The sequence below is a fragment of the Arachis hypogaea genome, chromosome 15 (genome assembly GCF_003086295.3).
Source record: "Arachis hypogaea cultivar Tifrunner chromosome 15, arahy.Tifrunner.gnm2.J5K5, whole genome shotgun sequence".
Taxonomy (NCBI): domain Eukaryota; kingdom Viridiplantae; phylum Streptophyta; class Magnoliopsida; order Fabales; family Fabaceae; genus Arachis; species Arachis hypogaea.
Window position 1 is genome coordinate 120,442,609 of NC_092050.1, and position 72,089 is coordinate 120,514,697.

A 72,089-nucleotide genomic window follows, 5' to 3' on the forward strand; every position below is an offset into this window, starting at 1 on the left:
ACCATGTGCTTGTGGCGTGAAGGTGTCAAGTGAAAACCTGAGACTGAGCGGTTAAAGTCAAGGTCCAAAGCAAAAAAAAAAAGAGTGTGCTTAAGAACCCTGGACACCTCTAATTGGGGACTTTAGCAAAGCTGAGTCACAATCTGAAAAGGTTCACCCAGTTATGTGTTTGTGGCATTTATGTATCCGGTGGTAATACTGGAAAACAAAGTTCTTAGGGCCACGGCCAAGACTCATAAAATAGCTGTGTTCAAGAATCATCATACTGAACTAGGAGAATCAATAACACTATCTGAACTCTGAGTTCCTATAGATGCCAATCATTCTGAACCTCAATGGATAAAGTGAGATGCCAGAACTATTCAAGAGGCAAAAAGCTATAAGTCCCGCTCATTTGATTGGAGCTATGTTTCATTGATAGTTTGGAATTTATAGTATATTCTCTTCTTTTTATCCTATTTGATTTTCAGTTGCTTGGGGACAAGCAACAATTTAAGTTTGGTGTTGTGATGAGCGGATAATTTATACGCTTTTTGGCATTGGATTTAGTATGTTTTTAGTAGGATCTAGTTACTTTTAGGGATGTTTTCATTAGTTTTTATGTTAAATTCATATTTCTGGACTTTACTATGAGTTTGTGTGTTTTTCTGTGATTTTAGGTACTTTCTGGCTGAAATTGAGGGACTTGAGCAAAAATCAGATTCAGAGGTTGAAGAAGGACTGCTGATGCTGTTGGATTCTGACCTCCCTGCACTCAAAATGAATTTTTTGGAGCTACAAAACTCAAAATGGCGCGCTTCCAATTGCCTTGGAAAGTAGACATCCAGGGCTTTCCAGCAATATATAATAGTCCATACTTTGCCCGAGTTTAGACGATGCAAACTGGCGTTCAACGCCAGCTCTCTGCCCAATTCTGGCGTCCAGCGCCAGAAACAAGTTGCAAAGTAGAGTTCGACGCCCAAACTGGCACAAAAGCTTGTGTTCAACTCCAAGAATGACCTCTCCACGTGTAGACTTCAAGCTCAGCCCAAGCACACACCAAGTGGGCCCTGGAAGTGGATTTATGCATCAATTACTTACTTCTGTAAACCCTAGTAGCTAGTTTATTATAAATAGGACCTTTTACTATTGTATTAGACATCTCTGGACGCATAGTTCTTAGATCTTGGGGGCTGGCCATCTCGGCCATGCCTGGACCTTTCACTTATATATTTTCAACGGTAGAGTTTCTGCACTCCATAGATTAAGGTGTGGAGCTCTGCTGTTCCTCAAAGATTAATGCAAAGTACTACTGTTTTCTATTCAATTCATCTTATTTCGCTTCTAAGATATTCATTCGCACTTCAACCTGAATGTGATGAACGTGACAATCATCATCATTCCCTATGAACGCGTGCCTGACAACCACTTCCGTTCTACATTAGATTGAATGAGTATCTCTTAGATCTCTTAATCGGAATCTTCGTGGTGTAAGCTAGAATGATGGCGGCATTCAAGAGAATCCGAAAAGTCTAAACCTTGTCTGTGGTATTCCGAGTAGGATTCAATGATTGAATGACTGTGACGAGCTTCAAACTCGCGAGTGTTGGGCGTAGTGACAGACGCAAAAGGAGGGTGAATCCTATTCCAGCAAGATCGGGAACCTCAGATGATTAGCCGTGCCGTGACAGGGCATCTTGGACCATTTTCACAAGAGGAGGGGATGTAGCCACTGACAACGGTGATGCCCTTGCATAAAGCCACCCATAGAAAGGAGTAAGACTGATTGGATGAAGATAGCAGGAAAGCAGAGGTTCAGAGGAACGATTGCATCTCCATACGCTTATCTGAAATTCTCACCAATGATTTACATAAGTATTTCTATCCTTCTTTTATTACTTATTTTCGAAAACCCCATTACTATTTTATATCTGCCTGACTGAGATTTACAAGGTGACCATAGCTTGCTTCATACCAACAATCTCCGTGGGATTCGACCCTTACTTACGTAAGGTATTACTTGGACAACCCAGTGCACTTGCTGGTCAGTTATGCGAAGTTGTGAAGAGACGTTTAGACCATGGTTTTGTGCATCCGTTTTTGGTGCCATCGCCAGGGAATCAATTTCGAACAATAATTCAAAACCTGAGTAAAAATTTCGCGTACCAGCGGCGCAGTTGACTTCTCCTCCGGGAGTGGCTGTAACGAAAACAGCGTCTCCTCCTTCCGTTCACAATTCCAGCGGCAGCCACAGTGGTAGTTCTGGGCAGCCCTGGCAGCAATGGGCTCCGGCAACTTGCAGAACCCCGAGGCAGAGGCAGACAGCAACTCCGGTGGTCTTCTTCGATGACGACACCAGCCACCACGGGGACGGCGGCAGTGAGACCCCAACAGCGCCGGCGCGGCTCACCCACTCCGTCCTGTCGATCTCCCTGTCTCTCAAGCTTCTCTCTGATCGGACCTTGCCAGCGGCGGCCAGATACGCGGTGAACACCGTGACAGCCACGGTAGCAACGGCGTCGCAGCAACGGACTCCTCTTTCCGGCGATGAGGACGCAGCTGGCTTCGCGACTTCCACTCCCTCTTTGCGCCTCCCTCTGCTCGATCTCTCTCCTCCTCGAGTGTGGGTGGCGACGGCAGGACGCGTTGGTGGTGGTTCCAGGCCGGCATGGACTGCAGAGGCGGCACAACGCGGTGAGCTGCCCTCTGTCACTCGCACGGTTCTGGCGGCGATGCGGCGGCAATGGTGGAGCCCAGCGCGCGGCGCAACGAGCTTCCCTCCTCCTCTCCTCATCCGCAACTCAGCCCCTCTCTCCCTGTTTTGTTTCCATTGGAGGGGTTTGTGTGTTTGCTGCTGTTTTAGGGAAGGAGGGACGAAAGGGGTAAGGGTCTGCTGCTGCGGCTGTGTGTGTGAAGGGAACCGGGTCGGGTACGGGTCACTGGGTTAGGGTTTCATTTTCTTGAAAATAAGGGTTAGGGATATTTTTGTAATTTCAAATAAAAGTAGGGGTAATATAGTAAATAGGAACAAAATTTAATCCAATAAAATTAATGTATGAAAATACTATCTGCTCATCAATTTTACAAAATCGTTTTCAATAAAATGTCCCAACCAAATAATTAGAAGTAATATACTTAATTTCTTCATATTTCAAAATAGCAGTACTAATATTTAAAATATTTCTTATCTAGTCCAAATCATATAAAATTCTTATTATTTCACAACAGTCAACTTTATAATTTGAATACAGGAAAATAATCCAATAATTGTAAAATTGGATAATAATCATAACTTATCTCAAATTCAATAAATCAAAACTTGCCTTAATTATCCTTAATAAAATGATTTCCGAAATTAAGGCTATAAATAACTATATGATTTGAGACTTGATCATAATAAGACTTTTCAAAGGTTCTGGGTCTTACACATACTCTATCATTCCTTGTTGATGCTCCCATCCACCATTATCATAATGACATGAATCTTTTTGTGGTGTTGGGCAGTATCTCATGGAATTGTCTTGATTAGCATATCCCCACTGGTTGGATTGCTCATAATTTCTCATTCCTTGGTGATATTCCCAGCCACCATTAGAATAGTCATTTGGTGATGGTGGGCAATATCCCATGAAATTTGTTTGATCAAAAGATGAGGTAAACTCCATTTGAATTTTGCAAAACACAATCACCAAAAAAAATTAAAATTCATCATGTCACAGATGAGAATTTCTTAGTAAGGCAATAACACAAACACCTTAGTATCAGCAGAAAATAGAAAATTAAAACGAACCTAAATGACAAAAATAAAGAAAATGCTTAATCTAGACTTATCACCCACTTAATCATTGTTGATCTAAATCAATACCCGGCAACGGTGTCAAAAACTTGATGGTAAAAAACGATTCCACACAAACTAACCGACAAGTGTACCAGGTCGCATCAAGTAGTAAAACTCACAAAAGTGAGGTCGATCCCACAGGGATTGATGAATTAAGCAACTTTAGTATGGTAATGAATTTAGTTAAGCTAATATTGATGATTTGATTGGAAATTGATTGACAGAATGATTGCTATGAATCTAAATTGCAGAAAGTAAATTGACAGAAACTTAAATGCCAAGAAAAGTAAATTGCATCAAATATAAAGGGCTTTGGGTGCAGGAAAATTAAAGAGAGAAGTACCTCAAGCAACTGAAATGAACTCAAGAACAATTAACAGAAAGAAAGACTCATAAGGGATTGGAGATATCACAATCTACATTGAATCAAATAGGTCTCAACTTCCTTCTCAATCATATGAATCGATCTCTGGCAGATTGAAATTGATTGGATCCCAATTCCTTGGCAATCCAATCTCTCTAATCACAATCAATCTCGCCAATTCCTTGATCCAATTGTCATGAGAAGAGGTGAAGCATTTTCTCTCATCGATAAGCCACATAGACTCTCAAGATCTCAATTCCTTCCGAATGGTGTTGATCAAGAAAGTTATGAGAAACAGAGCTTCAATTCTAATTTCCATGATCCCCCTTCTGAGGCTTACATGGAAATTCACAGATTCAAACCCCCTTCCGAAGTGAATGGATCTCAATCAAAACAGAAGTTATTTCTTAGCTATTCAGATGAATTAAGAGGACGAAGAATTTAATTCAATTCATACGAATCATAATAGAGCTCCTTCCCTTAATGAATTGGGGTTCAGTAGATCATAGCTCAAGACCAAGTGTAGAGAAATTAAATTTGCAGAAAGTAAATTGGCAGAGGCAAAGATGCAGGGAATTTAAATTTGTATAGAAATATAAATCAAGATCACTGTAAACTGAATTGTAAAATTTTGCAAAAAGGAAAATTTCAGAAGAGAATTATCAGAAACTGAAATTGCATAAGAAAAATAAATTCAATAAAAGCTACAATGTAAAATGGCAGAAAAGAAAAGTGTATACAAAAGCCTTCTATTCTACTCCTACTCCTACTCCTACTACTACTACTCCTAATGTCCGTAAAGATCTTTTTTTCATCTTCAAGCATTCTTCTATTTATAGGCTTCTTCTCATCTTCAATTGAGTCTTCAGTGTACTTGGATTTGGGCCTTGCCCTTGATTGAAGCATGGAGGAATGACTCAAGCTGACATTGACCTTGGCTAAACGTTCATAACTTGCAGGGTGCCATTTTGTAACTGAAATTGGCCTTAACGTTGGTGGTAACGTTTGTATGAAAACGTTGAGCCCAAACGTTGCATAAATATTGGGGTGCCAACGTTTGCCTATCCACGCATGCGCGTATACCATGCGTACGTGTGAAGGATGTGTTTTTGTCCTTCCACGTGTGCGCGTACACCACGCTTACGCGTGCATTGCCATTTTTTCACTCCACGCGTACGCATCATAGACGCGTGCGCATTGATTCAAGTTTCTCAATTCCAAATTCTGGGCTTCTCATCGTGGACGTTGGAGGCAGCGTTTGATCAACAATGTTCCCTCTAACGTTAGCTATGTCACGCGTACGCGTGAATGGTAAATTTTGGCATTTCATGTGTGCGCGTGACTCACGCTTGCGCGTGGATTTAAAAATTTTCTTCTTTCACACGTACGCGTCATAGACGCATCGCCCAATAATCCTTTAGCTCCAGAATTGAACATTTTCAATGACGTTGGAGGTAACGTTGGTTCACCAACATTTACCTCCAACGTTGGCACCCATGCTTTCTTCTTCCAGGACGTTTCCTTCAACGTTGATGGGCCATCGTTGGCTCCAACGTTGGCCTGCCCTTCTTTTCTTCCTTGCTTTTCCTATGCTTCTTTTTACCTATCATCAACTACACAAACTCATCAAAGGCTTGATATAATCACAAGATTTTGCATCTTTCAAAACATCAAGTAAATCTTGCAAAAAATCTCATGAAAATGCATAAAATAAGCAATGTTTGATTGAATCAAGATAAGCATGAATTTCTCATCTAAACACTTACTTATTACCTAAGAAATGTATGAAAATTATGTAAAAACTACTAAAAAAGGCTTGTGAAACTAGCCTAAGATGACTTGTCATCAAATCACCATGTGGAGTATTTAGATACTTTATGGTCCTAATAAACACATCCTCGAGATGATCACATGTGTGCTTATTGTCTTCTCGCAACCTGGCATTTGCGATATTACTTGCTTAAATTATTTGATTAAAAGCACATTTTTTAGAAAATCCCATCAAAGCAATTCACCTTGATAATGCTGGCGAATTCAATTTCCAAACCTTTGATGCTTATTGTATAGCTAACAGAATAAGTATTGAACATCCAATAGCTCATGATCACACACAAAATGGGTTAGTAGAATCACTTATTAAACACCTCCAATTAATTGTCAGACCCCTACTTATGAGAACAAATCTCCCTATTTCTATTTAGGGCATGCATTTTTATATGTCACAACACTTATTCGTTTGAAGCCAACAAGTTACCATTAATTCTCTCTCCTGTAATTAGCTTTTAGTCAGCAGCCAAATATTTTTTGTTTGAGAATATTTAGGTGTGCGATATATGTTCCAAGTATCCCACATTCTCGCACCAAAATGGGACCCCAAAGAAAATTGAGAATTTATGTAGTATATGATTGTCCCTCTATAATGAAGTATCTTGAGATACAAACAAGAGATGTGTTTAAATCTCGATTTGCAGATTGACATTTTGATGAACCAATATTTCTAGCATTTGGAAGAGAGAATAAGCCACTTAAGGAAGAACTTAATTGGAATGCATAATCATTAATGCATCTAGACCCATGATCAAGACAATGTGAACTAGAAGTTCAAAAGATTACACATTTACAAAGAATAGCAAACGAATTGCCTGATGCATTTTCTAATACAAAGAGGATAACTAAATCCTACATACTAGTTGAAAATGTCCCTATTCAAATTGATGTTCCAATTGAACAAATAGCTCATGAAACAAGTACATGCCAGAAGTGTGATAGACCAATTGGTTCCAAAATTCTGATATAGTGTTGATGCCAGAAGATTTTCAGGTACCTAAAAATTCTAAAAATTGTGAAAATAATGAGATCTCGAAAAATTATGCCTTTATAGGAGAAAAATAGAACTGAAATAAAATAATTGTCAATGAAATATTTTCATATAATGTGCTATTACACATCCTTCATCAAAGTAAAGATCTTATGCCAAGAACAGTCGAAGAATGTCGACAAAAAAACTGGCCAAAAGGGAAAGAAGATATGAAGGCTGAGTTAGACTCACTTGCAAAACATGAAGTCTTTGGACCTGTAGTTCGTACACCAGAAGATGTAAAACATGTTGGATACAGATGAGTATTTGTGAGAAAACGAAATGAGAAAAATAAAGTTATACGCTACAAAACTCGACTTGTCGCACAAGATTTTTCACAAAGGTCCGATATAGATTATGAAGAAACATATTTTCCTATAGTAGATGCAATAACATTGCATTATTTGATCAGTTTATCCATATACCATAAACTACATATGCATCTTATAGGAATCACTGCTTATCCATCGGGTGTGACTGAACTACCTTCCCAGAACCCAGAGCATAGCCTTAGACTGGTTCTTCTAGCTTTCATTGTGGGATGCTTACCGGGTCTTATCTCCTTATCCGCTCTTTAACGTTCGGATCTTTTCCCCTTCCCATGAATTTATGTTGAGGAAAGAAGTGAGATAAAAAAAAGGAAGATCATGCCTTGATGAGCGGGCAAAAGCCCCAGATCCCCAAGTTTGTGAGCCAGGTTTCCCCCTCTTTTTCTTGGCACGAGACCATACACAGTTGGAAAAAGCTTCTCAGTCATAGGGGAATTTAGAAATAATCTCGATGATGAAACATTTTTGTATTTCTACTACTAATGACATCTTATTTATACGGATTATTAAATTGTGATATCTATATAAAAATTTTTGAAGAACTAAGGATATCTAAACCATCCAATGTATATTCACAGGGTTATACTCAGTCAAATTGCAAAGATCTTTATATGGTTTGAAGCAATCTGGACGAACGTGGTATAATTGTCTTACTAAGTATCTGGCCAAAAACGGATTCAAGAATAATGATATCTGCCCATGTGTTTTCATAAAGAAATCTTCATCTGGATTTATTATAATTGCTATGTACGTTGATGATTTAAATATTATTAGAACCTCTGAAGAGATTTCAACAATTATAAAAGCTCTAAAAGAAGAGTTTGAGATGAAAGATCTTGGAAAGATCGAGTATACAAACAATGGGATTTTCATTCATCAAACAACATACATAGAAAAGATCTTGAAAAGATTTTATGTGGATAACTCACATCCGTTAAGTACCCCAATGATCGTAAGATCTTTGAATGTGGAAAGGGATTAATTTTATCCTAAAGAAGAAAATAAAGATATACTTGGTCCTGAAGTACCATATGTCAGTGCCATTGAAGCACTAATTATCTTGCTAATAATACACGGCCTGACATATTATTTGCTGTGAATTTACTAGCAATGTATAGTTCCTCTCCAACCAGAAGATATTGGAATGGAATCAAACAAATTTTTTGATATCTTCATAGAACAGTTGATATAGGACTGTTTTATCCATATGAATCCAAGTCACAATTAGTTGGCTATGCAAATGCAGGATACTTGTCTGATCCACACAAAGGAAGATCTCAAACAAGAAACCTATTCATATATGGTGATACAGCTATATCATGGAGATCTACAAAATAGAGGATAGCAGCAACATCCATTATAAGAATAAGCCTGATTAGCTACTACAAAAGTAGTAAAACAAATATCGCTAATCTGATGCAAAATATAATTTGTGATGGATCAGCTAATGCCTAGCAACCAATGCTTTCCTCGCTAATTACAAGTCACAAATTAGTGACACAAACATAATAGTCGCTAATTCATCGGAAAAATTTTTTAGAGATCGAATAGATAGTCACAAATCCATCACTAAATTAAAAGCTAATTCCATAGAAGAAATAGACTAAAAGGTAGTTGCTGATTAGTGACAAACTCTACTACAGTAGACTCATCGCTAAATCCAAGCTAACTTTATAGAAAAAATGGAATGCTTAGTTGACGCTAATTAGCGAGAAATTTTTCCGAACCTAACTCGTCGCAAGTTGTCCGCTAATATGATCGCAAAATATCACATTTTGTAGCAAATCTATAGCTAATCTTTGAAAATCCTTAATCAAATTGTAGGATTTTTGTCACTAAACCAAAGTTATTCTAAATGAAAAAGCAAAGCAATGAAGTTGCTGCTAAGTTTCTAGAAAATAATATGTAGTCAATTAGTTTCAGTACTATCGCAAATGTCATCACAAATTCCTTTTAAACTAGTAACAAATCGATGTGTATCTTACAAATATTTCAGTCGCAATGAAGTCTTTAATTTGTCTCCATCATCACCAACAAATATGTCATTAATCTTTCCCAGAATATTAGTTAGAATACCAATTTTGTTGCTATACTAAAATAAACCTCATTATTTTTTTATTTTGCTCATTAAACTAAAAAATTATAATGCATACAAATAAAATTAGTTCATCAAAATTATATATATTTAAAAAAGTTCAAACCTTGTTTAAAGAAATTAGGTATTAAAGCTTAACCCAATAATAACCAAGCCTTTAGGTTTGATCAAATCCTATTCTATCTATTCAATAGCTCTAGAAAACATGACTTAATTAGTAAACTAACAAAGAAAAAGTCTCAGTTATAATATCATGTAAAAATAAGTATTCACTCACTTCTTTAGAGATGTTTCAATCTGGCTGCACAAATATGTTCCTGCTTCTTTAAAATTCTTTATACATTATACATCTCAGTTCCTCATTTCACATTGAAAATTTTTAAAAAATAAAAAATACAAACAATACCTTAGTCTTGGCATATCAATTGCACAATGAACATGTCCACCAGTTCTACCCTTAGTTTCACCAATGTTGTCACTTATAGTGTGATCAAAATGCAAAAATATCAAAGAAAAATAATATCAGTAAATAACGTCTTAGAGAAAGGCTAATTAAAGAAAGGCTCCAACATGAAAGAAGGAGATTTGAAACGGGAACCCTCATTCTTAGCACTGTCAAATTTTAACATAGATAACTTCACAGAATAAAAGATGTAATAATCAAAGAGAAATATAAACAGTAAGATGTATTATCATGAAACAGAACACCACCAACTTACATAGTCATTGAATTATTGTTTAGCAACTTCATCTTCCTCAATCGAAGACATGGTCACAAAACCAAATCCCCTGCTTCTTCCACTCATCTTATCATAAATCACCTGCGAAAAGCAAATAACTTCATCTCGTGCACCCAACCTAAGGGAAAAAAAGTCTGTATGAAATTCAATTCACTAACCCTAGAGTAACTAAATTGAAAATGGAGCATATAAGCTAAATTGACATGCAAGCCTTGTGTCTTGTAAGAAATTACCTTCTGGTTCTCAAAAATGGATAGTAGGACAAAGCATAAGATAAATGATTCCATATGCATTTTATCATTCAGAGACATCAAATTCATATTTATCGAAGAAGTCTATTTATTCAAAATACATGGGAATTCTTGACAACCAAAAAGATTGAAGGATGAAACAGATGAAGTGTATAGTACATAACAATGCTTCTACACAAGTGTATCATGAAATCACTAACTTTATCTTAACTAATTTTATTAACTAATTTAATAAAATTTTCAATCCGCGGGTAGGGTTAGTATAGAGTCCAAATCCTACCCTACCCTACCTATTACCAGCCCTAGCAGTGGGCCAATTGCAGTACACTTCACCTTATCAATCCTTAGTATGAATAACTAAAATACCTAAAGAAGATGACATAGCAAAGAGTGCAATATTGTTTGTGCTTAAGGAGAGGGCTCAAAACATGAAAATTCTGAACTAGCTGCAAATGACATCCTCTAAGAAACACCAATTACTACACTAGCATTTGGAAGAAGTTATAGAGGGTATACTTCACGATCAAACTCTAGCTCCGGATCCAACTAAAATAGTGAGTCCCAAATCAGCAAATTAAACTGATTCCAGAATAAAGGAATGGTTGAATTTTTTTAATGGCTAGAAGTATTGTTTATCTTGATAGTAAATATATCTAGCAAATAAACTTAAGCTAATGAGAGTATCTTTGAATAAACATAAGCAGAAAGAAACAGAACAAAACAACACAACTTCCTAACCAAGTGAATAGTAGCCATCAGAACAGCAGTGAAAATAAAAAAAATAAAAATCAAGAACAAAAATAATAGAACAAATAAATTAAAATAAACAACAATTAACAAATTTAAAATAAAAATAACAATAGCAGCAGCCAACAGTAATGAACAACAAATTAAAAATCATCAAAAAAAATTCTAATTATAACAATAAACACCTAATCAGAATAATAATCAAATACTGAAACAGGAATAACAATAAACACCTAATTAGAAGTTTCAATAATAAAAATTCTTATTAGAACAACAAACACCTAATCAGAACAATAATCAAATACTAAAACAGGAAGAACAATAAACACCTAATTAGAACAATAATCAAACCCCCTAATCAGAAGTTCCAATATTCAAAACTCATAATCAAAATTTCTAATAATTATTTACCTGAGTTTGAGTAGAGGTCAGAGATGAAGGGGATGACTATGGTCAGCACCGTCGTGACCGAGAGGGGAGAAACAGTTGTCGTCGTTAAGGGTTAGAGAAGTGTCATCGCACTTCGCAGTCCTCATCACTGAGGATCGTCATCACCGAAAGGCAAGAAGCAGTGCAACACTGTCATGACTCTAAGGCTGATGAATGGTGACGAGAGCTGTGACGGTGGCTAGTGAGAGACAAAGAGAATGCTAAGAGGGAAAGGGTGACAGCGGTTGCTGAGAGACAGAGAGAGGGCTGGAAGGGGAAGAGTGGTAGCACCATTCGTGAGCCGTGAGGGGAAGGGTGCGTGGCTACGTCGCCATCGAATGCGTGCTGAGAGAAAAAGGTTATGTGGTCACTGTGGTGTGCCTTCACTACCTTGTGCACTAGGGGTGTGTGTGGTTGCGTGCCCTAGAGGAGTCTTTGTAATGGAATTATTATAGAGATCATGGAATTTTTAATTTTTTATTTAAAGTACTGAAGTGGCACTTATACGAAATTTTTTATTTGAAATAATGGAAAGGGCACTTAATTGCTTATACGTGCGTTTTCATTTTTTGGAATTAAATACTTTTTCAAATTAATATAACTTGTTTTGTTTTTTTGAGTTATTATTTTTTTTCCTTTCGATTTTAAATTTTCATTTTGATTTTTTTAAAAAAGAATTTAAATTTTAAAAAATCTTTTATAAGATAGATATTTTTTTTAATAAATACAAAAATATTTATGTAAATGTCAATCATCTTATATTAAAGAAAATAAACTAGAATAATTTGTTACTCTTTTAATTTAAGAATATTTTTATATTTTATAATTTATGTTTTTATAACTAAAATCTCACAAATCAGTTCAATTAAATATACATTATTTGATACTTTATATATAATAAACTTTATTTAAAGTATAATTTATAGAATAATACATATCATATAAACAAATAGTAAGCAAGTATTCGGCATTCGAATCTCATCTCGTGTATGCAACAATTCATTGACTAATGACAAACTGTTAAACCGAACTCTGATCTGTAACAGATTAATTTTTGACTTGTCGAGTTAAGAAATTTCATAAAAAAAACCCAAAAATGGTAAGGGAATATATATATACCAGTAATGCCCGAAGTGGATCTAGGAGGGAAAAGAAAGAAAGAAGATTATAATATAAACGTTGTTTAGTTATATGAATGTAGATGCAGAGACAAGGAAGTAAATATGTAGTTAGATGCGGCAGTAGTCCGCACGCATATGCAAGTTAGTATGAAGTTAGATGTGGCGGTAGTCCGCACATATATGCAGATGTAAAAAGCTTAAATGAAGAACACGAAATTGAAGAACTGAAAAATCTTTATTGAATTGGATTAAAGAAAACTTGAAGAAAGAAAACTTGAAGAAAGAAGGAGTAAAAGGCTTACTAAGGATTCTCAGAGCCTCTCTCTCTAACTTCTCTCTCTAATATTGTGTTTCTAAAAACTCTACCTCAGAATGTTGCTGAGGTTTCCTTTTATAGACCTAGATTTTACTGTTTCTACAGTACAGGTTATGTTAACTGGTACTATTTCTATAGTACAAGTTGATACAATTTTTTGGATTCTTAATATTACATAATTTTGAAATGCTTCTCTAATCTTCTCCCAGATTGATTTCAAAGCAATCATCTTCGTTTTGATTATAATCACTTGAGGATTCTGCTGAAGAAGTAGGGTCTTCTTTGTGTGCTTTGTCTTCTTCTATCATCTGCATGATCTGATGGAGATGTTTTGCTAATGTTTCTTTTGATTGGGCCCCTGCTAGGGCTGCAGCAATTTGGGCTTTCTGATTGAGAAATATTTTCTGTTCATGATCAAACGGCTTGGCGAACTTGGGGTGTTCATTGAACCATTTTCGAACTTGGTCCGGGTGAGCCATGGTTGCATCAAACTGAGACCACCATTTAACATAGGCATTTCTTTGAAGCATTGGTGGTGCCTTTGGGTGCTCCTGTTTGCCATACCTGTATTGCCATGAGAATACCCAGGCCAGTGAGAATGTAGAGAAAAATTGAAGATCCGCAGGGATGCCTGTCTTCTATTGGTCAAATTTTTTTTGTGAAAATTTTGAACCCCTCATCAGCAGGTGGGGGCAAGATCTTTGGTAATGGGCCAAAATAATCCCACCATTGGGTAAACCAGTTTGGAAAATGATAATTGGTATTTTTCTTGAAGTAAATGAGTCAGGAATGTCTATTCTGATTATTTTGTAACCAAAATACTCTTGTTCAGGCGTCCACATAATCCCAATAAGAATATCCTATTGGGTCAAAAGGTTGAGAAAATTTCTTAGTATTATTTGGGTTTTTGCCAAATTGAGTAGGGGTGAGTACTTTTAGGATTTGAATGGTTGAATGGGTTATGTTGGCAGTGTCTTTGGGATCTCTGTAGTGTTTGACCGAGACTGAATCTGAATCCACTAGTATGAATTCATAAAATTGTCTGGTTTTGTTTATGGCTGTTGGTCTAAAATGGAATCCTTGTGGAAAGACTTTAGGGATTACCTTAAAAGGTGATTTTTCCCAGAATTCGGGTTCTATTAAAAGGACAGATGAGAATTTGTTTTTTGAAATGTATGTGGATTGTTGTTTTGATTGGGTGTTTAGAGGCTGGGTTTGAATCGATTGGGGTAATTTTGTTTGAGTAATTGCTTTACCTTTTTGGTCATTACATATGGTTTTTTGGGCTGCTACTTGTGACAAAAGTTTCGTTAAATCTATTTCATCCTCATCTGAGCTATCACATATATCAGCCTAGGATTTTTTGTGAAGTTTTGAAAGGCCTGCATCCTGTAAGGCCAACAAGGTTTGGATTGGGAGAGGATAGTCTTCTTTTGTTTGTTTTGCTATTTGGGTGCTTGAAGGTTGATTAGATGACTCAACTATATTTTTTGTGATCTGAGTAGATGACTCAGTTGGCTCTTGGGTTATTGGGGTAGGTTGTTGGGTAGATGACCCAGTCGAGGTGCTTGACCCTGATTTTTTAGTTGGCCCTGGTAGGGCAAGGCGGATGCCTCTGCCTCTTACAGAGGCTAATGTTTTCCTTTTAGGCATGTGGCAGCTTTTCCTGCAAATATTCACGAGTAAGGTAATCAGGGAGAGAGTTTGAAATTCCTTGAATGTATTCAATTTCAAAATAAAAAATACTTAAAATTGCTTGCCAACAGGCAAAAATATGTTTAGATGCAAGATTTTTTACATCTTTTTGTAAAATGTCTTTGGCAGATTTACAATCTACCCTAATTAAGAATTTTTGGTTTAATAAATTAGATTAGAATTTTGAACTACACAAAACGATTGCCAAAACCTCTTTTTTATGGTTGAATAATTTTGTTGAGAGGTATTCCAGTGCTTGGATGTAAATGCAATAATACACTCTTTATTATTAAGTTTTTGCTTTAGGATGCCACCATAACCTAGATCTGACGCATCCGTCTCAACAATTTTGAAAGCATGTGGAACAGGAAGGTAAAGACAAGGGAGTTCCTTGACACTGAATTTGAGTTTTTTGACAATCTTAGTATGGGTATCAGTCCAAGGAGGGGATTTTTTTCCCCAGATGCTCATGGAGAGGTTTAATAAGGGTGCTTAGATTTGGAATAAAATCTGCTACATAATTTATGCAGCCAAGGAACCTTTGGAGTTGATTTCTTTCTAAAATATGATCAGGGGAATTTATCCGCAAATTGGATAGCCCTGTCAATGGGTGTAATAGTTCCCTGGTGGATCATGTGACCAAGGAAATGGATTTTAGTTTGGAATAAACTAATTTTTGATTTGGACACAGCTAGACCATTATGCTTAATGGTGTGCATAAAAGTCTTTACGTGTTTAAAATAATCATGCAATGATTAAGAAAAAATTAGCATGTCGTCTATATAGACGTTGGAAAAGCCGGAATAGGGATTGAAAATGTCATTCATGATTTTTTGGAATTCGGATGGGGCATTTTTTAGACCAAAAGGCATCACATTCCATTCGTACTGACCGAAAGGTACTGTGAATGCCGTTTTGTATCTATCAGCCTCGCTGATCTGGATTTGCCAATATCCAGACTTCATATCAAATTTTGAAAAAATACTTTCTAAGTTTAGTCTATTTAACAAATCCTTTTTGTTTGGGATAGGATACCTAATCCATCAGAGAGCTTGGTTTAGAGGCTTATAATTAATAACCAACCTAGGGGTGCCTCTTTCTAACTCAGCTTGTTTGTTAACATAAAAAGCCGAGCAAGACCATGGACTTTTACTAGGCCGAATAAGCTTTTTGTGTAAAAGGTCTGTAATTTCCTTTTGACAATATTGAAGAAGTGTATGGGTCTGGCCTTTGTTGGAATCTGGCTCTCTTTGAAGTCTTTTTCATAAGGAAGATCCACAATATATTGTTTTCTGTTCCAGAATGCGTAAGGCAATTCTGAACATATTGTTTCTTGCATTTGTTGAAGAAGGGTTTTTATCTTATGTTGGATTTGAGGTTTTTGTAACTGGGTTTCAATGGTTTTGAAGGAGACTTCTTCCTTCAAGAAGTTAATTTGGTTAGCTTTGAATTGGAGTAGGTTAAGGGTTTTATGGGCAGGAGATGAAACAAATTGGAAGGTTGTTAGGGTTCCTCCTATATAGGTAGTGATACCTTCGTATGACATCATTAGAGGAAAAATAGCTCTAATGAACGGCGTTCTTAAAATGACCTGATTTCTTAAATCTTGGACAAGGAGGAAGGGTGTATTTATTCGTAAAAGACCATTTTTGATGACAACCTCAAGAAGCCTGTACTTAATTTGTAAACGTTCGCTTGTAGCAGTATTTAGGCGCTCTCCCATTTTTTCAAAATATTTTGTTGGGATTAAGCCTTCCAAAATACAGTTTTTGTCTGCACCTGTATCGAACAAGGCTACGGTATCTAGGACAAAGTCCTGGATGACAATTCGGATATTGATATAGAATTTCATGACGGTTAATTGGCTGACTAACCACAAAATTTCTGCTATCTCATCTTCTGGATCATCCTTCGAGAGTTGGAGAATTTGGTCCTCCTCTTCGTTTTGGGAAATTTGGTTTTGAAGATTTTGATCATTCTGAGGTTTTTCCTTAGTGTTATCAGAATTTTCGTGCAAAATATGAGACAAGCAATTCTGGTGCTGTTGTTGTTGTTGTTTGATAAGATGAATCTCTTTCTTGAGAATATTAATCTCATTCTGAAGATCTTGAATAGTAACAGGTTTAGAAACTTGTTTTTCAAGTTTTTTGAAAATAAGTTTGACATTGTACTTGTTTTTGATAGCTAGGGCTTTGGTCTTTGATTTATTTTTGGTTTCTAAGATTTGTTTGAGCTTCTGAAGGTAGTACTTTCTCTGTTCAGGGTCAGAGATGGCGTTTATGGCATCGAAAAGAAGATCTTGTTCTTGTGTGAGGACATTGAGCTCAAAATATTCATTGGATGATGAGGATATGTTATCATCATGCTGGATGATATTTAAGTCCTCCGAGAATTCATGTTCCGATTCTTCTTCAGAGCTTTCAAGGAGGAGGTTATTAATTTGTTCCTCAATTTGAGGGTCAAGGTTGAGGTTGTTGATCCTCTTTTTGATCCTGCAGTACTTACTGATGTGGCCCGATTTTTTGCAATTGAAGCATATAATTTGGTTTTTGTGAGGTTCTTTGTCTTTGTCTTTTCTTTGTCTAGGAGGAGGCCTGTAATGCCTTTTGGGTTTCTATTGCCGTGGGTTTTGATCGGGCCAACGGTTTTTTAGGTAAGATTGTTTTGTTTTTTTTTACTACAGGAGGGTAGGCCAAATTGTTCACAGAAGGAACCTAGATCCTTTTTGTTTTGGGCCTTTTCTCGGGCTAGTTGCCTTTGAATTTTGTCATCCTGACAAATTTTTAAAGCCACTTTTTGGACATAAGAAATTAATTGGCCATAACTTAAAGAATTATATGGAATGATTCCATCTGGAGTTAAGCTTCTGATTTTATCCATAACTTTATCTCCCAGGAATTTTGGGAGTCCGGCCAAGAACTTTTCTTTCCAGAACGATTGTTGGCTATCTTCTTTAGTGAAGACTCTGGTTAGGAAGGTATCTTTATACCACTTGAAATCAGACAGTGATTTGCATTTAAGATTGGACAGAAGTTCAGCAGACCGATCTTTCCATAAAGATGGGTCGCCTATGAAATGGTTTGTTATAGTAAAAATTAAGGTACTAACTGCATCAGGGATCGTTTCCCCATTCTCATTAAGAATAGGTTCGCCATTATCATTGGTTTTAACTGCAGACAGGATGGCATCTTTTTTGTCATTTGTGAGATAATTATCCCACCAACCTTTAAGCTGTCCTGAAAATCCTGATACAATAACATTTGCTATTGCTTCCTCAGAGCTTTCATGGGTAGTTTGATAGGCCGTACAAACCATTGTCATATGTTGTAACATATGCATGATGTTATACTCAATTTTTCCATCTATGTTCCATTCATAGACGTTATTTGTATTGAAACTGTTAACGCCTAGCTCTCTATCTTCTAAAGCTAGGTCAGGAGTAGTATTTTGGAAATGATAGTGCTGATGGGGTTTAGTAAGACCTTTCCATTTTGTAATGCAGGTGGTCATGATAGGGTTGATTCTAGGTGAATCTGATCCATTTCTTGAGTCTTTGATTCTTCACGGAGAACGTTAATAGACGTCTTGGCAGATTGCCTAGTAACTCTTGTGGATGATTCAGTAGTTTGCGGAGTGTCAGGAATAGTCATTTGGCTGAGAAGTTGATCTATTTTATATACAAGTTCAGAGGTACCTGAATCTTGTTTGAGGATAGGAGATTTGAGGTTTTGTCTAATCTTTGGGTTGATCTTAAAAGGTTTAAACAGGGGCTTTTATAGAGCTTTTGGAGGATCCTGGGTACTGTTACTAGGAGAGTTGAGCTTCTGGCCTAAGGTTTGGAGATATTTGTTTGTGTAGTTGGCATGTTCCATGATATTCTTGATATCTTTAGGCCCAATGAGTTCTTCTAAATTTTTTGTTTTGAAGGGTGAGGCCATGATAGGAGTTTGTTTTGTATCCAGGTTATTTGTGAGGATGAACTTTCCAGTTGGGGAAAATTCTGACTTAACTGATTCCCCATCCTGGATTTTCCAGGTGGAAATAACATTCACAGAATTGGATGTACTATTATCTACTTTAAAAGGGTAATCTATATTATTTTTTATGCTATAAGTATGGAACCATTCAAAGAAAGGAATGTGCATCTTGGCTTGATTGAGGAAGTGATAATATTGCTCCCGAAAAGATACAATTTAATCAACCTTAAAGGTTTGCAAGTACCATCTCTTCTGAAGTTTCCATTCTTTAGAGTTGACGTTCCTTCGCAAGGCTTCCCTGTCTATGATAAAATATTTAGTTAATATTGACATCATCATTCATGGAGGAATATGTTGGGGATTGAATAGACTATTCATTTACATCCTCTTCTTTTTGGTAAACAGGTCTAGGAATATTAGAGTTTGTTTGTAACTCTTTAAGGTTGATTTCTGGGTTGGCCATCCTAATATGAGGATTAGGAAGAGCGGGATGATATTTTGTAGAGAAAGACCTCCTTGCTGAGACGAAGTCAGATCTGTAAGTAGATGCTGCTTCGGACCTTGAGGAAAAAGAATTTCTTCTATCAAAGAAGATTTCTACTTTTCCAGTCTCATCTTGTTTAATTTCTTGTAATTGGGGGGCTTGTCTGGGTAGAGTTGGTATGGCACGTTGAAGAACGAAACTCTCGCGCGATCTAGAATTTTCACAAATAAATTCCCGTTGTAAGTATAGCTTCTAGACCGACAAGAATTCCTTTCTTACAAAAGTTTTGGTTGTCACAAGTAACAAACCCCTTTAAAATTAATAACCGAAGTATTTAAACATCGGGTCGTCTTTTCAAGGAATTGCAGGGAGGTGTTGTTATTATTGGTTATGCAAAGGTATACTTTTGGAGTTTTTAAAAGGTTTAAACAAGTAATTTAATTGACAAGAAAAGTAAATTAATAATTAATAAAACTTTTGGCAAGGTATGAGAATTAGAAGTCCTATCCTAGTTATCCTTATCAACGGTGATGAGAATTGGGTTTTAATCCCAATGAGTTAACCTTTGCTAAACAAAAGAAGGTCAAGTAGACTAATCAAGTTGATCCTCAGGTCCTAGTCAATTCCTAAAGAAAGACTAGAGTTATTGGAATTCAAATCAATTAGCAAAAATAACAATTATCAATCACGATGAGTTTGATAACTCAAGAGTCTCCAATTAATCAATTAAAGCCAAGAATATAAAAAGCTAAATAAAAATCATAAATCTGAAATACCTCAATTGAATTAATAATAGAAAATCAATCTAAACATAAAGAGTTCATAAACAAAAGTGATAAAATAAATAAAAGGAACATTGAACCTGTAACGAAGATAAGCAGTCCTAAAATTGAGAGAAATCCTAATCCTAATCCTAAGAGACAGGAGATAACCTCTCTCTCTAAAACTACATCTAAAACCTAAAAATTGTGTAAATAAAAAGTATGATGATTGAATGGATGCATTTCCCCACTCTGTAGCCTCTAATCTGTGTTTTCTGGGCCAAAAACTGGGTCAAAAATAGCCTAGAAATTACCCACAGTGATTTCTGGTACGTACAGGTCGCTGCAAAGTCACGCGGAAGCGTCGTCCACGCGTTCGCGTCACCTGGCTTCGAGGCAGCTATGGCAAATTATATATTTTTGCGAAGCTGCAGACGTTAGCTTTCCAACGCAACTAAAACCGTGTCATTTAGACCTCTGTAGCTCAAGTTATGACCATTTTAGTACCAAGAGGTCAGGCTGGACAGCTTTAGCAGTTCCTTCAGTTTCTTGTATTCCTTCCACTTTTGCATGCTTCCTTTCCATCTTCTAAGCCATTCCTGCCCTGTAATCTCTGAAAAAACTTAACACACATATCAAGGCATCGAATGGTATAAAGGGGGAATTAATATTAATAAAATTAAGGTCAAAGAAGCATGTTTTCAATCATAGCACAAAATCAGGAAGGAAATTGTAAAACCATGCATTTTGTATGGATAAGTGTATGAAAGATTGATAAAATCCACTCAATTGAGCACAAGATAAACCATAAAATAGTGATTTATCACACGTTCTATAGTCCAGGATTCAGGGAGATCAATTTCATCCCATTTAATGAGGCAGGTTTTACTGACATTTGCTTTGGTCATGTCTGTGACAAAAAGAGTTGTCTCACGGTCGGTTGTTTTCAAAAGGACTCTAGAGTTACAGGTGTTCATGACCTTGTACTGAATCCTATACATTAAGGCTGCAGGAATGGATCCTTCCTTCATGTCAAGGCCATGAAGTCGGATGTTGAGAAAGCGCGAGTCTAAGATGTTTCAATCTAACAAGCTCACAGTTTTGTTGGGAAAGCAATTGAAATCGACCGGACCGTGTCCTAAGCTTGTTTCCACAGTTCTTATAAGGGAATCGTGAAAGTTGTTATGCCTAACATCTCTTAGACACATAAGAATGGAAGCATTTAAACATTCTCTAATGAGTGGTTTAACTGCAACCTGGACACATCCTATATGAAGATATTTGTATTTGCGAACATGTTCTTGGATGGATTGTTTGTTTAAAAGGTGGAATTCCTCACCGGATTCAGGTCCTAGAGGAATATTGTTTTCGGCAGTTTTGATAATATAATTAGATCTGTCGGCATGCTTGGTTTCTACAGGAATGTATAGTTCATCCTGGGGAATTTCAGGTAATTTATGGCTGAAATTGAGGAGCTGGAACAAAAGTCTGATTCAGAGACAGAGAAAGCACTGCAGATGCTATCTAGATCTGATCTGCTTGCATTCAGAAGAGGTTTTCTGGAGCTAAAAAAGTGCAAATGGAGCGTTCTCAATGACTATGGAAAGCTGACTTCTAGAGCTTTTCAGAAATATATAATAGTCCATACTTTGCTTCGGATTAGAAGCCCAAAACTGGCGTCCAACGCCAGCTACCTATCCCCTTCCAGGCGTCCAGCGCCCACAGCGTAGAGTCCAGTGTCCAAACGCCCAGAGAGGACCCCCTAGCCAGCATTCAACATCCTAGGAGCCTCATAGCACGTGGATCTCATCAAAGCTCAATCCAAACACTCACCAAGTGGGTCCCAGAAGTGAATTTTAGCACTAGGTAGACTGTTTTACCCTTACTAGTCATCTGTTTAGTATATAAGACTTATTTTACATCTCTCTAAGAAAGACGCATATCATTTACCATTTTTTCAAGTTTTACATTGTATTTTCTTTACAGCATGAGATTTTAAACCTCCTAGGTTGAGGGGAGGAGCCCTGCTGAGTCCTATGAATTAATAAAGTATTACTGTTTCTTTGATCCGTGTGTGATTAATTCTAAGATGTATATTCGTACTTCAACATGGTGAATAGGATAATCAGTGACAATAAGCTCTGTCATCATACTAAGATGAACGTGACGGACAAACACACGCATCTACTTGGGTTCGTGTGAACACTTCAGTGGAAAACACGCACCACCGGCTTGATTATACATCTCTCAGACAGCTAATCCACGACTTCATTGGGGACTTCTCGAGACACTAGTTCAGCTGATTTACAGGGAGATTAGGGTCTCTGTGGTAGAGGCTAGAACCCAATGATGCAGCATTCTCTGATCCGAAAGATCTGACCTTGTCTGTGGCGTTTTGAGTTGGATCATTAAGGAGAATAGACTGTACGCGCTTCACCCTCAAGCATAGATGGATCCACACTAACCCTGGGGATTAGATCCGGATGAGTATTGATGAACTTTCAATAAAGGCACCAATCACTTACAGCCTGCCATTGAAGAGATTACTCACAAGCAAAGAAGATAGTAATACCAAAGTAAATTCAGAAAGACAACGCAACTCCAATCCTTAACCATATTCCTATTACTGATTCCCTTCTAATATACAAAGTATTTTATTACTTACATGTCTTCATAGTTTCAAATCTCACAACCAACAACCTTCTGATTTCGCCTGACTAAGACCGTAGAGATAACCATAGCTTGCTTCAAACCAACAATCCTCGTGAGATCAACCCTGACTCGTTCAGGTATTACTTGGACGACCCAGTGCACTTGCTTGTACAACAGTACGAAGGTACGGGGATTCGTGCTACCAAGTTTTTGGCGCCGTTGTCGGGGATTGTTCGAGTTTAGACAAACTGACGGATTGTCTTGCTCTCTAGATTAGGTAATTTATTTTCTTTTATTTTGTTTGAGTCTTTTATTTTTGTTTTCTTCTTCTTATTTTCGAAAATTTTAAAAAAATCTTTTTCAAGAAATATTTGTCTTTTCTTTGTTTAATCTTTGTTCTTGGTTTGAGTCTTGTTGCTTGTGTCACAGGTAATTTTCTAAATTTTTGACTCCTTTTTCTAAAAATCTTTTAAAATCAGTGTCTCTTTTGCTTGAGTCTTGTTTCAAATTTTAAGTTTGTGTTTAAGTCTTTTGTTTATGTTGTTGGTTAAAATTTTCGTCCCCTATAAGTCCTCCTTTCTCAAAATTTTTCAAAAAAAAAAAAAGGTTTTCTTTGGTCAAATCTTGTTCCAGTTCTTTAAGTTTAGTGTCTTCTTGTTTATTTTCTTTTAATTTTTGAAAATTTCTTTTTGGTTTTCTAAAAATTTTAAGTTTGGTGTCCTTTTTATGTTCTTGTTTTCTTTGAGTCTTTGAGTTTTGTTCTTTGTGTTCTTGTTAGTCTTCAAAGTGTTCTTGAGTTTTCTTTGTGTTATGATCTTAAAATTTTTAAGTTTGGTGTCCCTTTGTGTTTTCCTCCAAAATTTTTCTCTTTCATCATTAATTTCAAAAAATCAAAAAATTCTTTTCTATTTTTATTTTAACTATATTTTCAAAAATTTTAAATAAAAATTCAGATTTTAATTCAAAATTTTTATCTTATCTTATCTTAGTCTTGATGTTTTCAAAAATCAAATCTTTTCAAAATTAAAAATCTAATCTTTTTCAAAAATCCTATCTTTTTTCTCATCTTTTTCAAAATTTAAAAATCTTATCTTATCTTTTCCAAAATCAAATTTCAAAATCTTATGATTTTAAAATCTTTTTCAAATCTTTTCAAATCTTTTTTGTTTCTCATCTTATATTTTCTAATCTCAATTTTTTAAAATCAAATCTTTTTCAAATCTTTTTAGTTTCTTATCTTATCTTTTTCTAATTTCAAATTTCAAATTTCAAATCTTTTCTTATCTTATCTCTTATCTTATTTTAAATTCAAATCTTTTCTTAACCACTTCTCTTCTCTCTCTTCTTTTTCAAAACTTCCTAACTAACTCTTCTCTCTTATTTTCAAAAATTCTACTGCTCTTCTCTCTCTTCTATTTTCGAAAATCACTAACTAATTTTCAATTATTTTTTAAAATTATTAACTAAATTTTCGAAAATAATAAATAAATAAAATAAAACCAAAAATATTTTGATTCTTATTTATCTTATTTATTTACACCTCTTCTTCTATTTACTTCTATTTATTCGAATTACTCTCCCTCTCTCATCTTCCATCTTCACTTCTCTATCTTCTTCTTCTTTCTTCACATCTAACTGTAAGCTCTTTGATCCAAGTGGTACAAAAAGCTTTCTTCTTTTCTTTCTTTTCTTTTTTTGTTTATGACCAGGAAAACTCTAAGGAGGCGTTTACAACTAGATAAAGCACAACACTCCGGAAGAGATCTTTCAGAAAGTTTTGAACAAGAATTGGGAGACATGGCCGAACTTAAGGATGATGCCAGAAAGGTTCTTGGTGACTTCACCATACCTACCTCTGACTTTTATGGCAGAAGCATCTCTGTACCTGCCATTGGAGCTAACAATTTTCAACTTAAGCCTCAGTTAGTCGTCTCTCTTCTGCGGCAGAACTGCAAATTCCATGGACTTCTATTGGAAGTTTCACATCAGTTCTTAGCTGAATTCTTACAGATCTGTGATACTATAAAGACTAATGGAGTAAATCATGAAGTCTACAAGATTATGCTTTTTCCCCTTGTTGTAAGAGACAGAGCTAAGATATGGTTGGATTCCCAAACTAGAGAGAGTCTTGACTCTTGGAAAAAGCTGGTTAATGCTTTTCTAACTAAAAATTTTCCCCCTCAAAGGATCAGCAAAATTAGAGTGGAAGTTCAAACCTTAAGATAAAGAGAAGGTGAATCTATTTATGAAGCTTGCGAAAGATACAAGCAATTGATCAAGAGATGTCCTCCTGACATGCTTTCAGAATGGTCTATCATAGGCGTGTTCTACGATGGTCTGTCTGAGATGTCCAAATTACATTAGACAGCTCTGCAGGTGGATCACTCCACTTGAAGAAAACACCTGCAGAAGTAAGAGAACTCATTGAAATGGTTGCAAACAACCAATTCATGTACACTTCTGAAAGAAATCCTTTAAACCATGGAATCTCTCAAAAGAAAGGAGTTCATGAAGTTGATACTTTGAATGCCATATTGACTCAGAACAGGATCTTGACCCAACAGGTCAACATAATCTCCCAGCATTTGACTAGAATGCAAATTGCAGCTTGTAGTAATCAGGAAGCTTCTTCTGAAATAGACACTTATGATCCTGATCAACCCACCATGGAGGGGGTGAATTACATGGGAGAATCCTATGGAAACACCTACAACCCTTCATGAAGGAATCATCCTAACCTCTCATGGAAGGATCAATAGAAACCTCAGCAATGTTTCAACAACAATCAAGGAACCAAAATAGGTTCAATAACAGACCACCATTCCCATCTTCTCAAGGGAACATGAAAACCTCTAAGCAGCGCTTTTCTGACTTAGTCACTCTGGTTTCCAGCCTCTCTAAGACCACTCATAGTTTAATGAATGAAACAAGGTCCTCTATTAAAAATTTGGAGGTGAAAGTTGGTCAACTGAGCTAGAGGATCCCTGATATTCCCCCTAAAACTCTTCCAAGTAACACTGAGGTGAATCCTAGAGAAGAATGCAAGACCATAACCATGGAGGTAGAGGCCAAATCCGAGAAGATTGGGAAGGCATTGAACGCCAGTGAAGAAGCCTTCACTGGGCGTTCAACGCCCTCAATGGAAGCAAGACTGCCACTGAACGCCAGGGAGGAACCCCTCACTGGGCGCTCAACGCCCATCCTGGCAGCAGAGCTGGCGTTGAACGCCACCCAGGGAGCACTGGCTGGGAGTTCAACGCCCAAACATGTAGGCTTTCTGGCGCTAAACGCCAGTGAGGGACTCCTCACTGGGCGTTCAACGCCCAACCAAGCAGGCTTTCTGACGTTGCACGCCAGTGAGGAACCCCTCACTGGGCGTTCAACACCCACACACCCAGGGAAGCTGGCATTGAACGCCAGCAAGGATATCCCTGCTGGGCGTTCAATGCCCAGAAAACTAGAGGGACTAGCGTTTAACACTAGTAAGGGTGGATAGCAAGGGCGTTCAACGCCCAAATAGCTAACAGAGCTGGCGTTGAACGCCAGTGAAAGCACACCCTTTGAGTGCTTAAGTCCCACTCAAGAACCCTCTATCCCAGAACCAAAGGAAACCATAAAGACCATTGAGGTTCCTTTGCATGCACTTTTGTAGTGCATGAGTTCTGATGACTACTCATCCTCTGATGAGGATGAAGACACTAGGGAAGAGCAAGTTGCTCTATACCTAGGAGCTCTTATGAAGCTGAATGCCAAGTTATTTGGTACAAGGCCATTGGAGGAAGAAACTCCACTGCTTACCAAAGAACTCCATGCTTTGGTTCAGCAGAGGCTACTTCAGAAACTTCCAGATCCTAGACGCTTTCTGATTCCTTGCACCATAGACACCATGACCTTTGACAAGACTCTGTGTGACTTAGGGTCAAGCATCAACCTCATGCCACTCTCTATAATGGAGAAGCTAGGAATCCTTGAGGTACAAGCCACAAACATCTCACTAGAGATGACAGACAAGGCAATAAAGAAGCCATATGGCTTAGTAGAGGATGTCTTGGTAAAAGTTAAAAACCACTACATCCTTGCAAACTTCATAGTCTTGGATATAGGAGAGGTGACGATGACTCTATCATCATTGGAAGACCTTTCCTAGCCACTGCCAATGCTATCATTGATGTGATTAAGGGAGAAATGGTTCTCCAACTAGGAGAGGACTATATCTTATTCAAGATGTCCAATCTCAATTCTCCCTCTGATAAGAAAGAGATAACTGTGCAACACCTAGTGTTCCAACCCTTTTTTCTGTGCAGAGCTTTACAGAGCCCTCAGACATCAATTTTAAGTTTGGTGTTGGGCAGCCACCAATAAGTTCTAAGCACAAAGGTACTAAGAAGAAAGTACCTAAAGGCTGGAGGGACAAGAAAGTCCCAACTGAAGGTCTCTCACCTGGCATGAGAGTTGTCTTCACTAAGAAACCAGTTCTACCACATACAGTGAGTTGTATCCTTTCTTTAGAGCATGTAGAGCTCATTCATGAGAAGACAGGAAGAAAATTAACTGTAAGGGGCAAAAGACTGAGCCTATACTCACCTCCGTAAGGAGCTAACTGTCAAGCTAGTGACGTTAAAGGAGCGCTTGTTGGGAGGCAACCCAACCTTAATTAATTATTTTTATTTTTTATTTTCTTTTATTTTTATTTTCTTTCAGAGTCATGATCATATGCAGCAGTCAGAATAGAGACAGATTTTCACAGCAGTGAAAATAGAACACTCTGGATGGAGTCTTAAAGTTGAACGCCAGCCAGGGTATCCCTGCTGGGCGTTCAATGCCCCTCGTGGGCAGCATTGCTGGCGTTGAATGCCAGCTAAGGAGCACCCCCTGGGCGTTCAAACGCCAATGCAGAGAAGCACGGAATCTGGATTCCCTAGCCTCTCAGGACCAATGGGTCCCATAGCATCTTCACCTATCCCCACTTACTTTCACACTTCCCTGTAAACCCTAGCCAAATCACATCTATTTCACTTCCCCAAATCCATCATAATTCCCACCAAACCCCACTCACTTCAAAATCAAATTTCCCACCTGTTTCGAGGGTTACCTGAAACTGTAGGTCGATCTCGGATGAGATCTTCTTTGCTTGTCGGAGATGACGTGTCCGGCTGGTGGATAGTGGCCAGAGCTGTCGCGCCCGGCTTGTTGGACTGACAATGCTGCTGATCCTTTATCACCGGAGGGTGGTGGTACCTGCAAGGGACTCCGATGCTTAAGTTAGCAAGGGTATTAAGCAGGTTTTTTAGTAGAATTAGAGTATGAGTTATACTTGGGTGCTCCAGTGTATTTATAATGATGAGGAGTGACCTTTCTGGAAATAAGATAGTTATCTTATCTTATCCTATCTTTTGGGTGAGGTCATCTTATCTTCAAGGGAACCGCCCTTATCTCTATAGGCTTGGGCTGCCTTTGAATTTGGGTCGTGTTCCTCTGTTCAGGCCCTTATTGGGCTTCTCTGGTGATTTGGCCGAGCTCTTTGAGAAGAGGTCGGATAGTCTGACCTGAAGAAGTCGGTTGCCTTGTTGCTCAACATCCCAGGTCGGACAGCTCGACCCATGGTATGAATAGTGCCCCTGCTCGAGTGTGGTCTTCCCTTTGAGGTTGAGTCCTTAGTTTTAGAACTTCGATCCTTCTCTGGTGAAGCCAAACTCGAGCATTTTGTCGATTTCTTCTTTGTAGAGTTCTGCTTTGAATGCGAAACGTTTTTCTTTAAATTTTCATTCTTTTAAAAACGTGCGTCTCCTTGCTTTTGGAATGCGCGAGGGTTTAATAACCTCATTAATTTCTTTTAATGCTCCGTTTGTTTGCCTCCCACGTTCATTTTGAACTTTTCAAAAAAAAAAAACGATTTTCTCTTCTCTGTTTCTTTGTTGTAACTTCCCCCCTTTTCTTTCTACCTTTCTGTTTTGCCTGAGGCTTGCATTTTTGCGTTTCTCTCTGCGACTCCGTTTGGTGATTGTTGGTGCTTTCTTTGCTTTGAAAGGCGATTCCGGATTCTGTCTTGCCGTTTTCAATTTCTTCGAAGCTTTCTCCTTTTTCAGGTTCGTTCTTCTTTCCGCTTCTTTACTTCCTTCATCGTTCTTCCTTTGCATTTATTTCTTGGTAAAGTTTTGATTTTGCTTGAATGTATGTTGGAAAGCTTGAACCTTTTTGCGTCGTCATGCTTGATTGTTGCTGTGATGCATGTTTTTCTGGCTTTCTTTTGACCTTATGTATGCTCTTGGGTGGATTCCCTATTAGTTTTGACACTTTTAGTGCTTTGCATGTTGTTGTTACTTTTCTGATCGTACTTTTGATGAACTACTATTTGCTTTTTAAGAAAGATTGCTCCTTTGATGACTTTCGCCATGGTGGTAGTTTTTGTAGAAGATAACAATTTTCTGGCATCTTGCTTTTTGACTTTCTTTTCATGTTGTTTATTTTCTGGAAGAGGATTTATTTTTCTTCGTCGAGAGTTTTAGGGTGTAGCCTTATAGATTTTTTCTGGGTCCTTATTCTATCCCTGCCTCCAAAGGATGCCCCTAGACTTTGGTGTGTGTCTTGGGGTTTTCCTTTTACTGTTTGCACTGCTCTAATTCGAGTTGTTTTTATTTCGCCCGAGCTATTTTGGTTAGTAATCCCTTTTCTTTTTCTTGTTGTAGGACTAGTTGACCATGTCTTCTCACAAAAATGTTATTGAAACGTCTTCTAAGGTTCCTGAGGGGATGTCTGACTGGTTGGACTCCCTTGTGTTGCTGTGTGTTTCTCTGGCTAACTCTGAATTCTGTACGGAGCTTAGAAAACATCATCGTATTTGTAGTAGTAGAGATCAAGAGAACAACTACGAATTGGTAGCACCTAATCCTGATGAAAGGGTTTGCTTCCCTGTTCCGACCCAAGGGGAGCGTCCCTTTTTTTATGCATATGACTTCTTTTTTAGTCAGATGAACATCACTCTTCCTTTCACTCCTTTTGAGACCGACCTGTTGTGGTCATATAACGTCGCTCCATCTTAGCTTTATCCGAACTCATGGGGATTTATCAAAATTTTTCAATTGTTCTGTCAAGAATTTGATATTAAACCTTCTCAAACTCTTTTTCTGTACCTCTTTGTGTTGACCAAGCCTGGGTCTACCAAAAAGAAAGCTTCTTGAATTTCTTTTAGGTCTGCCCAGGGACACAAAGTTTTTTCCATTTATAATGAGTCTTTCAGGGATTTTAAGAATTATTTTTTTAATATCCGAGCGGTTGAAGGAGCTCATCCTTTCTTTTTGGATGAGAATGGTGAGCTTAGCTTTCCCTTAGAATGGCAGAGGAATGTAGTGGTGTCTAGGTACACCTGGGAGATGTTAGATGAAGTTGAGCAAGCTTTTATAACCATGTTGGAAGAAAACTGGGGGCAGCCTCCCCATATTGATACTAAGAAATTTGTAGGAAACCCCTTACTCCTCCAAGTTGAGTTGGGTAGGGGTTAGCTTCCTTGATATTTGTCGTATTTTATTTATTTTGTCGAGTTCATTCTTCTTATTTTCTGGTTGATAACTTGGTTTTTTTTTGCATATTTTCAGAGATGGTTAAGAATAATGACTCCATGAGGGCCTTTAAAAAGGCGAGGAAGGCTACGGCTGCCCAGAATATCTCGGCTAAGGCGGCTGGGGAAGGATCTTCTCAGGTTCCTCCTAAAAGGCCGATATTGAGCACTTCTGGACCGAGGAAGATGATTTCTACTCCTCAGGTCCACTTGGCTGATCCTCCCCAAGCCTCTGTTGCTACCTCTTCTCCTACTGCCGTCCCTCCTCCAAAAAGACAGAGAAATGTTGAGCCTTTCAATCTGGATGCCCCCGACTTTGACGCTGTCGGGTTTGTTGATAAAAAAATTGCTCCTTATGGTGTTTGAAGAACGAAACTCTAGCGCGATCTAGAATTTTCACAAATAAATTTCCGTTGTAAGTATAGCTTCTAGACCGACAAGAATTCCTTTCTTACAAAAGTTTGGTTGTCACAAGTAACAAAACCCAATAAAATTTATAACCGAAGTATTTAAACCTCGGGTCGTCTTCTCAAGGAATTGCAGGGAAGTATGATTTATTATTGGTTATGGAAAATAGTATTTTTTTGGGTTTTGAAAAGGTTTGAACAAGAGAAATAAATTGCAGGAATTAGAGAATCAATAACTAAGAAAACTCTAGGCAAGGTATGAGAATTTGGAAGTCCTATCCTAGTTATCCTTATCGATGGTGATGAGAATTGAGTTTTAATCCCACTTAGTTAACCTTTACTAAAGCAAAGGAAAGTCAAGTGGACTAATTAGTTTGATCTTCAGGCCAATTCCTAAGAAAGGACTAGAGTTATTGGAATTCAATTCAATTAGCAAAAATAACAATTATCAATCACGATGAATTTGATAACTCAAGAGTCTCCAATTAATCAATTAAAGCCAAGAATATAAAAAGCTAAATAAGAATCATAAATCTGAAATACCTCATTTTATATTAAATAAAGGAAATCCTAACATGAATGGTTCATAAGCCAATTTGGCAACATAAGTAATTAACAAATAAAAGCATTAAAGTATCTGAAAGTAGAAGAGAAATATAAAGTAAAAGGAATATCGAACCTGTGACTAAAGATGAAATGAACTAAACTAATAGAAATCCTAAAATCCTAAATCCTAAGAGAGAAGAGAGAACCTCTCTCTCTCTAAAAACTACATCTAATCCTAAAATTATGAATTATGAATGTATGTTATATGAAGTGTTGGATGCATTCCCCCACTTTATAGCCTCTAATCTGTGTTTTATGGGCCAAAAACTGGGTCAAAAACAGCCCAAAAATCACCCCCAGCATATTCCGGTACGTACAGGTCGTGGGAAAGTGACGCGGAAGCGTCGTCCACGCGTTTGCGTGGATTGTGTTTCTGTCAGGTCACGCATCCGCGTGATCCACACGTTTGCGTTGCCTGGCTTCGGGAAAACTATGGCAAATTATATATTGTTGCGAAGCCCCGGATGTTAGCTTTCCGACGCAACTAGAACCGTGTCATTCGGACCTCTGTAGCTCAAGTTATGACCATTTTAGTGCGAGAGGGTCAGGCTGATAGCTTTGGTAATTCCTTCAGTTTCTTGTATTCCTTCCACTTTTGCATGCTTCTTTTCCATCCTCTAAGCCATTCCTTCCCTGTGATCTCTGAAAACACTTAACACACATATCAAGGCATCGAATGATAATAAGAGATGATTAAAATACACAAATTAAAGACTCTAGAGAGCAAGTTTTCAATCATAGAACAAAATCAGGAAGGAAAACGTAAACTCATGCAAATAGTATGAATAAGTGGGTAAAGAGTTGATAAAAACCACTCAATTGAGCACAAAATAAACCATAAAATTGTGGTTTATCAACCTCCCCACACTTAAACATTAGCATGTCCTCATGCTAAGCTCAAGAGAAGCTATAAAGGGGTGAAGTGGAATGGTAAGGAATATGAAATGCAACCTATCTATGTGAATGCAACTACATGCAAAATGTTTCTAAGCTCTTTAAGACAGACACAAATCAGATTTCACTAATTCAAATTATACAATGAAAGACAAGTAAACTTGTAAGAAGATAGCTCATGAGAGCAGGAGACATAGAATCAAGCATTGAACCCTTACTAGTAGTGTATATCACTCTAATTCTCACGTGTCTAGGGTCAATCCACTCTACTTCTCCTCTAGTCATGCTTTCTAAACTTTGTTCTTCATCTAACCAATCAACAAATATTTAGCATATCAATGCAAACATCATGAGGTCTTTTCAAGGTTGTAATAGGGCTAAGGTAAAGGTAAGGATGCATGTATGGCCAAGTGAGCTAAAATATGAATCTTTGACTAGCCGAAGTTCTCACCTAACATACACATACTCTTTATGTAACTCTAAAATCATGCCTAGCTACCCAAAATTCCCACTTTTGTATAATTCCCATACTCATGTACCAAATTTTCTTTAATTTTTATCACATGTGCATTGATTTTTTCATTAACTTAACTTTGCATTGGGGTAATTTTGTCCCTTTATTTATTTACTTATTTATTAAATATTTTTTTTTGGATTTTCTTCTCTATTTTATTTTTGAACATGAAAATAAACATAGCTTATCAATGCACAATGATTTTTAATTTTTATAGTTTCACATGAGTAGGCACCCAAATTTCCATTATTTTATCATGACACATTCCCTTATTAACCCTTGTTCCCACAATTCTCCCATACTTAATTAACACACAAATTTCTATCTTAAGCTAACTGATGAGCGGATAATTTATACGCTTTTTGGCATTATTTTTAGTACATTTTTAGTAGGATCTAGTTACTTTTAGGGATGTTTTTATTAGTTTTTATGTTAAATTCACATTTCTGGACTTTACTATGAGTTTGTGTGTTTTTCTATGATTTCAGGTATTTTCTGGCTGAAATTGAGAGACTTGAGCAAAAATCAGATTCAGAGGTTGAAGAAGGACTGCAGATGCTGTTGGATTCTGACCTCCCTGCACTCAAAGTGGATTTTCTGGAGCTACAGAACTCCAAATGGCGCGCTTCCAATTGCGTTGAAAAGTAGACATCCAGGGCTTTCCAGAAATATATAATAGTTCATACTTTGCCCGAGTTTAGACGACGCAAACTGGCGTTGAGCACCAGTTCTATGTTGTAGTCTGGCGTCCAGCGCCAGAAACAAGTTGCAAAGTGGAGTTCAATGCCAGAAACATGTTACAAACTGGCGTTCAACTCCAAGAATGACCTTTGCACGTGTAAACTTCAAGCTCAGCCCAAGCACACATCAAGTGGGCCCCAAAAGTGGATTTCTGCATCATTTACTTATCTCTGTAAACCCTAGTAACTAGTTTAGTATAAATAGGACTTTTTACTATTGTATTTACATCTTTAGTTTCATCTTTAGATCACGTTTGGGGGCTGGCCATTCGGCTATGCCTGAACCTTTCACTTATGTATTTTTCAACGGTAGAGTTTCTACACACCATAGATTAAGGTGTGGAGCTCTGCTGTTCCTCAAAGATTAATGCAAAGTACTACTGTTTTTCTATTCAATTCAACTTATTCCACTTCTAAGATATTCATTCGCACTTCAATATGATGGATGTGATGATCGTGACAGTCATCATCATTCTCAACTTATGAACGCGTGCCTGACAACCACTTCCGTTCTACCTTAGATTGAATGGATATCTCTTGGATATCTAATACAGGGGACCGAGTCCGAGTTATTAGTGTCTTCGTGGTATAAGTTAGAACCCATGGATGGCCATTCCTGAGATCCGAAAAGTCTAAACCTTGTCTGTGGTATTCCGAGTAGGATCTGGGAAGGGATGGCTATGACGAGTTTCAAACTCGTGAGTGCTGGGCGTAGTGACAGACGCAAAAGGATCAATGGATCCTATTCCAGTATGATCGAGAACCGACAGATGATTAGCTGTGCCGTGACAGAGCATTTGGACCATTTTCACAGGAGGATGGGATGTAGCCATTGACAACGTTGATGCCCTACATAAAGCGTGCCATGGAAAGGAGTAGGATTCATTGGATGAAGACAGCAGGAAAGCAGAGATCATAGGAATGAAAGCATCTCTATACGCTTATCTGAAATTCTCACCAATGATTTACATAAGTATTTCTATCTTTATTTTCTATTTATTTATTATTATTATTCGAAAACTCCATAACCATTTGATATCCGCCTGACTGAGATTTACAAGATGACTATAGCTTGCTTCATACCAACAATCTCCGTGGGATCGACCCTTACTCACATAAGGTTTATTACTTGGATGACCCAGTACACTTGCTGGTTAGTTGTATCGAAATTGTGACAAATTCTGAATTAAGATTAGAGCACCAAGTTTTTGGAGCCATTACCAGGGATCACGATTTCGTGCACCATGTTTTTGGCGCCGTTGCCGGGGATTGTTCGAGTTTGGACAACTAACGGTTCATCTTGTTGCTCAGATTAGGTAACTTTATTTTAATTTTAAGTTTTTGTTTTTATTCTTTTAATTTTCAAAAAAAATTTCCAAAAAAAAAATTTTTTTAATTTATGTTCTTCAAAATTTTTAAGAATGAATTCTAGAGTTTCATGAAGCATGTTGAAGCCTGGATGGCTGTAAAGCCATGTCTAAATTCATTTAGACTGAGGCTTCCAAATCATCATTACAAGAGCAAGCTAGTTGTTGCTAATCAAATTTGTTATTGTATGACTGATTTGTATCTTCTGAAGCTTGGCTGGCCATTGGCCATGTCTAGTGTTTTGGACCGGAGCTTTCATTGAAAGCTTGGCTGGCTAGTAAGCCATGTCTAATTCCTGGACTGAAGCTTTAGACTAAGAGTGCAAGATTCCTGGAATTCATATTAAAAATTTTGGAATCCTTATTTTTATTTTTCAAATAATTTTCGGAAAATACCAAAAAAAATTCATAAAATCAAAAAAATCAAAAATAATTTTGTGTTTCTTGTTTGAGTCTTGAGTCAAATTTTAAGTTTGGTGTCAATTGCATACTCATCTTGCATTTTTCGAAAATTGCACCCATGCATTGCATTCATCATGATCTTCAAGTTGTTCTTGATGAACTTTCTTGTTTGATCTTCATATTATATTGTTTTATGTTGTAAGGTGTTTTTCATATGCATTCTTGCATCCATAGTATCTAAACATGAAATATTTCTAAGTTTGGTGTCTTGCATGTTTTCTTTGCATATAAAAATTTTCAAAAATAAGTTCTTGGTGTTCATCTTGACATTCAAAGTGTTCTTGGTGTTCATCTTGACATTCATAGTGTTCTTGCATGCATCACATGTTTTGATCCAAAATTTTCATGCATTGAGTCAATTTTGTGTTTTTCTCTTTCCTTATTAAAATTCAAAAATCAAAAAAATATCTTTCCCTTTTTCACTCATAAATTTTCGAAAATTTGAGTTGACTTTTTCAAAACTTTTTAAAATTTAGTTGTTTCTTATGAGTCAAATCAAATTTTCAATTTAAAAATCCTATCTTTTTCAAAATCTTTTTCAAAAATCAAATCTTTTTCATTGTTCTTATTTATTTTTGAAAATTTTAAAAATATTTTTCAAAAATATTTTCTTAATTTTATCTTAATATTTTCGAAAATATTATCAACAATTAATGTTTTGATTCAAAAATTTCAAGTTTGTTACTTGCTTGTTAAGAAAGATTCAAACTTTAAGTTCTAGAATCATATCTTGTGATTACTTGTGAGTCAAGTCATTAATTTTGATTTTAAAATTCAAATCTTTTTCAAAACTAATTTTAGTCATATCTTTCTATCATATCTTTTTAAATAATATCTTTTTCAAAAAAAAATTTAAAATATATTTTCTAAACTTCTTATCTTCTTATCTTTTCAAAATTGATTTTCAAATCTTTTTCAACTAACTAATTGACTTTTTGTTTGTTTCTTATCTTTTTTAAAACCACTTAACTACTCTTCCCTCTCTAATTTTCGAAAATACCTCCCTCTTTTTCAAAAATTCTTTTTAATTAATTAATTGTTCTAAATTTTAATTTTTATTTTTATTTTCCCTTTAATTTTTGAAAATCATCAACTCCTTTTCAAAAATTATTTTTGAAAACTTCTCTCTCATCTTCTTCTATTTATTTAATTACTTACTAACACTTCTCTTCATCTCATATCTCTGCTCCTATCCTCACCCTTGTGTTTGGATTATCCATTCTTCTTTACATTACATTCTTTTCTTCTTCTACTCACACAAAGGAATCTCTATACTGTGACATAAAAGATTCCATATTTTCTTTTCTGCTTTTTCTTCTATTTCATATGAGCAGGAGCAAGGACAAAAATATTCTTGTTGAAGCAGATCCTGAACCTGAAAGGACTCTGAAAAGGAAACTAAGAGAAGCTAAAATACAACAATCCAGAGACAACCTTACAGGAATTTTCGAACAGGAAGAGGAGATGGCAGTCGAAAATAATAATAATGCAAGGAGGATGCTTGGTGACTTTACTGCACCTAATTCCAATTTACATGGAAGAAGCATCTCCATCCCTGCCATTGGAGCAAACAACTTTGAGCTGAAACCTCAATTAGTTTCTCTGATGCAGCAGAACTGCAAGTTTTATGGACTTCCATCCGAAGATCTTTTTCAGTTCTTAACTGAATTCTTGCAGATCTGTGATACTGTTAAGACCAATAGGGTTGATCCTGAGGTCTACAGGCTAATGCTTTTCCCATTTGCTGTAAGAGACAGAGCTAGAGTGTGGTTGGACTTTCAACCCAAAGATAGCCTGAACTCTTGGGATAAGCTGGTCACGACTTTCTTAGCCAAGTTCTTCCCTCCTCAAAAGCTGAGTAAGCTTAGAGTGGATGTTCAAACCTTCAGACAAAAAGAAGGTGAATCCCTCTATGAAGCTTGGGAGAGATATAAGCAACTGACCAAAAAGTGTCCTTCTGACATGCTTTCAGAATGGACCATCCTAGATATATTCTATGATGGTCTGTCTGAATTAGCTAAGATGTCATTGGATACTTCTGCAGGTGGATCCATTCACCTAAAGAAAATGCCTGCAAAAGCTCAAGAACTCATTGACATGGTTGCTAATAACCAGTTCATGTACACTTCTGAGAGGAATCCTGTGAGTAATGGGACGCCTCAGAAGAAGGGAGTTCTTGAAATTGATACTCTGAATGCCATATTGGCTCAGAATAAAATATTGACTCAGCAAGTCAATATGATTTCCCAGAGTCTGAATGGAATGCAAGCTGCATCCAACAGTACTCAAGAAGCATCTTCTGAAGAAGAAGCTTATGATCCTGAGAACCCTGCAATAGCAGAGGTGAATTACATGGGTGAACCCTATGGAAACACCTATAATCCCTCATGGAGAAATTACCCAAATCTCTCATGGAAGGATCAACAAAAGCCTCAACAAGGCTTTAATAATGGTGGAAGAAACAGGTTTAGCAATAGCAAGCCTTTTCCATCATCCACTCAGCAAAAGACAGAGAGTTCTGAGCAGAATCCATCTAGCTTGGCAAATATAGTCTCTGATCTATCTAAGGCCACTTTAAGTTTCATGAATGAAACAAGGTCCTCCATTAGAAATTTGGAAGCACAAGTGGGCCAGCTGAGTAAAAGGATCACTGAAACCCCTCCTAGTACTCTCCCAAGCAATACAGAAGAAAACCCAAAAGGAGAGTGCAAGGCCATTGAATTGATCATCATGGCCGAACCTACAAGGGAGGGAGAGGACGTGAATCCCAGTGAAGAAGACCTCCTGGGACGTCTAGTGATCAACAAGGAGTTTCTCTTTGAGGAACCAAAGAACTCTGAGGCTCATCTAGAGACCATAGAGATTCTATTGAACCTCCTTATGCCCTTCATGAGCTCTGATGAGTATTCTTCTTCTGAAGAGAATGAGGATGTTACTGAAGAGCAAGTTGCCAAGTAACTTGGTGCAATCATAAAGCTGAATGCCAAATTATTTGGTAATGAGACTTGGGAAGATGAACCTCCCTTGCTCATCAATGAACTGAGTGATCTGGATCAACTGACATTGCCTCAGAAGAAACAGGAACCTGGAAAGTTCTTAATACCTTGTACCATAGGCACCATGACTTTTGAGAAGGCTCTGTGTGACCTTGGGTCAGGGATAAACCTCATGCCCCTCTTTGTAATGGAGAAACTGGGAATCTTTGAGGTGCAAGCTACCAGAATCTCATTAGAGATGGCAGACAACTCAAATAAACAGGCTTATGGACAAGTAGATGACGTGCTAGTAAAGGTTGCAGGTCTTTACATCCCTGCTAATTTCATAATCCTAGATATTGGGAAGGATGAGGATGAATGCATCATCCTTGGAAGACCTTTCCTAGTCACAGCAGGAGCTGTGATAGATGTTAACAGAGGTGAATTAGTCCTTCAATTAAATGGGGACTCCCTTGTGTTTAAAGCACAAGGTTATCATCCTGTAAACATGGAAAAGAGGCACGATAAGCTTCTCTCAGTACAGTGTCAAATAAAGCCCCCACAGTCAAACTCTAAGTTTGGTGTTGGGAGTCTATAAAATTGACCCGATCACCTGTGTGGCTCCGTGAGAGCCCACTGTCAAGCTATTGACATTAAAGAAGCGCTTGTTGGGAGGCAACACAATTTTTATTTATCTAATTTTATTTTTATTTTTATTATTCTTTCATGTTTTATTAGGTTCATGATCATGTGGAGTCACAAAATAATTACAAAAATTAAAAACAGAATCAAAAACAGCAGAAGGAAAATCACACCCTGGAGGAAGGACTTACTGGCGTTTAAACGCCAGTAAGGAGCATCTGGCTGGCGTTCAACGCCAGAACAGAGCATAGAGCTGGCGCTGAACGCCAGAAACAAGCATAAAACTGGCGTTCAATGCCAGAAACATGCTACATCTGGGCGTTGAACGCCCAGAACAAGCATCAATTCGGCGTTTAAACGCCAGAATTGCATGCAAAGGTGTTTTACATGCCTAATTGGTGCAGGGATGTAAATCCTTGATACCTCAAGATCTGTGGACCCCACAGGATCATCTCAGCATCTGTGGACCCCACAGGATCCCCACATACCTCCACTCACCTTACCTCCTCATAATCCTATATCACCTTTTCCCAAGAACCCTTCACCAATCACCTCTAATTCCCCTCCAAAACTATCATAATCATACACCCACCTACACCCACCCACTCAAAATTTAAACCATCACTCCCTCCTTTTCACACATCATAACCACCTTAAACTCCCAGTGGCCGAACCCTTCCCACACCTCCATCTCCTCCATTTCTTCTTCTTCTCATCCTTCCTTTCTTCTTTTGCTCGAGGACGAGCAAACATTCTAAGTTTGGTGTGGAAAAAGCATTGCTTTTTTATTTTTCCATAACCATTGATGGCACCTAAGGCCAGAGAAACCTCTAGAAAGAGAAAATAGAAGACAAAAGCTTCCACCTCCAAGTCATAGGAGATGGAGAGATTCATCTCAAGGGTCTATAGCTCAGTGGTAGAACATTTGACTGCAAATCAAGAGATCCCTAAGATACCTCAGGGGATGCATTTTCCTCCACACAATTATTGGGGATAACTAAGGGTGGAACATCAAGATCACTCCATCATCCTCCATGAAATTAGAGAAGATCAAAGAACAATCAGGGAGGAGCAACAAAGACAAGGAAGAGACATAGAAGAGCTCAAGGACATCATTGGTTCCTCAAGAAGGAAACGCCACCATCACTAAGGTGGACTCATTCCTTGTTCTTAAATTTTCTGTTTTTCGTTTTCTTATATTAAATGTTTATCTATGTTTGTATCTTTATTACATGATCATTAGTGTCTAAGTGTTTATGCCTTAAAGTAGTGAATATGAATCCATCACCTCTCTTAAATGAAAAATGTTTTAAAAACAAAAGAACAAGAAGTACATGGTTTCAAATTCATCCTTGAAACTAGTTTAATTATTTTAATGTGGTGACAATACTTTTTGTTTTCTGAATGAATGCTTGAACAGTGCATATGTCTTTTGAAGTTGTTGTTTATGAATGTTAAATATGTTAGCTCTTGAAAGAATGATGACAAGGAGACATGTTATTTGATAATCTGAAAAATCATAAAAATGATTCTTGAAGCAAGAAAAAGCAGTGAATACAAAGCTTGCAGAAAAAAAAATGTGAAAAAAATAGCGAAAAAAAAGAAAAAGCAAGCAGAAAAAGCCAAAAGCTCTTAAAACCAAAAGGCAAGAGCAAAAAGCCAATAGCCCCTAAAACCAAAAGGAAAGGGTAATAAAAAGGATCCCAAGGCTTTGAGCATCAGTGGATAGGAGGGCCTAAAGGAATAAAATCCTGGCCTAAGCGGCTAAACTAAGCTGTCCCTAACCATGTGCTTGTGGCGTGAAGGTGTCAAGTGAAAACTTGAGACTGAGCGGTTAAAGTCAAGGTCCAAAGCAAAAGAAGAGTGTGCTTAAGAACCCTGGACACCTCTAATTGGGGACTTTGCAAAGCTGAGTCACAATCTGAAAAGGTTCACACAGTTATGTGTTTGTGGCATTTATGTATCCGGTGGTAATACTGGAAAACAAAGTGCTTAGGGCCACGGCCAAGACTCATAAAGTAGCTGTGTTCAAGAATGAACATACTGAACTAGGAGAATCAATAACACTATCTGAACTCTGAGTTCCTATAGATGCCAATCATTCTAAACCTCAATGGATAAAGTAAGATGCCAAAACTATTCAAGAGGCAAAAAGCTACAAGTCCCGCTCATCTGATTGGAGCTATGTTTCATTGATATTTTGGAATTTATAGTATATTCTCTTCTTTTTATCCAATTTGATTTTCAGTTGCTTGGGGACAAGCAACAATTTAAGTTTGGTGTTGTGATGAGCGGATAATTTATACGCTTTTTGGCATTGTTTTTAGTATGTTTTTAGTAGGATCTAGTTACTTTTAGGGATGTTTTTATTAGTTTTTATGTTAAATTCACATTTCTGGACTTTACTATGAGTTTGTGTATTTTTTCTGTGATTTCAGGTATTTTCTGGCTGAAATTGAGGGACTTGAGCAAAAATCAGATTCAAAGGTTGAAGAAGGACTGCAGATGTTGTTGGATTCTGACCTCCCTGCACTCAAAGTGAATTTTCTGGAGCTACAGAACTTCAAATGGCGCGCTTCCAATCGCTTTGGAAAGTAGACATTCAGGGCTTTCCAGAAATATATAATAGTTCATACTTTGTCCGAGTTTAGACGACGCAAACTGGTGTTGAACGCCAGTTCCATGTTGCAGTCTGGCGTCCAGCGCCAGAAACAAGTTGCAAAGTGGAGTTCAACGCCAGAAACACGTTACAAACTGGCATTCAACTCCAAGAATGACCTCTGCACGTGTAAACTTCAAGCTCAGCCCAAGCACACACCAAGTGGGCCCCGAAAGTAGATTTCTGCATCATTTACTTATCTCTGTAAACCCCAGTAACTAGTTTAATATAAATAGGACTTTTTACTATTGTATTTACATCTTTAGTTTCATCTTTAGATCACATTTGGGGGCTGGCCATTTGGCCATGCCTGAACCTTTCACTTATGTATTTTTCAACGGTAGAGTTTCTACACACCATAGATTAAGGTGTGGAGCTCTACTGTTCCTCAAAGATTAATGCAAAGTACTACTATTTTTCTATTCAATTCAACTTATTCCGCTTCTAAGATATTCATTCGCACTTCAATATGATGGATGTGATGATCGTGACAATCATCATCATTCTCAACTTATGAATGCGTGCCTGACAACCACTTCCGTTCTACCTTAGATTGAATGGATATCTCTTGGATATCTAATATAGGGGACCGAGTCCGAGTTATTAGTGTCTTCGTGGTATAAGTTAGAACCCATGGATGGCCATTCCTGAGATCCGGAAAGTCTAAACCTTGTCTGTGGTATTCTGAGTAGGATCTAGGAAGGGATGGCTGTGACGAGCTTCAAACTCGCGAGTGCTGGGCATAGTGACAGACGCAAAAAGATCAATGGATCCTATTCCAGTATGATCGAGAACCGACAGATGATTAGCCGTGCCGTGACAGAGCATTTGGACCATTTTCACAGGAGGATGGGATGTAGCCATTGACAACGGTGATGCCCTACATAAAGCTTGCCATGGAAAGGAGTAGGATTGATTGGATGAAGACAGCAGGAAAGCAGAGATCAGAGGAACGAAAGCATCTCTATACGCTTATCTGAAATTCTCACCAATGATTTACATAAGTATTTCTATCTTTATTTTCTGTTTATTTATTATTATTATTCGAAAACTCCATAACCATTTGATATCCGCCTGACTGAGATTTACAAGATGACTATAGCTTGCTTCATACCAACAATCTCCGTGGGATCAACCCTTACTCACGTAAGGTTTATTACTTGGACGACCCAGTGCACTTGCTGGTTAGTTGTACGAAGTTGTGAAACAGATATAAGATCATGAACATGCGTATTGAGTTTTTAGCGCTGTTACCAAGGAATGGAATGATCACGATTTCGCACACCACTAACCAAAGATTCAATTGGAATATTTAATTGTTTTTCCGCTTAAGGCTAGTAATGTGGTAAAACATAGAACAAATGGGATTAAAAGGCTCAAAGTGGTTGACAAAGGTAATTGAAAGGGTAGGCTTATTTGGGATAAGTGAGGTAATAATCAAATAATGGCCTCAATCATATGCAAGCATGTAAATACACTAAATAGTGGACATATAGAATGGAACAAAGCAAAGATTGCAATCATAAAAAAGAAAACACACAAGAATAAAATATTTATGGTTAAATAATGTAACCATATAAATAAGCTCAAAATCTCACAGGTTGTGTGTTCTTAGCTATAATTCATGTTCCAAATACAACTTCAAACAAGTTTTAACATAAAAATTTTTCAATTTAAATTAGTGAAATTTTTCAAAAATAGAGTCCTAAAAAGAAATTTATTACTTTAACCAAGTAGTAACTAAATGCATAAAATCAAACAAAAATGCAATTAAACATGTAAATACAACAACGAACTAATAAAGAAAATAAGACATTGGTGTTGAGAAGGAAATAACTAACCCATGGAAGTCGGTATCGACCTCCCCACACTTTAAAGATTGCACCGTCCTCGGTGCATGCTGAGATGTACAAGTGGACGGGTTGCTACAACTGATGCTTGTAGATAAAGGCGCCTTAGCTGGAGGTCTCTTGGTTCCTCTCCGTGTCAGTGTCTTGTCAGTGGCCTTCTCTTTTCCTTTCTTGGTACCCATGCCTAAGGAAGAAGAAAAAGGAAGAGTGTGAAATATAGAAAACTAAGACCGGAAGGGAGGAAATTCCAAGTGATAAGGAATGCCAAAGGAAAGATGATAGCCCAACTACATGGTAGCTACAACATGTAGGGAAGACAACAATAAAGATAAAAAAGGGCAATTCAAAATAATTAAATGCAAGAGGATAAAAGCATGCAAATAATAGGCATGAGAGGCATACCTCAAGCATCAAGTAATAAATGTGCCAAATTAAAGAGCATGTGTAATGATGACAATATTGAATGATAATCCCAAATACATGTGGAGCACAAGTATTGTGAAAAAGAGGTATACAAGTGAAAGAGTAAAATAAAATAAGATTCAAAATGCCATAAAAGCTTTTTTACAAACACTGGGTGTGCAAGTTAAAATAAGGATGAAAATAATGTAATCCAAATGCATATGAGAGCCATAAGTAAATGTCAATTGTCAAATCTCTCCTCAGAATAGCCACATGCTCAAATAAAATAAGGTACTATCCAAATAAAACTCAAACACCAACATAAAAATGCATGAAAAAGAATTGAAAAAGAAACCAAAAGCAATTAAGCTAAGATGAAATTGAGAAGAAAAAAGAACAAATAAATGCATTAAATTAAAGGGATAGAAGAGTAGAGGGGGAGAAGAAAAGAAAGAAAGAAGAAAGAAATTAGGATTTGGGGAAGAAAAGATAAGATATCTTGGCTGATATGGATAAGTTGTGCGTCGCATATATCGCGGACGCGTGGGTCACGCGGTCGCGTGGTGTGCGATAAGGTCAGGTGACGCGGATTCGTGGGTCACGCGATCGCGTGGCCTGATTTGTGCGATTGGCGCGAGTGCAGCCTCGCGTTCGTGGAACTCTCTGTTCGAAACTCTTTTTGCCAAATTTTTGGGTGACGCACTCACGTGGTTGACGCGATCGCGTGGATGGCCATTTTCGAAAAGCGATGCAAACGCGTCGAGCACGCGTTCGTGTGGGAGGGCTTGGGCTTCTAGCACGAGTCCAGCCCCATTCCAGCCCAACATACTGCCATACACCCCTTTACGTCGATTTTACAAAGCCACGCGTTTGCGTGGGTGACGCGGACGCGTGGGCATATTTGTGCCTAAGGCACGCCTCCAGCCACGCTCTCGCGTGACTCTCTGTTCACTTTTCTTTTCTTCCTAATGCACTTGTGACGCGGACGCGTCAGCGACACTTACGCGTCGTGTGCAAAATTTTTTTTTTAAATGCACAATGCAGAATGCAGTATGCAGATGTTATGAATAATTCCAGGTTCAATGAAATAAAATAAAATTCAAAAACAAACAAAACTAAATAAAATTATAGTTGAAAAAAGGAACGATCATACCATGGTGGGTTGTCTCCCACCTAGCACTTTTAGTTAAAGTTCTTAAGTTGGAGATTTGCTCCCTGTTATGGTGGCTTGTGCTTGAATTCATCCAAAAATCTCCACCAATGTTTGGAATTCCAGTAGCCTCCGGGATCCCAAACTAGGCGCAGAAAGCCTTCAAGTAAGTTAAAGCAAGTGACAAGGCCCCAAGAGTGTTGATTGCCAAAATGAATTCTGGGGTCCCAAATCTTGCTTTTGCACCCGTCTTCTTGTTGATCATTATGATTCCATCCGGGTAGCAAGCAATCTGAATTCTCACTAAAGCGGCCAAACAACTTCCTAGACCCATTCAGTTGAGCTTTACACCAACCCTTGCATTTAAACTTTGAGCACACAACCATGTTGAACCTTGCTTGACGAATCCTACCACTAACCATCTCCCTCTTACTCTTAAAGCCACAAAGAGCTCTAAGCTGACCATCTATTTCAAGCAAAGCATATTCAAGTGAGCTAATTAAGCTTAGAGATGAGAGATTTACCCACTTGAATGAAGGGATGGATGGTGATGGCTTTGGGGGAGAGGTCTCCAGCAACCTTGGCAAGGTGATTTCCAGCTCCATTCCCTTGGGCTCTTCTTTGACAACTTCCACCTCTTTGCAAGCTTCTTAAATTTCAACCTCTTCCTCTTGGTAGATTTCTTCCGATTCAATCTCTTCTTCATTACTTACCAAGGGCATGGGAGGTTGTGCTTCTTCTTCTTTGATCTCCATGTCTAGTCCAATGAGAGATGATTCAATTGTAGATAAGAATTCATTAATGATTGAATCCATCTCTTGATCATCCCCTTCAAAGTCTTCAACCAAGCTATGCCTTGGAGGTTGTACACCCTCCTCAACATCAATTTCAAACTCCTTAGAAGGGGGCTCTATGACTTGAGTTTCCCATGGAGGTTCCGCATTTCCCAAGTCTTCAACTACTTCTTCCTCTTCAATGATCATGGCTTCCTCCAATTGTTCCAATACAAAGTCGTGCTGCTCACTGTTTACCGGAGTTTCTAGTGCCTCCTTCATGCTACGTTCTTCAGTAGATTCTCCACATGAAACCGTGGGGGTTCCTTGAGTGCTCAGATGTTGGGAAGCTAATTGATTTACTACCTCGGTTAAGGCAGTCGCTAATTCCAGTACATTCCTTTTCATCCTCGCTTGCCCTTGAAGAAGACCACGAAGGATGTCATCCATTGGAGATTGGGGTGGATATGAGGGTTCATTATTTTAGAGAAAGGGTTCATAATAGGAAGGTGGTTCTTCTTGATAAGGATATGGAGATGGTGAATATTGAGGTGGTGGTTCTGGGTGTGGTTCATATGGTGGTTGGTGTGGTGGATATAGGTTAGGGTCATATGGTGGTGTTTGGTGGTAAGGGACTTGTGAGTATGGTGGTCCAGAGTTGTTTGAGGAGATAGTTCATAAGCATATGGCGGGACTTGTTGGTAACTACAAGGAGGTCCACCATAGTCATCATTTTGGTATGCATCATAGAATGGTTATTGGTTATAGTGCATTGGAGGGGGTTGTTGCCAAGAGGGTTGATCAAATCCTTGTGGCTCCTCCCATCTTTGATTCTTCCAACCTTGATGCCTATTTTCATTATAGTTTCCATCCTTACAACAACATTGGAACCAAACTTAAAGCGATGGGGGTGAGAACTCATAATAGCAAATAAAAATTAAAAACGAAAATAAAAACAAATTTAAATTAAAAGGTTATTGAAATTAAAATTTTGAATTTGAAAATTAAATTTTAAATTTTGAATTTTTAAATTTTGAATTTTGAATTTTGAAATTTTGAAATTTGAAATTTGAATTTTAAATATTGAAATTTGAAATAAGATAAGGTTTTGAAAAAGATATGATTTTTGAAAAAGATTTGAATTTTGAAATTTAAAACTAAGATAAGATAAGATAAAAATTTTAAAATAGAAATCTGAAAATTTTTTTTATGCAAATTTCGAAAATTCAATTAAAATAAAGAGAAAATATATTTTTGAATTAAATGAGGAAAGAGAAAAACAATAAAATGACACCAAATATAAAATTTTTAGATCAAAACGAAGAGAACAACTAAGAACAACTTGAAGGTCAAGATGAACACGAAGAACAAATTTTTGAAAAATTTTTAATACTAAATAAAAACCAATAACCTCTTAATTTATGAAAAAGTAAAAATAAAAACAAAAATAAAAACAAATAAACAAGTAAAAAGAAAATATTTACAATAACTAATAATAAGGCACACGTTTGCAATTTCCCGGCAACGGCGCCATTTTGACGAACTGGATTCTCGCGTGATCTAGAATTTTCACAAATAAATTCCCGTTGTTAGTATAGCTTTTAGACCGACAAGAATTCCTTTCTTACAAAAGTTTGGTTGTCACAAGTAACAAAACCCAATAAAATTTATAACCGAAGAATTTAAACCTTGGGTCGTCTTCTCAAGGAATTGCAGAGAAGTATGATTTATTATTGGTTATGGAAAACAATATTTTTTTGGGTTTTGAAAAGGTTTGAACAAGAGAAATAAATTGCAGGAATTAGTGAATCAATAACTAAGAAAACTCTAGGCAAGGTATGAGAATTTGGAAGTCCTATCCTAGTTATCCTTATCGATGGTGATGATAATTGAGTTTTAATCCCACTTAGTTAACCTTTACTAAAGCAAAGGAAAGTCAAGTGGACTAATTAGTTTGATCTTCAGGTCCTAGCCAATTCCTAAGAAAGGACTAGAGTTATTGGAATTCAATTCAATTAGCAAAAATAACAATTATCAATCACGATGAGTTTGATAACTCAAGAGTCTCCAATTAATCAATTAAAGCCAAGAATATAAAAAGCTAAATAAGAATCATAAATCTGAAATACCTCAGTTTATATTAAATAAAGGAAATCCTAACATGAATGGTTCATAAGCCAATTTGGCAACATAAGTAATTAACAAATAAAAGCATTAAAGTATCTGAAAGTAGAAGAGAAATATAAAGTAAAAGGAATATTGAACCTGTGACTAAAGATGAAATGAACTAAACAAATAGAAATCCTAAAATCCTAAATCCTAAGAGAGAGGAGAGAACCTCTTTCTCTCTAAAAACTACATCTAATCCTAAAATTATTAATTATGAATGTATGTTATATGAAGTGTTGGATGCATTCCCCCACTGGGTCAAAAACAGCCCAGAAATCACTCCCAGCGTATTCTGGTACGTACAGGTCACGGGAAAGTGACGCGGAAGCGTCGTCCACGCGTTTGCGTGGATTGCGTTTCTGCCAAGTCATGCGTCCGCGTGATCCACGCGTTCGCATCACTTGGCTTCGGGGAAACTATGGCAAATTATATATTGTTGCGAAGCCCCGGATGTTAGCTTTCCAACGCAACTAGGACCATGTCATTTGGACCTCTGTAGCTCAAGTTATGACCGCTTTAGTGCGAGAGGGTCAGGCTGACAGCTTTGGCAATTCCTTCAGTTTCTTGTATTCCTTCCACTTTTGCAGGCTTCCTTTCCATCCTCTAAGCCATTCCTGCCCTGTAATCTCTAAAAACACTTAACACACATATCAAGGCATCGAATGATAATAAGAGATGATTAAAATACATAAATTAAAGACTCTAGAAAGCAAGTTTTCAATCATAGAACAAAATCAGGAAGGAAAACGTAAACTCATGCAAATAGTATGAATAAGTGGGTAAAGAGTTGATAAAAACCACTCAATTGAGCATAAGATAAACCATAAAATATTAGTTTATCAGTGTTGTTCCTACTGACGATGTATCCATTCTTCGTCATTTGGACTTCATTACCCGGAGCAGTATAAAAATGGCACACATGGAGGCAGCGTTATTTCGGACTGCCCAGGATGTTCCAGTTCACGCGACAAAGGCTTTTATGGAGGAGGCCAAGTCAGAATATGACAGGATCAAGGGGTTAAAAAAGGAGCTCGAAGTGAAGGTGGCTAAGCTGGAAAAAGAGTTGGAGGGTAAAAAGACTAGAGTTGTTGCTTCGGCGGCCTCTGCAAAGTTGGCTGAGGACACAGCGTTGAAGCATAAGGAGAGCTATGTCACCACATATAGGGAGATGATGGATCTCAGGGAGAGTTTAGAGTCTGTTCGAGCTGATTATGCCGAACTTCAAGGTCATCTTGTAGGCAGTGTTAATGCTGCTTATGAGAAAGGAGCAGGTTCGAGTTCTTGCACCCGAGCTTGAGCTTACTCTTTTCAGCTTGGACAACATTGTGAAGGATGGTAAAATTGTCCCTGATGATCCTGATGATGATGATGATGTCGAGCCTCCTTCTGTGCCTGCCGCCAAAGTCTCTGTTGCGCCAACTTTTTCAACTCCTGCAGTTGGTCATCCCGAGTCGGATCCTGATTGTCAGATCCTGAATCGGGATGATGGGACGGTAGATGTGGTGCCTCTTCAAACTCGTCCTTCTTCACCCCGGGATGCTGCAACTGGGAACACTTTGGATCCTCTATGATTATTCTGGATATTTTGTATATAGCCTGACTTGTGGGCTTTGAACTCTTTTATTCTGTAATTTTGTGGCTTCTGACTGTGGATATCTTTTAGTTGCTTTTCTGTTAGCAACTCTGTTTTTGGAAAAACAAAGTAGCTTTTCAGGCTCTTGGTGTCGACTTTAGGTGGCCTCTTGAGTCTTGTTATTATTATAACTTGTTTCTTTCGTAATATGCTTGTCTGCGCCTATCTGACACGTTCTAGGTTTTTGTGAGTGTTGGAACCTTGTTGTCCGACCTCTTTTGATTGCCTTCGTACTTTCATACTTGTAGCTTGAATCTTTTGAGATCGTGGATTTATGGGTCCAACTTGCATGCCTTCTGTTGGCCGACTTCTTCATTTCGGCCTGAAGTTATTTCTAGTAATCCATTTTGTTTGGACCTTTTGTTAGTTCTCTTTTTGATGGATTACTTTCTGGTAATTGGTTGGAAGCCAACTTCATTATGTCGGTCCTTTCTAAGTTATTTCTAGTAATCCATTTATTTGGACTTTTGTTCAGTCTCTTCTTTATGGAATACTTTTATAACTTTTTGGTTTCGGGCCAACTTCTTCACGTTGGTCCCTTCTAAGTTATTTCTAGTAATCCTCTTTTTTGGACCTCTGTCAGGTCTCTTTTAGGGATTACTTTTTATAACTTTTTGGTTTCGGGCCGTCTTCTTCACGTTGGTCCCTTCTATGTTATTTCTAGTAATCATCTTTTTTGGACCTCTGTCAGGTCTCTTTTAGGGATTACTTTTCATAACTTTTTGGTTTTGGGCCGACTTCTTCATGTCGGTCCCTTCTAAGTTATTTCTAGTAATCCTCTTTTTTGGACCTCTGTCAGGTCTCTTTTAGGGATTACTTTTTATAACTTTTTGGTTTCGGGCCGACTTCTTCACGTTGGTTCCTTCTAAGTTATTTCTATCAATCCTCTTTTTTGGACCTCTGTCAGATCTTTTTTAGGGATTACTTTTTATAACTTTTTGGTTTTGGGCCAACTTCTTCATGTCGGTCCCTTCTAAGTTATTTCTAGTAATCCTCTTTTTTGGACCTCTGTCAGGTCTCTTTTAGGGATTACTTTTTATAACTTTTTGGTTTTGGGCCGACTTCTTTATGTCGGTCCCTTCTAAGTTATTTCTAGTAATCCTCCTTTTTAGGGCTGGCCAGGCCTCTTTCCAGGGATTTACTTTTTTATAACTTTGGTTATTGTGGTCGACTGGTCCGTCTTCTTTTACGTCGGCCAGTCTTTAAGTTATTTTTAGCAACCCATTTTATTATGACCTCGTCAGGTCCTTTCTATGGATCACCTTTGATAACTTCTTGCATTATTCTGTTTTGGTCGCCTTTTCATCTTTGCCGATTTCATAGAAATTGGATTTGATCCCCGTTGGTCGACCTTTTGATGAATTTGGTTTTCATCTTTGTTGGTCTTTACCGTGATCGTGCAGTGAATTTGATTTTCACTTTCTACCGATCTGTAGCTTTATAATTAGGCGATGAATTTTTGCGTTTCAGATTAATGCGTCTTGATAAAGGATTTATGGGAAATCTGAAAAACTTTATTCAAAATAGAAAATATGCAAATATATACATGTGGGAGTTTTACTCCTTTAAGTTAGGTATTTTACGAATCTTGGCTTGGCGCCTCATTAAAAAACCTTTTCAGGAAAAAGAGTGCACCTTATCCTAAGATCCTTATTACCTCTAACTATAATACCTTCGTAGGTTGCAAGCGTGCCATCACCTGGGAAGCTCTCGCCCTTCGAGTTCGGACAGCTTGTAGTAGCCCTTTCCAAGTACTTCTATGACTCGATAGGATCTTTCCAGTTTGCTGCCAACTTTCCTTCTCCAGATCGAGTTATTTCGATATCATTTCGGATTAGGATGAGGTCGTTCTCGGCAAAACCTCGTGGCACTACTTTTTGATTGTATCTTAAAGCCATCCATCGTTTTAATGCTTCTTCCCTGATCCGAGCTCTTTCTCGGATTTCTGGAAGTAGGTCGAGTTCTTCCCTTTGAAGTTGGGAATTGGCCTCTTCATTGTAGTGGATCACTCTGGGTGACCCTACTTCGACCTCCACTGGGATTATTGCCTCCATTCCGTAAGCTAATTGGAAGGGTGATTCCTTTATGGTGGAGTGTGGCATTGTCCGATATGCCTGTAGGACTTGTGGGAGCTCTTCGGCCCAGGCTCCCTTTGCATCCTGTAATCTCCGTTTTAGCCCGGCTAATATGACTTTGTTAGCAGCTTCTGCTTGTCCATTGGCCTGGGGGTGTTCTACGGATGTGAATTGGTGTTTTATGTTTAGATCAGCCACCAACTTTCTGAAGCCTGCATCTGTAAATTGAGTGCCATTGTCTGTGGTTATAGAGTATGGAACCCCAAACCTTGTGACAATGTTTCTATATAGGAATTTTCGACTTCTTTGAGCCGTGGCATTAGCTAGGAGTTCTGCCTCGATCCATTTTGTGAAATAGTCTACCCCACTATGAGGAATTTGACTTGTCCTGATCCTTGAGGGAAGGGTCCGAGAAGATTGAGTCCCTGTTTTGCGAATGGCCAGGGTGAGGTTACGCTAATGAGCTCCTCTGGCGGGGCGATGTGAAAGTTGCCATGTTTCTGACATGGTGAACATGTCTTTACGAATTCTGTTGCTTCTTTTTGTAAGGTCGGCCAATAAAATCCGGCTCAGAGTACTTTCTTGGTGAGTGCCTATGCTCCGAGGTGGTTGCCATAGATGCCACTGTGTACTTCTTCTAAAACTTCTTTTGTATTGGAAGTCGGCACGCATTTTAATAGTGGTGTTGAAATCCCTCTCTTGTATAGAGTATTATTTATGATGGTGTAGTATTGTGCCTCCCGATTTAACCTCTTTGCCTCCTTCTTATCTGTAGGGAGTGTTTCTGTTTTGAGGTAATTAATTATGGGAGTCATCCATCCTTGATCCAGACCTGTTATGGCTAGGATCTTTTCTTCTTCCGAGATTGACGGGTTCTGTAGCATCTCTTGGATGAGGCTTCTATTGTTGCCCCCTGGTTTGGTGCTGGCTAATTTTGAGAGTGCATCAGCTCGAGCATTCTGTTCTCGGGGTATGTGGCGGACCTCATATTCCCCGAGTTGTCCGAGCTGTTCCTTGGTTTTGTCCAAGTACTTTTTCAAGGTGGGATCCTTGGCTTGGTAACTCCCTGCTATTTGTGAAGGGACCACCTGTGAATCGCTGAAGATGATAAGCTTTTGAGCTCCAACCTCCTTAGCTAGCTTCAAACCAGCTAGTAGCGCCTCATACTCAGCTTAGTTGTTTGAGGCAGGAAACCTGAATTTGAGGAAAAGTTCGATTTGGGTTCCCTGGTCGCTTTCAATTATCACACCTGTGCCACTTCCAGTTTTGTTTGAGGAACCGTCTACATAGAGATTCTATTCTGTAGGGATTTTTGGGGTGTCTGTAAATTCTGCGATAAAATCGGCCAAATATTGCAATTTGATGGCTGTCCGAGCTTTATAGTGAAGGTCGAATTCGGACAACTCGACTATCCATTGTAAGATTCTTCCTGCTAAATATTTTTTCTGCAGAATGCCTTTTATGGGCTGGTTGGTCCGAACCTTGATAATGTGGTATTGGAAGTATGGACGAAGTCGTCGAGATGTTAATATGAGAGCATAGGAGAATTTTTCTATTTTTTGGTAGTTCAGTTCGGATCCTTGTAGTGCCTTGCTGATGAAGTATATAGGTTGTTGTCCACTATCGTCTTCTCGGACCAGTGCTGAGGCTACTGCCTGACTTCCTACTGCGAGGTACAATATAAGTGGTTCTCCTTCCCGTGGCCGAGTTAGGATAGGTGGTTGTCCCAGGAACCTTTCTAAATCTTGGAAGGCCTGCTCGCACTCCGTTGTCCATTAGAATCTCTTTCCCTTCCTTAGAGTGGCATAGAAGGGGAGAGATCTTATTGCTGATCCAGCTAAAAATCTTGATAAGGCTGCCAATCTTCCATTGAGTTGTTATACGTCTTTGATGCAAGTCGGGCTCTTCATGTCGAGTATGGCCCGACATTTAAACGGATTTGCCTCGATTCCTCTTTGTGTGAGCATAAAACCCAAGAATTTGCCAGCTTCTACTGCGAAGGTGCATTTTGCTGAGTTAAGCCGCATCTCATGTCTTCTTATAGTGTCAAATACTTGGGTGAGGTCGGACAGTAACGTCTCTTCACCTTGCATCTTTATCAACATGTCGTCCACATAGACTTCCATGATTTTCCCGATTTGGTATGCAAAGACCTTGTTCATTAATCTCTGATAAGTAGCTCCCGCGTTTTTGAGTCCGAAAGGCATGACGATGTAGCAGTAGTTTGCTTTTGGGGTTAAGAATGAAGTTTTTTCTTGATCGGGTGGGTACATCGGGATTTGATTATATCCCAAATAAGTGTCCATAAACGAGAGGTATTTATATCTGGAAGAGGCATCCACCAGAGCGTCGATACTTGGTAGTGGATACGGATCCTTTGGGCAGGCTTTGTTGAGATCAGTGTAGTCGGTGCACATCCTCCACTTCCTGTTTGATTTTTTCACCAAGACGACGTTAGCTAGCCATAGTGGGTACTTGACTTCTCTTATGAATCCTACCTCCAGTAAAGCTTGTACTTGCTCTTCCACAGCTTGGGATCGTTCTGGTACGAGCTTTCTGCGTCTCTGTTGTACTGGCTGAGATCCTGGGTAAACTGCCAGCTTGTGGCACATTAACTTTGGGTCTATGCCCGGCATGTATGCAGCTTTCCATACAAAGAGGTCGACATTGTCTCTTAAAAATGTATGAGCGACTCTTTTATGTCTCCTTTTAGGATTGTGCCAATATTGGTTGTTTTGTCTGGGACATCTCCGATTTGGACTTTTTCTACTTCGCCTTCGGGTTGTGGACGGAGTTCTTCCCACCCTCGAACTCCACCAAGTTCGATGGTGTGGAATTCTTCTTCTCTGCCTTTGAGGTTTAGACTTTCGTTATAACAGCGGTGCGCCATCTTCTGGTAAGCTTTTATTGTAGCTATTCCTTCTGTGGTTGGGAACTTCATGCACAGGTGTGGAGTCGAGACTACTGCGCCTAGTTGATTTAACGTTGTCCGGCCTATTAGGGCATTGTAGGCTGAACTCACATCGACCACGATGTAGTCTATATTGAGTGTCCTTGACTGGTTTCCTTTTCCAAAGGTTGTGTGTAGTGAGATGTACCCAAGTGGTTGGATTGGAGTGTCTCCCAACCCGAACAGGCTGTTTGGATATGCTCTGAGTTCTTTTTCTTCCATGCCGAGTTTGTCGAAAGCAGTTTTGAACAAGATGTCGGCCGAGCTTCCTTGGTCTACCAATGTGTGGTGGAGATTTGCGTTGGCCAATATGATAGTGATGACCATGCGATCTTCGTGTCCCGAGATGATGCCGGCTGCGTCCTCTTTAGTAAAAGTGATTGTGGGGATGTCGGGTGCTTCCTCTCTTCCCTCGACATGATATACATCTTTAAGATGTCTTTTGTGAGATGATTTGGAGATCCATCCTCCCGCAAATCCTCCGTGTATCATGTGGACGTGTCTCTCTGGTGTACGAGGTGGTCGTTTAGTCCGTCCGACATCTTCGTCCCTTCTTCTTTTTCTGGGTTCGTCTGCTCGGTTGGCTAAGTACCGATCTAACTTTCCCTCTCTTACAAGTTTTTCTATGACATTTTTTAAGTCAAAACATTCATTGGCAGAATGCCCATAGATTTGATGGTATTCACAATATTCAGCCCGATTTCCTCCTCTTTTTTTGCTTTTGAGTGGTCGAGCTGGGGGTATCTTTTCAGTATGGCATACTTCTCGGTAGACATCTACAAGAGATACCCGAAGAGGGGTGTAATTGTGGTATTTCTTGATCTTTTCTCCATGCTGATCTTCTTTTTTCTTGGACTCTTTATCCTTATCTCGGGAGGAGTAGGAGGATCCGGATTTTGAGGTCTCTCCTGGTCGAGAGTTTTCCTCCATGTTGATTTACTTCTCTGCTCATTCTTGCACTTCGTTCAGAGATGTGGGATGTTTTTTTTATATTGAGTGGCTGAAAGGTCCTTCTCTTAGGCCATTGATGAGTCCCATGATGGCCGCTTCTGTTGGAAGACTTTGTATGTCAAGGCATGCATTGTTGAATCCTTCCATGTAGCTGCGGAGACTTTCCCGATCTCATTGCTTGATTCCTAATAGACTTGGGGTGTGCTTAATTTTGTCTTTTTGGATGGAGAATCTGGCCAGAAACATCTTGGATAAGTCGTCGAAGCTTGAGATAGACCTAGGGGGCAGATTGTCGAACCATTTAATTGCTGTCTTTGTTAAAGTAGTCGGGAAGGCTTTGCAGCGGACTGCATCGGAGGCGTCAGTAAGGTATATTCTACTTCTGAAATTATTGAGATGATGGCTGGGATCTGCTGTGCCGTCGTATAAAGTCATGTCGGGAAGTTTGAAGTCTTTTGGGATTTTAGTCCTCATGATTTCTTTGGTGAATGGGTCTTGGTCCTTTCGGGAGCTATCTTCGTGACCAGATCGAGTAGTTTTGGCCTTGAGATCTACTTCGAGTTTTAGGAGCTTGTCTTCTAACTCACGGCGTCGCCTAACTTCCCTTCTTAGATCTCTCTCAGCTTCTTGTTGATGCTCCACCTCCTTTTCGAGTTGTTTTAGGCGGTCTTGAAATGCCTCCATAGCTTCCGTATTTGGCTAATTCTTGTCTTTGTTGGGTTGAGGAGTATCTTTTGGTGTAGTATCTGCATTTTTGTGCGGCGTCCTGTCTTCTAGATCAGAGTCGTGGTCGTTGTCAAGGTTGTCCGTCATGATGATGGGATGACTTCCAGGTTCCCCAGCAACGGCGCCAATGTTCTGAGGGTTACCTGAAACTGTAGGTTGATCACGGACGAGATCTTCTTTGCTGGTCAGAGATAACATGTCTGGCTAATGGATAGTAGCCGGAGCTGTTGCGCCCGGCTTGTTGGACTGACAATGCTGCTGATCCTTTGTCATCGGAGGGTGGTGGTACCTGCAAGGGACTCCGATGCTTAAGTTAGCAAGGGTATTAAGCAGGTATTTTTAGTAGAATCAGAGTATGAGTTATACCTGGGTGCTCCAGTGTATTTATAATGATAAGGAGTGACCTTTCTGGAGATAAGATAGTTATCTTATCTTATCCTATCTTTTGGGTGAGGTCATCTTATCTTCAAGGGAACCGCCCTTATCTTTATAGGCTTGGGCTGCCTTTGGAATTGGGTCGTGTTCCTCTGTTCGGGCCCTTATTGGGCTTTTCTGGTGATTTGGCCGAGCTCTTTGAGAAGAGGTCGGATAGTCTGACCTGAAGAGGTCGGTTGCCTTATCGCTCAACATCCCGGGTCGGACAGCTCAACCCATGGTATGAACACCACCCAACAACCACCCTATGGCCGAACCCTACTCTTCCCCACTCCTATAAATACCCCTCTTCATAACCCTTCATACACACACCTCTCTTACCCTTATACACCCTACAAGGCCGAGCCCCCCTCTCTCCCTCTATATCCTCCTATTTTCTTCTTCTTCTACTCCATTCTTCTCTTTTCTTTATTTTTGCTCGAGGATGGGCAAAGTTTTAAGTTTGGTGTTGGAAAAGCATAGCTTTTTTTTCTTTCCATTACTATTCATGGCACCCAAGGTTGTAGAACCCTCTAGAAAGAAGAAAGGAAAGGCAGTAGCCTCCTCTGAATCTTGGGAGAGGGAGAGATTCATCACCAAAGATCATCAAGACCACTTCTATGAAGTAGTGGCAGAGAAGAAAGTGATCCCGGAGGTCCCTTTCATGCTCAAGAAAAATGAGTATCCGAAAATCCGAAGAGAGATACGGAGAAGAGGTTAGGAAGTCCTAACCAATCCCATTCAGGATGTTAGGATTCTAATGGTGGAAAAGTTCTATGCTAATGCATGGGTTACTAAAAACCATGACACTAGTGTGAACCCAAATCCAAGGAATTGGATCACCATTTTCTGAGGGAAAATCTTAGATTTTAGCCCGGAAAGTGTGAGATTGGCGTTCAACTTGCCTCTAATGCAAGGAGATCCTCATCCTGGCCTAAGCGACTCAACCAAGCTGTCCCTAACCATGTGCTTGTGGTGTGAAGATGTCAAGTGAAAAGCTTGAGATTGAGCGGTTAAAGTCGTGGTCCAAAGCAAAAAGAGTGTGCTTAAAAACTCTGGACACCTCTATCTGCTGGACTCTAGCAAAGCTGACTCACAATCTAAAAAGGTTCACCCAGTTAAAGTGTTTGTGGCATTATTGTATATGGTGGTAATGCTAGAAAACAAGGTGCTTAGGGTCACGGCCAAGACTCTGAAAGCTGTGTTCAAAAATAAAAAATAACTGAACTAGGAGAGTCAATAATATCATCTGGATTCTAATTTCCTAAAGATGCCAACCATTCTAAGTTTTAATGGATAGTGAGATGCCAAAACTATTCAGAAGCAAAAAGCTACTAAGTCCCGCTCATCTGATTGTAACTGAGCTTCTTTGAAAACTTTGAAATTTATTGTATCTTAATTTTCTTTTTATCCTACTGTGTTTTTAGTTTTTTGGGGACAAGCAATAGTTTAAGTTTGGTGTTGTGATGAGCGGATATTTTATACGCTTTTTGGCATAGTATTCATATAGTTTTTAGTATGTTTTGTTTATTTTTTATTAAGTTTTTATAGGTTTTAGTGTTAAATTCACATTTTTGGATTCTACTATGAGATTTTGTGTTTTTGCGCAATTTCAGCTAATTTCTGGCTGAAATTGAGGAGCTGGAACGAAAGTCTGATTCAGAGACAGAGAAAGCACTGCATATGCTGTCCGGATCTAACCTCCTTGGATTTTGAAGAGCTTTTCTGGAGATACAAAAGATCAAGTGGAGCTTTCTCAATGGCTATGGAAAGCAGACTTCTAGAGCTTTCCAACCATATATAATAGTCCATACTTTGCTTCGAATTAGAAGGCCCAAAACTGGCGTCCAACGCCAGCTACCTGTCCCGTTCTAGGCGTCCAGCGCCCACAGAGCAGAGTCCATCATCCAAATGCCTAGAGAGGACCCCCTAGTCAGCGTTCAATGCCCTAAGAGCCTCATAGCACGTGGATCGCATCAAAGCTTAGCCCAAACACTCACCAAATGGGCCCCATAAGTGAATTTTAGTACTAGATAGACTGTTTTACCCTTACTAGTCATCGGTTTAGTATTTAAGACTTATTTTACATCTCTCTAAGAAAGAGTCATATCATTTACCATTTTTTCGAGTTTTACATTGTATTTTCTTTTCAACATGAGTTTCTAAACCTCCTAGGTTGAGGGGAGGAGCCCTGCTGAGTCCTATGAATTAATAAAAGTATTACTGTTCTTCTTCGATCTGTATGTGATTAATTCTGAGATGTATATTTGTACTTTAACATGGTGAATAGAATGATCAGTGACAATCAGCTCTGTTCATTATACTAAGACGAACGTGTCTGACAAACACCCGCGTCTACTTGGGTTCGTGTGAATACTTTAGTGGAAAGCACGCACCACCAGCTTGATTATACATCTCTCAGACGGCTAATCCACGACTTTGTTGGGGACTTCTTAAGACACCAGCTCAGCCAATTTACAGGGAGATTAGGGTCTCTGTGGTAGAGGCTAGAACCCAATGATGCAGCATTCTCTGATCCGGAAGATCCGACCTTATCTGTGGCATTTTTGAGTGGGATCATTAAGGAGAATGGACTGTACGCGCTTCACCCTTAAGCAAAGATGGATCCACACTAACCTTGGGGTTCAGATCCGGAGGAGTATTGAAGACCTTTCAATAAAGGCGCCAGTCACTTACAGCCTGCCATTGAAGAGATTACTCACAAGCAAAGAAGACAGTAATACCAGAGTTAATTCAAAAAGACAACGCAACTCCAATCCTTAACCATATTCCTATTACTGATTCCCTTCTAATATACAAAGTATTTTATTAGTTACATGACTTCATAGTTTCAGATCTCACAACCAACAACCTTTTGATTTCACCTGACTAAGACCTGCGAGATAACCATAGCTTGCTTCAAACCTATAATCCTCGTGGGATTGACCCTGACTCACTCAGGTATTACCTGGACGACCTAGTGCACTTGCTGGTACAACAGTACAAAGGTGTAGGGATTCGTGCTATCAACGACCACTTTAAAATATTTTATGACGTTTTGGTTTAATCTTAATCATCCATGTAAAATATTTAGTAGCTCATATATATATTTGACCTACATACTCTAATATATTTGTTAGTGTTATTTATTAAATTTAATTATAAATGTAAATATAGTCATTATATATATTCTTGAATATATTCCTATTCATAGGTATTGATTACTTCTTGTATTAATGTAGTTTAATTATTGAAAATTGAATTAATATTCAATTTGGCTCTTGAAAATGTGAGGTCGAATTCAAATTGATCCTTAAAATTACAATTGACTCAATTTGAACTCCAAAATTTATAATAGTAACTCACATTAGTCTCTGAACCAATTTCTATGAATGCCATGTTGATTTTGTACATAAATTTATCAAAATTTGGGCTCCTCATCTAAGTTTCATGTGACTAAGATCTATTAGACCTCCGATAAATTTGACGGACTCCCAACATCCTCACGAAGACAACAATAACAAGTTCAGTTTGAAAATTTTGGAACTTTGGAGCAGTAATCAAGCTTCTAAAAGCTCTAATAAGTCTCAATCACATGGAACCTAAGTGAAGAATCCAAATCATAACAAGTTAATGTATCAAATTAACACGTCGTTAACAAGAATCAGTTCAAGGGCTAATGCGAGTTACGATTACAAATTTTAGGGCCTAATTTAAGTCTATTAAAATTTTGAGTGTCAAATTGAGTCTGACTTCAAATTTCAAAGGCCGAATTTAGTATTAACTTTAATTTCTTTATTTATGTGCTTCAACTTTCTAACAATCTCAAACCATTTATGGCCAGAGCCTAGCCCAATTAACCTTTTTGTTTTTTTTTTAAATATTGGAAGAAAAATTCCAATTTTTGGGGTGAACAACTTTGAAAAAAATAATATTAGCCACAAAAAAATTTAAGTTTATCGTGTTACTTTCTTTAGAGGTTGGTCGGATTTCAAGTCAGATCTACAAAAAAATGTACTAGCTTATTTAAAAAAAATAGGCATCCGTTTGGTCCGGGAGTCGGCCAGCTTATTTAAACTCTACCTATGCTACACCTGTAGTGCATAGCCGGTCTCAAGCCCGGATAAAGGAGGAAGGTTGTGTTAGATCTTCGACAACTAATATAAAAACTTAGTCGAATCTTCATGACATCGATCAGAGAGGTTATTGCGCTAAAGCTAGGTCGTTGCTTGGAAACAATGCGTTGTATGGCTCGCGTATAGTGTCAAATGAGCAAGAGTCACTGCATCAGAGCTCGGGTGTAGTGTTAAATGAGTAAGGGTTCTCGGATTTTTGTGAACAAACAAGGGTAAATAAACTAGTTCACAAAGAAAAAGGTAAAGGTAAAGGTCGGAGTGACAGAAGGTTGAAATTTGGAACATGGAACATGGGCACTCTAATAAAAAACTCCATGGAGGTGGTGGATACAATGACAAGGAGGAAGATTAACATCATGTATCTACAAGAAACAAAATGGGTTGGCGCAAAGGCTAGGGAGTTGAATACCTCCGGGTTCAAACTTTGGTATACAGGAAAGGTAAAGAATAGGAATGGGGTAGGTATTATCGTGGATAAGCAGTGGAAGAAGGACGTAGTAGATGTCAAGAGGGTGGGTGATGAGATCATCTCTATCAAACTTGTGGTGGAAGGAGGTACTTTTCATGTGATTAGCGCTTATGCAGTGCAAGTAGGTTCGGACGAGCAACACAAGATAAGGTTTTGGGAGGACCTAGAGAGTTTGGTCTAACACATACATTCGGAAGATAAGATTTTCTTAGGAGGAGATTTAAATGGCCATGTTGGAAGAGAAGTGACTGGATATGGAAGTATTCACAGAGGCCATGATTTCGGGGTGGCCAATACTGAGGGTGAAACTATTTTGCAGTTTTCCTCAACCTTTGACATTCTTATTGCAAATACATGTTTTCAAAAGAGAGACAAACATCTTATAACCTATAGGAGTGACATGACAAGCTCTCAAATTGCCTTCTTCTTGTTGAGGAGAGTTGACTAGAAATTTTACATCAATTGTAAAATTATTCGAGGAGAGAGTTTAACAATACAACATAGGATGCTCATCATAGATTTTTGCGATGAGAAAAATTTGGGAAAAAGACACCATACGAAGAACCCAAGGACGAGGTGGTGGCGGATGAAAGGTGAGGAACAAAGAAGCTTTCTAAGACAGATAGGAGAAGAGGCAAAGTGGGAAGGAGATGGAAGCACAGAGGAGATATAAAGGGAGATGCAGAAGTTATTAGAAGAACAGCAAAAGAAAGTTTTGGTGAATCTAGAGGGATAGGACCAAGAGACAAGGAGTCCTGGTGGTGGAATGCAAGTGTACAAGAAAAGATAAAGGCAAAACGGGAGTACTTTAAAGAGTGCTCTTTGTGCCATAATGCAAATAATTGGGAAAAATATAAGGCAGCTAAGAAAGAGACAAAAGTGGCTGTAAGTGACGCAAGAACAAGAGCATATGAGAGTCTCTAACAGTCTTTAGGCACGAAGGAAAGAGAAAAAGGTATATATAGAATCGCAAAAAGTCATGAAAGAAGAATGAGAGACTTGGATCATATTAAGTGCATAAAGGATAAAGACAGAGAGGTTTTGGCTCAAGATGAAAAGATCATTGAAAGGTGAAAAATCTACTTCTACGATTTATTTAATGAAGGACAGAAGACTTTTTCGAGACTTGGTCGGTTATGCACAAGGAAAGAAGATCAAAACTTTGACTACTATCGAAGAATTCGAGACTTTAAGGTAAAAGAAGCTCTAAAGCAAATGAAAAATGGCAAGGCACTAGGATCCTATAATATTTCGATTAAAGTTTGGAAGTGCCTTAAAGAGAAAGACATCAGTTGGTTAACCAAGCTTTTTAATGAGATTTTAAGGTCAAAGAAAATGTCAGATGAGTGAAAGAAGAGCACCTTAGTACCTATTTATAAGAATCAGGGGATATATAGAGTTGCGGAAACTATAGAGGGATCAAGCTCATGAGTCATACCATGAAGTTATGGGAAAGGGTGATAGAACAGAAGCTAAGACAAGAGACATAAGTAACAAAGAACTAATATAGTTTTATGTCAGGTAGATCCACCACTGAAGCTACATACCTATTAAGAAGGATGATGGAGAGGTATCGTAGTAATAAAAGGGATCTACATATGGTGTTTATTAATTTAGATAAAGCGTGCGATAGGGTGTCAAGGAGGTCTTATGGAAGGTTTTGGAAAGGAAGAGAGTAATGATTACATATATTCGTGTAATTAAAGACATGTATGGTGTGGCCTACAACTAGTATGAAGACTTAAGGTGGTGTGACAAAAAAATTTTCTATTGGTATAAGATTATACCAGGAATCATCCTTAAGTCCATACCTTTTCACATTAGTCTTAGAAGTACTCATAGAGCATATCCAAAAGTATGTGCCCTGGTGCATATTTTTTGCCGAAGATATAGTCCTTTTAGGAGAGTCAAGGGAAGACCTAAATAAGAAGTTGGATTTCTGGAGAGAAGCTCTATAAGTGTATTGTCTGCGCATAAGCCATAGTAAGATGGAATATATGAAATGTAAGTTTGATATGAGAATTGATGTTGGTTTAGAATTTCTTAATAGAATCCCTTCGTTGCAAGTATAGTCTAAACCAACAACTAACTCTCAATCAGAGTTTAAATACAAATTAAAATTAACCAATAGTAATTAAACCTCGGGTCGTTCTCCCTAGCAATGCAATTAAAATGACACACTTTTGGTTGTGAGGAAAAGGGGTTTCGAAATCAAAGAACAAAAGATTAAAGGAACCAAGAGATAAAAGAACTAAGAAGAGATCAAAATTGATATTAATGTAAGTTAAAAAGGAGATAAGATCAACACTTGGTGAAAATGCTATATATGCATAAAAGAGCCTTGACTTGGGAATGAGAATTAAGAAATCCTATCATTATCATAACCACAACTATGCTAACTATGATGAGTCAATCTCGCTTCGTCAACCCTTAACATCGAGGAGTAAGTCAAGCAAGCATAATTGACCTTAATCCATAAGTCCTAGCTAACTTACCAATTAACTTGGTAAAAAGCTAGCGTCAATGGAAACAAGAGTCAACTAACTACCCAAGAATTACCACTAAATGTCGGACATCATGACTCTTGTATCCTAGGGACTCATTTCACAAGCCAAGGTCTGAAAAGCTACTCAAAATTACCAAGTGGCATTTTCACAAACACTTGGTGGACATAAAAGCAAAACATGAGAAATCGCAAAGGAAAATGAAAACTATCACCAAACTATTCACAAAATCAACAGCAAACACTCAAGCAAGCATATAGGAATCATAAAACATCAAATTCATAAACAAAAGATTCAATAAATCAAAATTGCATATATTAACAAAATAACTTGAACCATGAGTAAAATGTAGTAAGAGTAGTGAAATTAAAGAGTACTTACAATGAGATAGCAAATTCTAATACCAAAATTGAACTACAAAATGCTACATTAAAAACCTAATTAAAACCCTAAGCGAGAAATAAAAGATCACTACTCTATAGTACTCCTACTCCTAATATCTATGTAAAACTATGTCTAAGTGAGCTCCCCTTTGATGTATGACCATTTTTCTTTGATATAGCATCACAAAAGGCTTCAGCAACTCCAAAAATTGGGCCAAGAGAGCCCGAAATTTGCGAGCCACGTGCTTTATTAATGAAGTCACGCTCAGGGACCTTTGCGTACGCACGGGAGGTTGTGCATATGCACACCTCTAATTTATGTACTTGTGCGCACGCACAGATGGTTGTGCGTATGCACACTTCAGTGTGTGCTTCTCCTTTGTTTTCTTCATGTGTTCTCCCATTTTGCATGCTTCCTTCCACTTTCTACCAACCCATTCTTGCCTAATTTACTTGAAATCACTCACAAAATATATCACGGCATCGAATTGAATAAAAGTGGGATTAAATTGCTCAATTTTAAGCACAAAAATGCATGTTTTCACATTTACGTTCAATTTAGGGATAAAACACAAAAGTATGCTATTTTGGTCATTAAGTGTGAGTTTGTGATGAAATCCATTCAATTTAAGCCAAAATTTACTGTCAAATATGGACTCATCAAAGTTTGGCCGCCAAAGGGAAAACCCTAATACAAAGGTGAAGATTGGAGAAAATATCCTACGAAAAGTTAAAAATATTAAGTATCTTGGGTGCATCATACAGGATAATGAAGAGATTGAACAGGATGTAAATCATAGGATCCAAGCAGGTTGGTCAAAATCACAGAGTGTGTTTGGTTTCATATGTGACAAAAAAAAGTGCCTTTAAAACATAAAGGTAAATTCTATCACACTGCTATCAGATTGGCAATGCTTTATAGTACAGAGTGTTCAATGGCCAAAGGGAGTAGAGATGAAGATGTTAAGATGGATAAGTGGTCATACGCGATTAGATAGAATAAGGAACGAAGATATAAGAGAAAGAGTTGGAGTAGCACCTATTGTGGAAAAAATAGTAGAATCACGTCTGGTTTGGACATGTGAACAGAAGACCGAAAGAGTACCCAGTCAGGAGGATAGATGAGATGGAAGATGGACAAGAGGTGAAAGGCAAAGAAAGACCATCTATGAGGTGGTCAAATGAGATCTACATGTAAATGGTCTCTTTGTAGACAAGATAAAGCTCAATGGCGTTGTTTGATCCATGTAGCCGACTCCGCCTAGTGGGACAAGGCTTTGTTGTTGTTGTTATTGTTGTTGCTTGTAACACTCTGATTCTCCAAAGAGTTATTCTGAGAAATTTTGTGATGAAAAATTCGATAAATATCTGAGAATCACCTCATCATAAAATAATAAGGCGGATTTAGACTTGATAAATGAAAAGAAAAGATATACCATGAGAGATAAAAGTGTGTCCTAAGCCAAAAAACTGTATCGATAACAATGAATTTGACTGTTGAGTTAAATTCATCCATAGAATATTGATAAACCCCAATTTTGTGGTTTATCTTGTGCTTAATTTAGGGAATTTTATCAACTTATCTCATTTACTCAATGAAATAGCATGGTTTTGTGAATTTCTCCTAATTTGTGCTTAAGAGTAAAAACATGCTTTTTAGGCTTTAAAATTGATAAATTTAATTTACTTTAATTCTATTCGATACCTTGATTTGTTTGTTGAGTGTTTCAGACCTATAAGGAAAGGATTGGATGGAAGAGGTGAAGAGAAAACCATGCAAAGTGGAGAGAATTCATGAAGAAATGAGTATTTGGAGAATTCAAGGCCACGCGCACGCGTCATCTATGCGTACGCATGAGGAGGAAATCTGCCAGTGACACACACGCGTCACCCATGCACACGCGTGACGATGGTCACGTGACCTCATTAAAGTGAATACGCTGGGGGCAATTTCTGAGCCATCCAAGCCCAAATCCAACTCATTTCTGAGGCTATTTGATGCAGAATTCAAGAAGGAGAAAGGGGGGGGAGCAATTAGATTAGCTCAGAATCATGCTCTAGGTAGTTTTCTAGAGAGAGAAGCTCCCTTTTCTCTCTAGAATTAAGGTAGAACTAGGTCAAACTCTCTTAGATTTTGGTTTTAATTCTTGTTTTCATCTAGTTTTCTTTGCAATTTCTTGTTTCTACATCCTTGTTCTCTTAGTTCCTTTTGTTAATTTCTCTTTTATGACATTTTTATGTTTGTGAACACTCTTGTCAATTTCAATTTTCTTTAATTCAATTTGAGGTATTTCATGTTTAATGTTGCTTTCTTTAGTTGTTATTGTTGATTCCGTGCATTGGGTAGTTATAGAATTGACTATTTCTTGCAATTTACTATGTTTTCCTTTTGTACCTTCCAAGTGTTTGACAAAATGCTTGGTTGGATGTTAGAGTAGCTTTTTAAGCATTCTCGGCTTGGAAAGAGAAATTAGGCAATCTTGAGTCATTAATACCCAACTTATGTTGGTGATCTAGAGTTGTTAGTTAATATTGTTTCCATTGACTTTAATCTCTTGTTAATTCAATTAGTAAGTTGATTAGGACTTATGGATTGAGATTAACTAGTCTTATTTGAACGCTTCCTTAGGGTCCTCTCAGGTTTAGGATCAAGATAAAAAAAAGGTTCTTTATCCCTATTCCTACTCATAAACAAGAAAAAGAAAACAAAAAAGAAGAAGAATGAGAGCTCTATGTTCAAGAACAGAGGACTCCCTATGAGATGTGAAGAAGGAAGAAGAATGAAGATAGAGGAAGGAGATGAAGAATTCGAATAAATGGGAAGAAGGATTCAAAAATTACGAAGTAAAAAGAGAAATTAGAATTAAAATATTTTTGTTTTTATTTTATTTATTAATTGAATTCGAAAATAAAAGCTAATTAACTAAAAAGGTTTGAAAATTGAATGATGAATTTCGAAAAAGAAGAAAGAGAAAGAAGTAGGAAGTTTTTGAAAATAGGAGAGAGAATAATTAGTTAGGAAGTTATGAAAAAGAAGAAAGAGAAAGCAAGTAACTAATTAAGAAAGATTTGAAAACAAGATAAGATAGAAGAATTGAAAAAGATTTGATTTTGAAATTTGAAATTTAAATTTGAATTTTGAATTTTAAAAATTGAAATTCAAAAATTGAAATTGAATTAAGATAAGATAAGATTTTGAAAATTGAATTTTAAAATTTGAATTAAAAACAATAGAAGATAAAGATTTGAAAAAGATTTGATTTTGAAATTTATAACTAAGATAAGATAAGATAATGATTTGAAATTTAATAAAAAGATAAGATAAGAAAAGATGAAGATTTGAAAAAGTTTTGAATTTTAAATTTTAAAAGAAAGATAAGAAAAGATAGAATCACAAAATGAAAAGATTTTAAAAAGGTAAGATTTGAAATTTGAAATTTGAAATTAAGATAAGATAAGATAATGATTTTGAAATAAAGATAGAAAAGATATTTTTTTTATTTTTTGAATTAATGAAGAAAGAGAAAAACAACCAAAAGACACCAAACTTAAAATTTTTAGATCTAAGACTAAGTTTTCAAAAATTTAAAAAGAAAAACACCAAAAGACACCAAACTTAAAAATTTTAAGATCAAAACAAGGAAAGAAACAAGAACAACTTGAATACCAATAAAGAGCACAAAGAACAAATTCGAAAATTCAAAGCAAATAAAGAACAACTAAAGGACACCAAACTTAAAAACTTTGGAAATCAAAGACACTAATTTCGAAAATTTTAAAGGAAAACAACTAAAAGACACCAAATTTAAGAATTTTTGAAATCAAAGACACTAATTTTAGAAAAGAAAAGAAAAGAAACTTAAAGACTCAAGATGACTCAAAGGAACACCAAACTAAAAGATTGACATAAGACTCAAATAAAAGATACTATTTTTGAAAATTTTTTGAAAAGAAAGCAAGAAAATTTGACACTTTAAGAAGAACAAGAACAAAGACTCAAACAAAAAGATAAAGATCAAAAGGAAAACAAAGATTTTTGAAAAAAAAAAATTTTTTTTTTGAAAAAGAAAATAAAAGACTCAAACAAAATAGTAAAAAGTACATAATCTAAGCAACAAGATAATCCGGTTGTTTTTCAAATCCAAACAATCCCTGACAATGGCGCCAAAAACTTGGTGCACGAAACTGGCTCCGCAAAATTCGCACAGATAGACTGGCAAGTATACCAGGTCGTCCAAGTAATACCTGAGGTGAGTCAGGGTCAATCCCACGAGGATTCTTGTTTTGAGCAAGCAGTGGACACCTTGCAGATCTTAGTTAGTGGATAAAAAATTATATGTTGTCATGGAAAACGCATAAAATAAATAAAGATAGAAATACCGGATTGATTTGTGAAAATAGTGATGGAAGAATAGTTAAGGCTTCAGAGATGCTTTATCTTTCTGGATTAACTTTTCTTACTGTCTATCTCAATAACTTTCTGATTTATTCAATGACAGCCGTAAGTGATTAACTCATGTCTTCTCATTAAGTTAACCTTTGCTACTGTAGTAATCCACCACGTTGAGATGACTCATGTCCTCTCATCAAGCCACCTCTAGGTTTTTCACTGTAGCAGAAGATGAAGCTCTAAGCAAGCCACTCCCATTTGCGATCCTACTCAAGGTGCCAAAAACAAGGCAGATCTTCCGGATAAGAGAGGGTTGCTTTTCTGTCTCTAGCCTTAGTGCCACAGAAACCTCACACATCCATAGACAACGAGATTATATGTCACATATCCAAAGTTGCTCAGATGCTCTATACGAATCCGCAATGCAAACTCTAGCTTTAGTTCAACGCTATCCGGGTCAGGAATCACACGGAACCCATGTAGAACAAGGGTGATTGTCATGGGTCACCCTCAATTCATGAGATGAAGAACGAGAATGCATAAGAGAATAGACTCAAAATTGTTTTGAAAATAGAACAGTATTTTTATTAATCCATAAAACTCAGCAGAGCTCCTAATCCTAACTTAGGAGGCTAGTGACTCATACTGTACATAATAGTTTTTGAAAATAATGGGGGAGGAAGAAGATTCTAAACATGGGTGATATTCTCTTATATATACTAATCTAATGACTAAGGATTACAGAAATAAGATAAAACTAAGTTGATAGTGTGAAAATCAACTTCTGTGGCCCACTTGGTGAGTGTTTGGGCTGAGCTTGAGTGTCTCCCACGTGCTAGTGTCCCTTAGGGGTGTTGAACGCTGGCTAGGGACCCCCTTCTGGGCGTTGAACTCCAATTGCTCCCCTATGGGCGCTGGACGCCAGGAATGGGGCTGGTGGCTGGCGTTGAACATCAGTTTTGGGCCTTCATTTCTGGAGCAAAGTATAAATTATTATATATTTCGGGAAAGCCCTAGATGTTAGCTTTCCATAGCCGTTGAGAGTGCACCATTTAAACTTTTGTATCTCTAGAAAAGCTCTTTCGAGTGCACGGAGGTCAGATCCTGACAGCATCTGCAATGCTTTCTCTGTCTCTGAATTAGACTTTTGCTCCAACTTCTCAATTTCAACCAGAAAATACCTGAAATTGCATAAAAACACACAAACTCAAAGTAGAATCCAAAAATGTGAATTTTGAACTAAAACCTATAAAAACTTAATAAAAATTAAACAAAACATAATGAAAACAATGCCAAAAAGCGTATAAAATATCCGCTCATCACAAACAAAATTAAACTTTGATAGAAGATTGTTTGTTTGTTGGGAACTATACTTCGACGAGATTATTTGTGTGAAATTCCAAGCCGACAATAAACCTTCTTTCAAGTTTTTGGCACTGTTGCCGGGGAATTACAATGTGTGCTTATTATTGGTTATCGTTCATATGTGAATATTGTGAATAGCTTGATTTTTGGTTTCTTTGCTAGTTTTTCTAGTTGTAGGACTTTGCTTTCTTTGTTTCTTATTAGTTTTTGTTTTCCTTTTCTCTTGTCACTATGAATTCTCACCCTTTTGGCTATGAGTTTGTTTCAAACTATGTTGTAGGAAATGAAAGCTTCAATGGAGGTTTACATCAACGATTTAGAAATCAAAGGTGGGAGGAGCCTCAAGCATATGGATACTCTTCTTGGCAACAACCTCTGCCAGCTTCTTATGGGTACAATCCAACTCCTAATGCTTACTAACCTAATGGATGTAGTGACCCTCATTATCCTCAACATAGCCCTCAACAACCCTACTCACAAGTCCTATACCACCATTCACCTCCATATGATCCTAACCTATATCCACCATACCAACAACCATATGAACCATATCTAGAGCCACCACCATTCCAACATCAATACTCCCAAGAACCAATATTTTCTCATACACCACCTCAAGACTTTCACCAATATGAACCACCTTCCAACTACAACACTTTTCCTCCAAACAATGAACCCTCTCTCCCACCACCGCCTTCATTGGACGAATTTTTCTAACCCCTAATGCAAGAACAATAAGAACTTCTAGCTCGTTGCCAAAAGCAAGGGGAATTCGTGGCAAGCTTAACTGAAGTGGTGAGCCAGTTGGCATCATTGTGCTCAAGTATCCAAGACACCCCTATTGTTAAATGTGGGGAATTAACTAAGGAGCATAATGAGAAGGAGAACTTGGAGCTTCAAGGTGAAGAAGAGAATGAGTTAAAGCAAGAATTGTAAGAAGAGGAGGAGGTAGTGATAATTGAACTGGAAGAAGTGGTTGAAGATTTAGGAGATGTTGAATGCAAAGAGGAATCTAAAGTTGTAGAGTCTTCTTCCATAGAGTTTGAAAGTGATGTTAAGGAGGATAGTGCACAACCTCCAAAGTATATTATGATTGAAGAATTGGAAGAAATGGGGTAAGCACCAAGTCCCCATATTTATGATGATTCCGCATCAACATATGATCCTTTTTGAGCTTGATGAATTCTTTCCCATTGAATTTGAAGTTGATGTTGAGGTATATTTCACTCAACCTCCAAGATATGATTTGAGTGATGGGGAAGAACTAGAAGAAATTGGTGAGGAAGAATGTGAACTTGAGGAAGCTTGGCAAGAGGGAGAGTTTGAAGAATCTTGTCAAGTGGTGGAAGCCCTTCAAAGAGGGTGGACGGGAGTAGAAATTGCCCTATCAAGATCGTTGGAAGCATCTCTCCTTAGGTCACCATCATCTATTACATCATTCAAGTGGGTAAATCTCTCATCTCTTAACTTTCTCATTCCTCTTGAATATGGTTTGCTAGAAACGGATGGTCAACTTAGGATGCTTTGTGGGTTAAAGAGTAGAAGAGAGATGATTAGTGGTTGGCGTCATAACTCTCAGCTCATTATGGTTGGAAGCTCAAGGTTTAGGAGCAAGGATTGGTGTGCTACTCAGTTGATAGAATCTAGGAGGATGTTTGGGTGTCCTCATGAGAATTCTAAGAACTTACCACCCAGAGGGAATTACCATGATCAACTTGAAGACGGGTGTGAAAACAAGGTTTGGAATCCCAAATTACAAGAGGAGGATCAACTTTCAAAGCTCCGAGCTTGTGGAGAACTTCACCAACGTTTGGTGCACTTGAGTGGGAATTTTGACAATTATTTGAAGTCCAAGCATTGGTGGATATTCAAGGATGAATTCAAGCACAAGAGCTCTCCATAAGTCCAACTTAAGGATAATAAATAAAAGTGCTAGATGGGAGACACCCCACTATTGTAACATCTTTTCATTTTTCTCTTTTGTAAATATTGGTAAAATTAGTTTAATTTCATGTTTATTTTAGTTTATTGAGTTTATTTGGGAGTCTAGTATCTTAAATAAGGTTTGATGGTATTTTGGTAGCTGTTTGGATGTTTGGAATGCTTGGTCTAGTGCTAGAACTTGAAAAATTTTGAAAAATTGAGCAGCCAGCCACCCGTACGCATCACCCACGCATACTCGTGACCCCAAGATTCCAACCTTCCACGCGTACGCGTCACCTCCGAAATGCTGCTGCTGCAGTACTAAAACCAGAGAGTTGTGCGTACAGGGTGTGGGAACTGTATGTATAGC

General features: G+C 37.8%; 1 non-coding gene across 1 annotated transcript; it reads right to left on the bottom strand.

Moving 5' to 3' along the window:
• Window positions 1-37,040: 37,040 nt before the first annotated feature.
• Window positions 37,041-37,148, bottom strand: LOC112753173 (small nucleolar RNA R71). The gene has a single exon (XR_003177569.1). It is a non-coding gene; the product is annotated as a small nucleolar RNA R71 (small nucleolar RNA).
• Window positions 37,149-72,089: the final 34,941 nt, after the last annotated feature.